The sequence below is a fragment of the Tenrec ecaudatus genome, chromosome 10 (genome assembly GCF_050624435.1).
Source record: "Tenrec ecaudatus isolate mTenEca1 chromosome 10, mTenEca1.hap1, whole genome shotgun sequence".
In the NCBI taxonomy this organism is placed as follows: Eukaryota; Metazoa; Chordata; class Mammalia; order Afrosoricida; family Tenrecidae; genus Tenrec; species Tenrec ecaudatus.
In genome coordinates, this window is record NC_134539.1 from 131,491,992 (window position 1) to 131,562,935 (window position 70,944).

Consider the following 70,944-nt stretch of genomic DNA (forward strand, 5'->3'; position numbering starts at 1 on the left):
GACATATCGCAATTGTCGCGGAGTCTGTGTTTCGTGGACGCATGATCAGCACCCCTGTGTGCAGCCGTCAAGGAACCAGATGATGCCCTTGCAGAAATCTGTGCTGCTGCTGCCAAAAAAATATTCTTTAAGGTGTTAAAAAATAAGCTGTCACTTGGAAGACTAAGGTGCACCCGCCTCAAGTTGTGGCTTTTTCACTCCCCTTGGATGCACGAGAGAGCTAGACTGAGAACGAAGACCACCAAAGAAGTGATCCTGGAGCCGTGCTGTCGGCGAAGAACATTAACTAGACCACAGGCTGCCTGGGGGACGAACAGAGCCTTCACAGAGGAAGCCCGGCCAGAATGCTCCTTAGAAGGGAAGACGGAGAGATTTTGTCTCAGCGCCTGTGAACGGGCTGTGAGCAGGGACCAGTCCCTGGAGGAGGACGTCATGTTCGATCAAGTGGAAGGTCTGGGGAAAAAGGGACAGACCCCCAGTGAGATAGGCTGGTGCCGTGGCTGCCACGAGGGGCTGAGACAGCGAGTGATGTGTCTGAGGCCTGCGCAGCAGGAAGCAGGCTCTCTCTTGTCCTCGAGGTGCCTGTGTGTCCTCTACATGGACTCTGGCTCCCCTTAACGACACAAGGGCAAGAGCAGTTTCTGGAAGGAGATCACCAGGCCTTTCTTCCTCGCTGTCTGGAAACCCCGCGGAAACTTGTGCACCACAGTGACCCGACTGGGATGTGAAATACGGGTGACATAGCAGCACGCACACCCCCACGGCATGACAGACTGACCGATGGGTGGTGGCCCTCGTTTGCGCAGCTACTGAGATAGAGCAGAAGAGAAACTTAAACTCCGCTCCTGAGGTAGGTCCCAGGAGCTTCGGCCCCAGCTTACCCTTTCCTCTTTGGAATCCAAGTCCCAGACATCACTCACCACCCTAGAAGCCGAGGCCTGAGGCCTGCCTCACTCGTGGGTGGTCACCCCTGCTGGCCTGTCTCGGTCTGGGAGCCCAGCTGGCATCTCTGTTGAGCTCATGAGCCCCAAAGGCAGGTAGCTCAGGGGCTAACCCTGCATCTCCCGGGTTCTAGCGGAGACACCAAGGAGCTCTCCATCTGTGTGGACGAAGGCACACAAACCCCCTAGGATCACTCCTTGTAGGTAAGGCACACGCTTGCTCAGCTGGAAGCTGAGTGCCCGTAAGTGCTCATAATCGGTGGTTGACAGCACTGTTGTGATACGCTGACTTGTCCCCAGGGGCAGAGTTTCCCTGCTGGGCTAAGGGATGGTGGGGCCCGACCTGCACCACTGCTGGCTTATCCACCTGTGGCAGTTACAGAGTCTCCTGTCAACTTGAGGATATTAAGAGTAAAGGGGTGGAGTCAAGCCTGCCAATCAGGTCAGCCTGATGATGCCTCCTTGTGGGCGTGGCCTTCTCATGAGGATTCTGGGAGCTTCCTCTCTTTCTCTCTCTGTCTGCTTCACCTTGTTGCTGAGGGGCCACACTTAGGGACCTGGAGGAGCCACGTGGATGCCCACGCCAGCACTGAGATGCTGCCGCTGCCACTGGACCCACAAGACGTTGCACCCACCAGCCTGCCTGCGTGATCTTCCCACGTTTTGCATCATTGCATGAGCTGCATGAGTCTAAAGAGGGATTCCTGGGCTAATATCGGACTTATGGACTGGATCTGGACTGGGCTGGGGTGTTTTCTTAATATATAGTTACTCTTTGATATAAAGCTCTAACACACATGTGAGTTTGCATTTGCTTCTCTAGTCAACTCAGACTAACACACCACCCGAGGAGGCTAAGCAAAACCCTCACCTTGTCTCCAAATGGCTGTGGTTTACAGGTGGGATTTTGTTTAAAACCAAAAGGTCGCCCCTTCAAGGCTGCTCCTTCTCACGGCCAAGGTTAGGACAGCCACACCTGCTCTTCCAACAAAGTTTCTGGGATGCTCTGTGCACAAAGCCATGGAGAAATCCCCAAACAAAGACCAACTGAGCTGACTGCAGTTCACCGGAAAGCAGACCACAGCTCGGGGAAGATGTGCAACCTGGAAGACGGGGGGAAGATAACACTCAACAGATATTTCACAGCCGGGTTCAACGTCAAGGCGATTCCGACTCACGGCGGCCCTATAGGACGGAACCGAGCCACCCCTGTGGGTCGCCAAGGCTGCACTTCTCTACAGAAGCAGACTCCACGTCTTTCTACTGTGGAGTGGCTGGTGGGTTCGAACCTCTGGCCTTCCAATTAGCAGCTGCGCTTTAACCATGGAGCCACCAGGGTCCCCCCAGGCTGGAGCAGCAAACGGTTAGGGAGTAGCTTCTGTCTCAGTAAACGTGTGGTTTGAACAGGCTCCAGTGCGGCCTCTGAGGGTCACGTTGGTGAGGGCACTGCCAGGACAGATAGGAGCCGGAGGAGCTGAAGAGATGGTGGTGATGGAGGCGGGGGGACCCGTAGGCAGGGACTTGGGCAGAGATCTGACCCAGCAGGCTTTGTAGACATTTTACTTTCTTTAGAGTGGAGGGTATGGCTTTATTCTAAGAATCATGGGAAGCCATGCATGGATCCTAAGCCGGGGCAACAAGACCGGATTTGCCTTTTCAAAGCTCACTCTAGCCAGTAAATGGCGGGATGGACGGGGCGGGGTGAGACAGGAAGCAGGGAGACGGACCAGTGCAAAGGGCGACCCGAGGCAGTCAGGGGAGAGGCAGGGTGGCTGTGGGTTGGAACTGGCTTGATGGCTCCTGAAACAGCAGCAGCAACCCGAGGTGGTGGAGCCTCCCCGAGGGGCGCATCCAGTCATCAGTCGGCGGGCATGGGGGCATGGGGGCACGGGGGTATGGGGGCATGGGGTTGCTGCTGCCTCCCGGCTGATTGAATGGCTCTGCTGTGAGCGGTCTTGTTCGAGTGTTTGTTTGCAAATCTCCTTTCGATTCTTTTGGGAATATTCCTTGGAGCAGAATCGCTGGGTCATGTCGTAATTCTATGTTCAGCATTTCCTCATTAAATATACAGATCCTTCCAACTTCTAAGACTTTCATATATTTATCTATAGGTCTTAAATAAAATATATGTATTTCTTATATATTATGTATTCCTAATATCTACATATTTCATACATATCCAGGAAAGTCTTGAAAACTGGGAGGCTTTCTGCACTACTGAGCTGCTGCCTCCGTGGCCCCGACTCCTGCCTCTGAACTTGCCTTCTTCATCAGAACAAGCACACATGTGCTGTCAGGAGGCACGTACTCGCTTCGAGGCTGCAGGCTCTTCCCAGCAGAGTCTCTGTCTGCATTACTGCACGGTCCCGTGGCAGCCCAGAACATGGAGCTGTTCTCAGTGCGTGTTTAGTCAGTGAGGGACGTGCCACACAGCACGCTCCCCGTGCCCATGTTAGGGGTTCCTTCTGTGGACTGCAGCCTCTCTGGAGAGAGGAAGGAGGACATGTGGAAACCTGGGAGCCTTAGAAGCGGAACAAGCCGGGGCAGGTCCACAGCACAAACCAGGCTGAGTGTGTGCTGTCCTCTCTGACATCGTTGCAGGGTAACTCCACTCTCTGACGTCTTCACAGCAGGCCCACAGCACTCTGTCACCGAGAAAAAGCAACACTGAGATTTCCACTTGGGAAATGCCCGTCTCTGACTGCTCCCTCCAGGGAAGCCATAAGCCAGAGTGCTCACATGCACCGTGGGGGCTCACACCAGCTGCCTGGAGGATCCATTAAACACAGATCCCTGAAGCACAGGTTTCAGGCAAAGCCTGAGATTCTGCATTTCCAACCAGGTGATGCCAGCCTGCTGGCCACCCACGGAGGTCAGGGGCAGTAGCCAAGCTGTGGAGGCCTCTGGCTGCAGAGCCTGCGTTCTGACTTGGCTCCCTCGGGCTCCCGAGGCGGTGGTGGCATGCCGGGAGCAGTTCTCCAGGCTGTTCCTCTGAGGTGCCTGCAGGTGGACTTGAACCACTGCTCTTTAGCACAGCGATCAAGCGCTGAGTTGTCTGTCCCCTCGGACTTAGTTTCCTTCTCTGTGGGAGGGGAACCAGAGCCGTCTCGTTTGGACCGTCTTTGCCATTCAGGCCTTGTCTGGACACTGAAATGGGTCTGAAACCAGTTTTTCAAGTCCCTCCACGTGCCTCTAGGGGCCTTGGTGGCGCTGCGGGGTAGGCATTGGACCACTAAGCGCAAAGTTGGCGGGTCAAGCACAAGAGCCGCTGCGCAGGAAGATGAGGCTGTCTGTCGGCTCCGTACAGATTTGCAGGCTTGGACACTCTAGATATGGTCGCTGTGAGTTGGAATTGACTCAGCGGTAGTGGGTTCCACCTGCCTCTTGGTGTCAGTCAGGTGCAAGGTGGCCTGCTAGTCTCCAGAAAGGGTCTCGGAGAGTGCGGGGTTCCCACCTCCCCATGCCCTGCACTGGCCGGCCAGGGGCCTGCCTCGTCCTTGCAGTTCCTCTTCCTTCCAGGCGATGGCAGCAGAGGACAAGGAGTCCCTGAGGGGGTCTGCCGCCAACGCCGAGTGACAGGTGGCCATTTGAAAATGTTTTTAATGCTCTTTCTGTGACCAGACAAACCGTGCCGGTTCAAACCCATCTTTCCACTTGTTTAGGGCTTGGGTTCCAGCTTCTCCATGAATATATGACACCTTCTACTAAGTGGGAGAACTCAGGACTAAAAAGAGAACAGAAAATCATATTTAAAAATCAAAAACAGAGTGAGCGCTAGAGAGCGCTCTGTTTCCTAGTGGGCAGTGGCCAGGGTGAGGCTCCGGGACCTGGTGGCAGTGCAGTGCAGACAGTCTGTCACCCGGAGTGTCCAGCCAGCGTGCTCGGCCACCTGGGAGGGGGCACTGGCGCTGGCTGCCTCAGGAAACGGGGTTGGATCAGATGGTTGCCTGGGGGACGTTCTGAGGGGTGGCTGAGAAGTCTCGGAGCCCCTGGGGCTGCATACAAACACCTGGAGGTCTGGGCTCTCCCAGAGGGCCTCAGAGAGCGGGCTGATCCCCTCCTTCTGGAAAAGCAGCCCTGTGGAGCACAATTCCACCCTGACACAGGTCGGGCTCGCCGGGCATCTGAAGGGGCTCCACGGCAACTGGCTGCTGAGTTGGGCTAAGAATCCTTGAAAGGAAACCCCCCTGATTGAAAAGACTCTCTGTAGGAGGCTAAGGGTCCTGAGGAGCCTGGTGCCATAATGGTTACATGTCGGGCTGCTAACTTCAAGGTCAGCAGTTTGAAACCACTGACCACCCCTCAGGAGAAAGACGAGGCTTTCTACTCCTGTAAAGAGTCAGTCTCAGAAACCCCAGGGGCTGTTCTTCCCTGACCTATGGCCTCCCTATGAGTCAGATGCTAGTGAGTTTGTCTCTTCTTTGTTTATTTTGGAAAGGCTTCTAAGGCTGTCTGTCTCCTGTGACTGAAACGCTGCGACATGACCCCTGGTCTGCAGGTCCAGAAGAATCAAGGACTGGATCCACCCCAGCAAAGGGCAATAGTACAGCCAGGTCTTTTAGCATATGAGGGCTACTCCCAAGTCCCGGAATTCTACAGATATATGCTCAGAGTGGCGATTGCAAGGATTCTCTGCCATGGTCCGATTGGGTTGCCCAGTTTGGGGTCTGGGGAGTTGAATAGACATACATATTAATTAGGTTAGTGTTTTGGAAGTTTCTTATGTAACAGAGCATATTTTTTGCTATTTAATAGCTTTTATAGTAGACATAATTGGAATCAGAGAATCATACACTTATAATAGATAAAATGGTCAATATTTTGTATATCTCTTTTAGAACAATAAAATAAACCTTCTGCTAGGGTCTGTGACTGGTGTTTGTTGGTCCAGAATAGGGCAGAAGTTTCCTTTTTAAAAAATGAAAACACTTTTATTGACATAAAATGCATATATCATGCAACTCGATGGTTTCTATATATGAAAAAGTGTTGTGTAATCACAGCCACGATGAGTTTTAGAATTGCTTTTTATTCATCATTCTCACCTTCCCATTTCTCCCTAACCTCCCTGCCACAACCCTACGAGACTATTCATTTAGTGGCTGTCTCCAGAGACTTGCCTATCCTGGAATCTACAAAAGCAAAAACATGCCAAAACAAACAGACCCCCCAAACGAACGAGCCCAACAACAATGACAAAATGAAACAGAGAAACCTCCGCTTCAAAAGGAAAGCAGAAAACAGTAAAAACTCGAACAAATTAAACATGAGTCAGAAGGGAGAACAAATGCTACGGGGTTAAACAGTCCACTTTCCAATGCACTCTGTCTGACGGCAGATGGATCTTCACACCCATGGCCAGTGGTCACAGGGGTCCACCCAAGGCCAGTCCACACGAGGACCCTGCCAGTGGGCTTTCACTGTCATCCATGGCCTTCTGCGCGCTGGGTGCTCAGAGTTTAGGCTCTGAGACCGTTCCCTCCTCCAGCCTTGGATGTTGCTGTTTACAGTCCTGGGATCACACAGACCAGAGTGTTTCTTCCCGGCAGACCTAGCTGGCACCTCATCTCGATGGCTGCTTGCTTTAAGACAAACCTGTGAGATCGCAGACGCTACAGAAGCGTCTTCTAAAGAGAGAACTACTCTTTGGATTGGAGTCCCTGGGTGGTACAAAGGGTTCATCCTGCTAATCAAAAGGTCAGAGGGTCAAGTTCACCGAGAGGCACGTTGGAGGGAAGCCCTGGTGACCGGATTCTCAGAAACCCGCCATGGAACCTTGGGAGCACAGGTCTGTTCTGCCGCAAGCGTCCTCTGGGTCAGGAACCACGCCCGGGTGAGGATTTGCTCATGGGAGGCCAGGTCTCCCAGGGAATGGAAGGTCTCATGTGAAACAGTATGAACACCCTTCAGAGTGGACGAGGACCTGCAGTGTGGGCTTTCTGAGGGGGCCAAAGGCAGCGTCAGTGGAACCTGGCTGCCGTGTGGCCAGCACACACCAAGCAGGGGGCCCTAAGGTGGAGGGAGGCTGGGGTCCTGACGTGAGAGATGAGGGTGCGCCTCGTGCACTCGTTGGGGTGTGTGCCCCTGAGTTTGTTCTCCAGATGACGGGGTCTGCACTGCCTAGAAGTTGTTCTCTGCTCTGAATTCCACTGAAGGCCAGTTAGACGTGGGAGTCCCTGCACTGGGAGATGCCACCGACTGGACTGTAACTTCTCAGCTCCACGGGGTGCCTGGGGCGGCAGCCCAGGGATTCGGCCTGTCCTGCGAAGGGCCACATAGGCAGCTCTGAGGGGACGCATGCACGCCACCCACGCTTCCATCTCTTCCTCCTGGAAGTGCCCAGAAGCGCCTCAGCAGGCAGCAGTGCCAGGCCGGCCAGCCGGGTCCCCTGCATCTGCTGAGCACTGTGCTCCGGGAGCCAGTCCTTGCAGGGCCACGAGCGCTTCGTGGCTGCTGACACAGCACAACGTGCACCGAGGCAGTGATTTCCCACGTTCCATTCAGTGCTGTCCACCATGTTCCCCACACTGGGCAGCCCGCCCCCTGCCCTTGGGCGGGAACTCACTGGCTCCTAAGCTCCTGATCTAACCCTTTGGGTTGCTGTCGTCCTTGGCCCATGTGCCCATCCCGGAGGCCAGCAGCCACGCACTCAGCTCCCTCCTCCTCTAGGAGGCGCATCGCCTCGCTACCCGCTGTCAACGCAGGCCGTCCAGACTTCTATTTAGCAGTGAAGTAGAAGCAGCCCTGGTGGGGCTGTGGGTTAGGTGAGGGGACACTAATGGTGAGGTTGGTGGTTCAAACTCCCCCACTGGCTCAAAGAAGAGAGACGAGGCTGTCTGCTCCAGTAAAGATATACAGGCCTGGAAACCTTACCCAGGAGTCAGCTCAGTGGCAGTGGGTGGGAACGTGAGGCAGGTCCACTCTGTTAGCCCATAGCCCACACGAAGGTGCCCCGTGCCCAGGACATGATCTCTGCTGCTCTGAGCCTTTGGGGGAAGTCAGAACACAGCACAGCTTTGTCAACAGTGCTGGGGGGTGGGGTGGGCAGGTGCTGGAAGGTGGGCTCACTCAGATGTCCCCGGTAAGCAGGGGGACAGTGGCAGTGCAGGGGCAAAGGGGCTGTCCAGGACCTGCACATTTGTGCAGAAATGAACCCCTCCTCAGTCCAAGCCACTGGTTTCATATTAAAGGCAAGAGTGACCCCAGAAGGCTGGGAGCCTCAAGGACCCACAGAGTGGGGGGTGGTAGCAGACTCTTGAGTTGTCTTTGATCTGGCTGTAGCTTGGCTCTGGGGACCATTAATCTGGGAGTTCTGCAGAGGCTCCTGGGGAGAGTCCTTTGACGCTGTCCCCTGTGTGCATGTCTGCCTTCATTTCTGTTCTCCCCTTCCAACAAGCTGACCTTTGTTCAATTCCCTGCCCCCCCCCCCCCCCAAGCAGCCAGCCCAGGTCCTGGGCGCTCTATTTTAAGTCGGTTCTCTGCTTTGTAGAGGAGGGGGGGGGGCTGGGCAGAGGGCTTGGGGAATCTCCACGGGCTCTGGGAATGTCACCACAGGAGCTGTGCAGAAAAGCAGGGAAGCTAGACTTGGGCAAAGGAGCCAAGAGGTGACCAGGCAAAGTGCCCAGCTTCACCCAGAGGTCAGAGGTTTGTGCGAAGTCATCCGGAGCTGCCTTTCTGGAGAGAGAAGTTCTGGCAGAGTCTGCTCCCCGAAAGGAAAGTGGGGTGTGGGGGTGGGGTGTGGGCAGTTCTACCCCTGGGTCCCTCTGGGGCAGTTGGCTCCGCAGCACCCAGCCACTGACCTGGGAAGCCTGTGTTTAAACTCTCACCTGGTGGCCTTAGCCATCACGGCCTGTTGCAGAATCACCTGCAGGTGGGGGCTGGCAGCTTAGCAGGCTACTCTGGGTTCCTTGGCTTCCAGTGACAGCAAACCAGCTCAAACCCGCTTGAACAGAAGGTGACTTGCATTGGCTCTCCATCACAGAACACCAGGGGCACATCCAGCAGGGGCTGCTGGGCCTTGGAACCAGGTCTTTGCCGGCTTCTGGAACTTTCTGTCTCCCGGCTCCTCGCTTCCCTTTCTTTTAATCATGTGATGGGGGTGGGGTGGGGCTCTTACAGCTCTTATCACAATCCACACATCCCCCGAGTCAAGCACACTTGTGCCTATGTTGCCACCAACATCTCCTAAACATATTGTTTCTACTTGAGCCCTTGGTATTGTTAGATCTCTCCGGGGTAGAGTTGTACCTCGGTCCTTGGCCCAGCGCGAGAAAGAATTCACGCCGAAGCCTGGCTCGTGATCCAAGTGAGTTTTTTGAGAGTTAGAAGTTTCAGGTTTACACGGCACCCATAGGACTCCTCCTGACCATGCAGCCTGGCGAAGGCTGCTCGGTGTCCCGCAAAGTTCTCTTTCTCCTAACTCTTGGCTCCTGCCTTTTCAAGGATTCCACGGGGAGGCGTGGTGGACGACCCCTGATCGACCCCATTGGCTGAATTGAATTCACCTGGCCCAGGTGGGCCAATCCAGGTTCAGCACCCACCCATGCCTACCAGCGGGAAACCTGGGCCTCTGAGCATGTGCAGTGCGCTGCTTCTTGTTCCCGTGCTTGGCTCTCTGGGCCTGCGTTAATAGACATTCCCATCCCTGCGCTGGAGCTACCTAACAGTATCAGCTCCTCTTTTTCCCCTCCCTCCCCCACTCCCCCACCCATGACGTGACCCCTTGATACATGATACCTTATTATTGTTTTTGTACCTCATGCCATCCACTGTCTCCCTTCACTCACATTTCTGTTTTCGGCCCCCTGGCTGGGATCCGGTGGGTGGGGTGTTATACGCTGGTCATTGCAATCAGCTCCCCCCTTCTCCCCTCCTCACCCAGCCAGGTTTCTCCACAGCGTGGCCCTCTCGCCAACAGCTTGAAGCTCCCTGAGCGATCTGGAGCCTGAGGAGTCTCCCCGGGTCAGTCAGTCAGTCCCGAAGTCCTCAGAGAAGCGCTAGGTTGGCCCAGCTGGGTCAGGGCCCACTCGTGAACCGATCACTGTGGCCAGAGCGGCAGGCTCCTGCTACCCAGCCTGCAGCCCCTAACCCCCTGATGGGGGCAGAGTGGGGGGCGGGGGCGAGAGCAGGCAGTGGCCACCCTGAGCAAAGTCGGGCTGGTCAGAGGCGGAGGTGGAGGGGTCGTGTGCAGTGTACCTGGTTCTGAGACGGATCACTGATGGACGGTCTGCGGGAACACAGCGCTGCCCTTCGAGCCTCCCTTTGAGTGGCGAAAATGCTGATGAGAAACTAAACCGAGCTTTGAGGAACGTCTCAGGTCTCAGAGGCCACCCCCGAGTCTTTGCTCGGGCTGCGAAGGTGACGACGTACGTCTCCTCCTTGGGTGACTGAGGCACCGCCGCCTCCCTGTGGGGCTGAGTGGCTAGGAGATTCAGCACCTAGCGTGCTTGGCTGCAGGCGGCCAGGTGTCCTGTCGAGGCGCAAGGAGAAAACAGAAGAGGAGAAGGAGATGATGCGGATGGGAAGGGAGAGGCCACACCTACCACCGGCCACTCAAGGCCACAGTCAGAGGCTTGGCGTCCTTTCCCAGCCCGGTGGGAGGATTTACTGGGTCCACAGCGGCCTGTTCTGCTTTGGCAAGTCCCCCTGGCTGCGCTGTGCAGTGTGGCTTGCAGGGCAGGGAGCCTGGTCTGGAGGTTGTGGGGTTGGGGTGGATCTGGAGATGGTGAGAAGTGGCCATGGTCTATGTTGGAGATGGAAGGAGGAGGGAGTGTGGGAAGGAGAAATCAGGAATCATTTCCTAGTAGTTTGGGCTTTTTAAAAATAGACTTTGCTGACTGAACTATGGAATGCATGGCATCTGTAAGAGCTCCCAGTAAAATGATTCATTAAAAATAGATTTTACATTTAAGAACCGTTTTAGGGTCACAGAAAAACTGTGCAAAAAAAACATTGTGCAGAAAGCGGAGTTCCCTTGTATTGCCATGTTCACATCCCTCCCCCCCCACACACACAGACACACACACCGAAACACACACAGAGACTCACACACAGACACACACTCACAAACACACACAGACTCGTGCACAGACACACACAGGCACACAGACACAGACACTCACAGACACACACAGGCACACAGACACAGACACACACAGACACTGTTTCTCCTTCTACCCTCTTGGCTTCCTGGCGACACTGTCACCTGACACACGATTCCTAACCAGAGTCAGTTTTCACTGGGGTCCTCTCAGGGCTGTACTCCTGCCTGAGCTTTTTGTCCTAAACCGAGTAACGAGGAAATTGTGTATACAGTATTGCCTCGATCTCCCCCAAGCACTATTTTCTTCATAACAATTTTTTCTATTTTCATTTTATTTCAGAGCATCGTGGGTCACAAAAATTACCTCAGGGGTCACATGCGGCCCAAGGGCCGCCAGTTTGACACCCCTGCTCTGCAGGGTGAGGTGGGGGGGAGTTTCCAAGAAGGAGACCTAGGCCAAGTGTGTTAAGTGGGCGACTGGGTAGATGAGGCCAGAGACCTGACCTTGACTTCAGCAAACTGTGGGTCATGTTGACCTGGACAAGAGCCGCCTCCTGTAGTGATGGGGACAGAGGTGGCTGGGATGAGAACATGGAGGAAGCGGAATCGCAGGGGGGAACGAGGACCTTGGGGAGGCGATATTTAGAGGCAGGTGATTCTGGTCCAATAGAGGAAGATACTGATGACACAGGAGTGGGGTCCTGAGAAGGTGCGGGACTGGCGGGTGGGATTCAGGGCCCAGGTGGAGGCGTGGCACGTAGCTCCCACAGAGAGCAGAGGAAAGGAGGTGAGTGTGGGTACCGGCGGGCAGGTGAGAAAGTCAAGGTGCTTCTCCTCTGATTGGACCCCACCCCCTTCCCCTCAGAGTATGTGCTGGCACCGCCCTCTGATGTTGAGGTTGGGCGTGTGGGAGAGTGGAAGAGGTCTTCCATGGTCAAGTTCATTCCAGCTCATGGGGACCTTCCAGTGTGCAGGGCTTTTTAAGGCTGTCACCTCTCAGAAGCAGATGCCAGGCCTGACTTCCGAGACCCCTGGAGAGGGGGGGGTGTCCACACACCAGCCTTAAGCCTGTGGTTGAGCATTTAGTCTCTCCAGGGACTCCGTGGAGAGAGTAGAAAACCCACTGGGTGGATTTGGACGCCTAAGGGCCCTGCAGGACAGAGCGGGCCTGCCCACCAGGTTTCCCAGCTTGCCCTCTTTGCAGAAGCATCTTCTCCCACGGGGGCTTCTCCCACGGAGGGGCCGCAGGATTGGGACTGCCCTCAGTTTGATTGGCAGTCAAATGTTCAGGTAGGGTGGCATCAAGGACTCCTTTCGAAGAGCTTACAAACCCAGACCAAAACCCCTCCCTGCCACCAGGTCAATGCCGACTCGCAGGGACCCTGTCAGACAGGGTAGACCTGCCCCTGTGGGTTTCCAAGACTGTGACTCTTCATGGCAGTAGAAAGCCTCCCTCATCTTTCTCCCATGGAGCGGCTGGTGGCTTTGAACTGCTGGCCTTGTGGTTAGCAGCCCAGCTCGTAAGCACATCGTCAGGGTTCCGTCAGGAAGGTGGGAACTAGTAGTTTCCAGCGGGGCGATGTTGAAGCTCCTGGGTACAGCGCAGGGCCTAAGGGCAGCTGGACATGGACGATTTTGACTTTGAAGCGAGTCCGATCCCGTACGTATGCTGGCTGTTGGCCAATTCCAGTTGAGGGGCTCCCAGAAGAATTTGGGGTTCCACCAGGGGAGTATAATAATGGGGAGAAAGGGTAAGGGAGCTGAGGTGGAGCTAGGGCCGGTGCCTACAGCGACGACTCAGGGAACCAGAGTGGGTCAGACGGGATGTGAGGGCCTGTGATCATGACAGGGCTGAAAGGGGGGAAGCCGATGCCCGGAGGTTTCCGCGAGCTCAGGGGTGCTGTGTGATGGAAAAATAGGAGATGATGCTCTTAGAGGGGTGCCTGAGGGCATCGGGGTGACAAGGTAGGGTCTGGCCGCGCTAGTGGGTGGCCACGGCGGGCTGGAGGGAAGGCTGGGACGCGGAAGGTGGTGTGTGTTAGGTGCCTGGAGTCTGCTTTTGACTCAGAGTACCTCCATCCAGGTAACAGAGTTGAGCGGCCAAGACTGAGGTCTTTCCAGGGCAGATCGCCAGGTCTCGTTTGCCCAGGAAGCAGCTGGGTGGGTCCAGACCACCAACGTCTCCATGGGCAGCTGAGAGACGACCTGGCAGCCACCAGGGCTCCTTGAGCTGAAGCTCGAGCTTTGCCAGGAGGGTGACGCCAACAGCCAAGGCCAAGGAGGGTTGCCCATTTCTCCTATCCGGGTTCTCTGAGAGGGAAGGCGCTTGTTGGCCGCTCCCCTTCTCGTTTCCTACAGGAGCAGCCCCTCACCCTCCCACCCCCAGGAACAAGTGCTTTGAGACCCTCCCCCATTCATCATGCCACACCTTAAGCACCCCCTCCACAGGGTCTTCCGGGAACCGCTTTGCAGAGCGAGGCCCGGGCTGTCAGGTCTGGTGGTCCGTCTCGCATTTAGTCAACCCTTCATTCATATACTGATCCATTTATTCAGCAGTGCAGACGCTCCTTCTTCATGTATTGGGTCTGAACTGCTAAACCAACCAGAAGAGATGAATTCTCAAGCTCTTGAGAGCGGCCAACAGGTGGGCATTCCTGTCTTGCTCCTCTCATGCGTACAGGTGCGCCGGGCGTGTGTCGGGCCGGGTGGACTCGAGAAGCAAACCTGGGACCCTCATCGATGTTTAAGAAAGAGCTTTGCATCAAGAAGGGATCGTGTACCAAGAAAGCCCAGTCCGACTCAAGCCCATTAGTCCCTCTTCAGACGGATGCGGCCACAGACAATGATGCGGGCGGAACGCAGGGAGCCCACAGGTCGGGGGCGCAGTCGTGTGCATCCACGGTCAGTGGAAACGTGGCCGGGCTCCTGGTGGCCAGCAAACACGAAGGTGAAGGGTCAGAGAACAAGAGTGTGGGCCCCTGGGTTCCACTTATAAGAAGGGCACCCCCACCCCCACCTACGCCCCCAGAGACAGCACTGGGCTGTGATCTGATTGCCAGGTCGGACTCCACCCCTCGCCAGGAACATCTAGTTGACATAAAGTCTGACTGCCACGGGAAGGCAGAAATCACAGGGACTTGTTGTCTGTGGACATGTCCTCCTCTGGGCCTCTTCTCTTGTAAGCTTCTTGTTGTAAATGCAGTGAAGAGTTCACACAGGACATCGGTCTCCTGTTCAAACCCTCGCACACACTTTGTTTTTCTGTCACCGAGTGTGACCCCGGCACCGCAGCAGCACGTGTCCCACTTCCTTCCCGAGTTCCCGTTTCCTTCCTGCCCTCTTCCTCGCCCTTCTGAGCTGCAGCCGGGGCGCATGCAGCCCCTCTGATAGAAAATGGGCCATTCTTCTGAGGTATGCGTACCCCGCTTCCCTTCACAGCTGTCTGCTGCTTAGCTGACAATGGAGCCGTGGCCAGACCCCGTGGAGTTAACGAAGGGCCATGGTCGGGGGGCCACGGCTGAAGGCGGCATTTCCACCCCTCTATCCCTCCAGGTCTCTGCCCTCCTCAGGCCGGCACCCTTTCATCCGGTCCCCCATGTGGGGGTGACCCCCACCCAGAACAGTGTTTTCGTGGCTACTTCATCGCTGTAAGTTTGCTACTGTTATGAATCTTCATGTAACTATCTGATAGGCAGAATATATTTTCATTGTTACAAATTGAACATCATGAAAGCATCATGATGAATCAATCACACACACAAAATGCCATTATATATCGTGAAATATTTATTTCTAACGACAAGGGACATTTTGTCTGGAAGCACGGTGTAGCGTGGGTAACAGTCTTCATGCCGGATACTCGTAGGTGGGCATATCTGCATGTGGGAGGACCCGCCTGGAGATGATAGAGGAGCGGTGTCTCGGGTCCTAAGACCATGGAAAATAATGTGTTTTCTGAAGGTCTTGGGCGACCCTGTGAAGGGGTCACGACCCACAGGTTGAGAACCGCTGCTCGCAACCGTCTCCAAGGAGCTCCGCGCTCTGGATTCACACCACATCACATCCACGAGAGGCTCGACGTGTGTGCTTTAGAGGTTCTTGGAGTTCTGGAAACAAGCGTCTGAAAGAGCCAGGTCAGGGACGCAGGGTGGATGGAATGAAACTTCCCAGGGAAGCTGCTCCTAGAGCCGACTTGCTACCTGTGAAGACCGAGCCGGGGCCCACTGTTGTGAGGGGGGGGGGCATGTTTTCCCGTGGTGCAACTTTCCCGGCTCTTTTTCTCACCAATGCAGCTCCCAGTTTTCTTAAAACTTCTTCACAATAAGACCTCGTGACCATGCCGTGTCCTTCGAGAAAGTCGATTCAGATGACCCTCTTTGGACCCCACGAAACAGTGGCTATGACCTTCTGAGCTGACGCTGAGAGGACTGGCCTAGCAGATCCCCTGGGAAGCTCGTGTGGATTGGACCTTTCCTGGGAAGGCACGTGTTGGGCTGCTAACCAGAAGGTCAGCTGTTCGAAACCACCCGTGGCTCCACAGAAGCAAGCGAGGGCTTTCTGCTCCAGTAGAGTCACGGTCTCGGAAATCCACGGGGGCAACCCGGCCCTGCGCTCCGGGGTCGAGACGGGCTGGCATTGACTTGATGGCGGAGAGTTGTCCCAATGAGACAACCCAAGAACCGCAGTCACCACCGACCCCAGAGACCCGCTCAGAAGTGCTTTGTTTGGGACAAACCTGTGCGCACACAAACGAATCCTTTGCGGCTTAGGGCATCCCATGTTCACCACCGCCTGTCTGTCCCCTGAGCTGACGCATGTCACATGTCTCCTCGGTCTGGATCTCCTTAGCCTCTTCCTCATAGCTGAACTGATAAACTCTCTCCTGCTCCTGATCAAAGTTCACCGGGTGTGTCTTCGGTGACAGCTGCCTGTTTTCTGATAAACAAATCTCTCTCCCTCTTACTTTTCTTTATTGTGGTAAACATAAGCCCAGCACCTTGTGGCCTTTCCAGCGTTCTGCTGGGTACACTTCGGTGGCATCTGCTGGTTGTGTGGTCCCGCCGCTGCCCATGATTTATCTCCAGGATTTCCATGTCTTCTCACAGATCTCAGTGCCCTCCCTCCGCAACCCCAAGCAATCTGCCTCTCCTTCCGATCGGCTCCTGGTAACCACTCATGAACTTTGGTCTCCACATACTTGCCCATCCTTAGAAATTCGCCAGGCAGTATTTGCCCTCGCTCAAGTTCACACAGGCAAAACTTCCGCACTGCACAAACCCACAGAGGCACGGAACACAAAGGTCCCTTTCCAAGTGGCCACCTCCACCCGCTTCCCACCTCATTCCCAGTGGCCCCAGGGGTTGGCTCTCTGGATCTGACCTGTGCGCTTGCGAAGGGCGAGGTCCTTCCGTGTGGGGACGAGACACACCCTGGAGATGGCTTCCTGCTACTCTGCAGCATGTCCCTTGTTTGGGTCACAAGGTGCCCGGCTGGGGCCTAGGGACCCACTTCTTAGAAAGTCATGCTTTTGAGCAGCTGCCTGGCATTCCCAGTGGGAGCTCCCGGGTGGATTTAACTGGTCTGCCAGTGGACCTTTACGAATCTTTCCATGACCTCCTAATGCCCTCTCTCCCCATGGCGACCCTGTCACGGGCATTTCTGAAAGCTGCACCTGGAGGTGGAACTGCTGCATTTACAAATGCAATGGCTACCCAGGGCCAGGGACCGGCTGCCCACCCGTATGTAGCAGGAGCTGTGTAGATACCTGTGGTGTGACTGCTCAAGGAGTACGGTGGCTCAGTGGTTATACATTAGGCTGTGAACTGAAAGGTCTGGAGTTCAAAACCACCAGCCACTCCATGGGAGAAAGATGGGGCCTCTAGCCCCATAAACGGTCCATCCCAGAAACCTACAGGGGTCGTTCTACCCTGACCTCTAGCTATCGTGAGGTGGCATCACCTCGCTGGCTGTTTGGGTTTGTTTGGTGAATGGTTATCATTAGACTGCCCTCCCAGAAGGTCACCCCATTTCTACTCCTACCAGCAGCCAACATAGACCCGGTCATTCCTGCCCTGGCACCACAGGACCACATCAGGAGGATCACAGGCAGAGGAGGCCGCAATGGTTTGGATGCACACCAGTCACTCCAGGGGAGAAAGCTGTGGCACCCCTGAGTCCCTGGAGACTAAGGTTCTCTGTCCTCGAGTTGATTCCGACTCTCAGGGAGCCTGAGGGTGGAGTAGAAATGTCTACTGGGGCGCCCACGGACGCAGACTACCTCGTCTTCCTGGGCCCAAACAACCCACCTCTCAGCTTAACTGCCGGGCCACCAGGACTTGGAGTCAATTCACAATGGCTCTGGGTCCCGTCAAGATTAAACAAACCCCCAAACCACTCTTGCTGACATGACGTCACTCCGTCCCAGAACCCCCCTGTAGCTGCCTGCGGGCCTCCAAGTCTTGAATCCCCTTTCTAAATCACTTGATTGGGAGCTCTTACAGAGGAACAGAAGCCTCAACTTTCTCCTGGAGAGATACCAGTGGTTTTGAACTGTTCCCTTTGTGGTCAGCCACCCCACACATAACTCACGACACCACCAAACCTCCCTGTAAGCGTGGCAGCCGAGAAAATGCTACAGGGCAGTTCTACTCGGTCCTAGAGGGTCGCTGCTGTGAATCAGAAGCACTTGGACGCTGCCCAACAGCTTGTCATCCTTGAGAAAAGGTCTTTAATGCAGGTCTCTCATACAGCCCCCCCCCCCCCCACGGGGGCAGGTCTTCACCCTGCGAGGGCAGCAGCAAGCCCAGGCTCTGCCGTCGGAGCTTGCCCTGTCCACACAGTGCCGCCTCTGTCTCGTCCTCCTGCTGCCCCCACCAGTCCGGTGCCGGAACTCAGTGCTTGGCCTCCAATCTTGTCAACAGCTCTGGGTCTGCCGTTCGGCCGTTGAGATAACCTTCCTGCCAAACTGTGCTTTAGAAATGAAACAAAACAACAGCCACGGCCGCCGAGTCGGTTCTCACTCGTGGCGAACTCGTGTGTGTGTGTGTGTGTGTGTGTGTGTGCGCACGGCGTAGCCAGGCTTTGACCTCCCACCTCTCAGTCAGCCAGGCTCTTCACCGCTGACATCGCCCAGGGCCTCCCCACACATACCTACTGACAATTTTAAAGCAGCACCAGGTCACTTGCTGCCTCAGTCACATGGTAACAGGCCCCCAACCCCTCCCTGCCCCCAACCCATTCAGTCTCAAACACCCCCCCTCACACACACACACAGGCCCTGTCAGCCTTCAGGGAGTCCCTGTAGCGGTGTGCCCCACCTTCAGGTGGAGGTCTCTGGTGCCAGGAACCCTCCCACTTTGGCATGGTGGTGACCTCCTTGGCAGTTCTTGTCCCCAGATACTCGGAATCCGGCAGCAGGGTCCACAGGGGGCGGCCAGGCAAGTGGGCACTGTTGGCCCCTTGCTCATGCACTTCCTGGCCCTTGGAGGATGGTGCCCCTTAGGGGAGGACCCACACCTCCAAGCCCATGCCACTCCTGGCTGCCCTTGGTCGGGCAGAGCAACCACAGCCAAAGGTGGGTCCGAGCCACTCACCACCGCCACCACCTGTGCCAGAGAAGGGCCAGAGCTCTGCCCTGGGTGGGAGTCCTTCCAACCTGGAGAGGCCTGAGGGGCAAACGTCCTGCAGTGTGGGGCCCTCAGAGGGGAGGCGGTGGGCAGGAGACTCCGTTCCAGGGACTGACTAGGCTGTGGCATGGAGGGGGTCTTCTTGGCTTTGATATTCACTGGGCAGAGACCCCAAGTATGAAAGCATCCCTTCCTTGGAGCCGGGAGGTAGGTAAGCCCACCTATGGGGAGCTTGGGGGGGGCATCTGCTGGATGGGTAGCATTCGTGCCCAGCTCCAAGGCTGCCCTCAAGTGCGAGCCAGGCTGAGCTCAAGGGGTGCTCTGGGTCTCCTGGGCTGTGGGAGACGTGGGTGGTGTCCCCCGCCCCCCCACTCCCCTCTGTGGCGCCCACCAAGACAGCCAGTCTCCTGGCATCCTTGGGCTGGCTGTGCCCCCGCCCCACCCCTGCCACCTGCCTGGGCCCTGGTGCCCCGAGGGTAGAAGACATTGCAGTGCTCCCTGCTATCCTGGCAGGGGCTTTGACCAGCAGCAATGCTGTGCTCTCTGCCTGGGGAGCAGCCAGCACCTCTGGGCTGCAGGGGACAGTGCGGACATGAGGTTCCCCGGGGAAGAGGCTGGCCCTGTCCCAGGGATCCTGAGCAGGGATGAGAATCTAGGGGGTGTCTTTTACTCTGTGTGAACCCATGCCAGGCCCCTGGCTCCTGGCCCCCAGGAGGCTGTTTGCTCAGCAAAGACCCTGGTGGGTCTTTGGAGGAGCAGGGCCGGATCTGCTACCCCCTCTCCTCCCTCTGGGAGATCTGGGAGGCTGGGCTGGGCAAGGTCTTCTGATTCCCCATCCTTCCATGGCTGCCCTCATCCCCACCTCCCTCAGGTGGTTCTGCCTAGTCGCTGACCCCAACCCTTTCTTGGCTCCTCAAAACCCCACCCCCAACTCGAGAAAAGAGACAGGGGAGGTAAGCCCCAGGCCTCCCAGGGAGGCAGGGAGAGGAGGGGCGGGACACCCCCAGTTTATGCTCACCCACAGCCAGGCTCTTTAGCATTGGAGAAAGCAGAGGTCAAGGCTTACGCTGCACCCTCTCCTGGGCTGTGGGGCCCTTGAATGTAAACTCTCCAGGGTCTGCAGCCAAAGCTCCCCGGGGGGCCCCCAGCGGTGGGGCTTGCAGCGCCGTGGCCTCTGCCCGGACCCTGCTGCCAGGGCCTGGACTTGATTCCCCACCCACCGAGCCACAGACAGAAGCGGACTCAGGAGTCAGCAGCGGACGTTTAGTGCATGTGTGTGTGTGCGTGTGTCCGGGAGGCTGTGCGGGGGGCCTTCTCCGCTCACACAGAACAGGGAGGCGGCGGTTCAGAGCCAGTCTCTCATGCGGAACAAGTGCCCACTCTCGGATGGCTCAGGGCTGGGTGTCCCATGGAGAGTGTGCACCTCCACCCGGGGCTCTGCCATCCTCCAGAGCGCCCCTTCCACTGCCACTGCCACATCCTCCTGGCAGCCTGGACATGGGCGGTGGGACGGGCACTGCTTCCAGCCAGCCTTGAGGACAGGAGAGGCAGCTGGGTGGGGCGAGGGTACATAAGTCATGCTCAAGGATGTCCAGACACATGGCAGGGTGGGTGCATGGGAATTCCAGGGGTCAGAAGGTGGGGTTGTCAAGGCCTCTGGGGGCCTCCTGGAGCTGGATACTGTAGGGTGGGGGTGGCTCCGCGGGGGGCACCGGGGCGGGCATCTGGATAATCTGCGGGGGGCGGGGGGGAAAGAAGGATTCAGTCTTCCTGGGCCCAAGCACTGGCCACCCTGTCCCACCACACACACACACACACACGCACACACACACACACACACACACGTTTCTCGAAAATGCAGACACCAGTGGGAGCAGGAAGTGGGGCCAGAAACACTCACCTCGCTGTAGGGGGGTGGGGGCTCCAAGGTGCATGGCCAGGCCTGCTCTGGGGGGGCACTGGTGGGCGGGGCCAGGGGAGGATCCTCCTGAGATTTCTTGCAGGCCCGGCAGAAGTACCTGGCCAGGCCACAGACGGACAGGAGGAGCAGGCTCACCAGGAAGAAGATGATGAAAACACTGCAGAAGGACAAGGGCGACCACCATGACCTCAGGTCCCTGGGCTGCCGCCCCTCCCCCAGGGCCACCCCTGAGGCAGCAAGTCCCGCCTGGGCTGGGTGGTCAGGGCGCGGGGCGCTGGGCCGGGCTCACCTCAAGGGGCTGGAGAGGGCCTTCCGTTCTCTGCAACAGCGGTCACCACAGCAGTAGAACCCTTCCGGGCAGGTGCTGGGGGGGAGGAGGCAGAAGGGGGCTGTAGGCACCACGGTGGAGCAGCAGAAAGACCCCAGTCTCCGGAGCGTACCCACCTACTCAGAGCAGGAGCCATAGCCCTGGGGAGGGGTCAGGCTAAGGGAAAGAGGCTCTCCGAGTTCCGGGGCAGGAACCCCGGCCCAGGGCTCAGGCTCCTATCACTGTGCGCATGTGGACAAGCCACGACTCTCTCTGGGGCCTTCCCCTCTTCCTCTATAAAAGGGTGCAATCGACGCCCTGCTCATCGGCCCCCCTGGGCAGAGGTGGAGGTTGGGCGCTATCTGGGACATGACGTCCCTCACTTGGCTCCCTTAGCTGTGGACAGGGGCCAGTGCAGAGGGTCCAGGAACTAGCTTGCCTGGCAGGGCACCCGCGCTGACCTAATGGAAACGCTCCCCTGCCCTGACCGCCTGTGGGTCTCCCAAGCACATGGGGCGGGGCAGCTGCAGAGCGGGGGGGGGGGGGGGGTACCCTGAGGGCCCAGGCAGTCATGCACTCTGACTTTTTAGCCTTTCTATCTTAGGGACCCCCCCCCACCCCAACATACACACAGCCCCCAGCCCTCTGGGACTCTCAAAGAAGAGATGGCCTGAGGCCTCAGGACACAGACTGCCGTGTGGCTTCAGCCCTGCTTCCTGGCTTAGTTGGCAGGAGGAGGGATTTGGTGGACTTCCCCACTCGGGGTACGGGATGGTCTAGACGGCTGGAACAGGAGCGGGGGAGGGTGATGGATGAGGCGTTTCCTGATTCCCACCAAGGCAGAGAGGGTCTGAAGTGGGCGTGCGTCCCCCCCCCCCGCCCCCAACCTGCCCAAGCCCCAGACTTACAAGAAGAGATCACATTTGGCTCCAACCTGTGGAAGAAGAGAGGTAGAGGTCAGGGGCTGTGTTAGTCTGGGTGGACTAGAGAAACAAATCCAGAGACACTCATATATGTGTAAGAGAGGGCTTTATATCAAAGAGCAATTGTACATTAAGAAAACATCCTGGCCCAGTCCAGATCAAGTCCATAAGTCTAATACCACCCATGTGTCCAATTCCAGTCTATAAAGTCCTCTTCAGACTCACACAACACATGCAATGATGCTGAATGCAGGAAGACCACAGGCCTGTGGGTTCAGAGTCTTGTGGAAGCATCTCAGCGCTGGTGTGGGTCTCCTCCAGCTCCAGGGCTCTGGCTGGGATCAGCATGGTTCCATGTGTCTTGTCAGCAGGAAGGTGAAGCAGAGAGAGTGTGTGCTCCGCCTCCAGGGAAGAAGACCGGAGTTCCCAGAATCCTCAGGAGAAGGCCAGGCCCACACAGAGGCCTCATTGGCTATGACCTGATTGACAGCCTAGACTCCACCCCTTCGTGCAAGGTGACAGTAGATTCTGTAACTACACAGGGGCCCAGGGCTCTACGCAGATGTTGCTCAGGTACCTCCCAGCAGGACTTCCCCAGTGGGACCCACTTGCGGTGCTGGGCTTCTCAGGCCCAGGCTTTGCACAGAGTCCCCCCCCCCCGCCTCCAGCAGACACTTAGCCCCCAGATCTCCTTCCTCTTCTCCCACACTCCCATCCCTCCCACCACATTCTCCCTATCCTTCGTCTCCTCCCCAAGTCTGTGGCATGCCTGTGGTCAGGGACACCACCATCAGCTCCCCCTGTCCCTTCCCCAAGTCACTCGTGACCCCGGGCGGGAGCTTCTTCTTGGAACGCAAATCTGACCATCTCACCAACCTGTTGGGAACCCATGCAGTGGCTCCCTGGGCCTCCATTAGATTGCTGTCCCATTCCGACTCCCAACTCTCCAGGCCAGTGGGTGCCAACGGGGTGTTTAACCACTGCGTTGACAGGACTCCTCGCAACCAGCCCCGATCTGTGCCACTGAGTGAGTTCTGAAACACCGCCCAGCCCTGTGCCAGCTTCCCAACCATTGTGCCTGAGCCCACTGGTGCCAACCAGCCTCAGCTCCTGCATCGGGAACAGAGACCCTCCTCTGCTGCTCCAACATGCTGAGCGCAGGCCTTCAGAGAGCAGTCCAGACCGCAGGCCTCTGCCCTCATTCTGGGAACCCCCCAATTGGCGCTCCAAACCCCAAAACTAAACTCACGGCACTGCAGTGCTGACCCACAGCGGCCCTATAGGACGAGGTGGAGCTGCTCCTGTGAGTTTCTGAGGCTGTCGCTCTTTATGGGAGTAGAAAGCCCTGTTTCCCTGCCTTGGAGCGGCTGGTGGTTTCAAACTGCAAACCTTTGGTTAGCAGCCCAATGCATGTCCACTGTGTCCCCAGAGCTCCATCTGATAGCCCCTTGGAGACTCATGCCACTGCCCCTCGTAGGCACCGACGTTCAAAGGGTAGCCAACCAACCACAGACAGACCCAGTCAAGTGCTCAACCACACCCCCAAACCTTCGCAAGACATCCTGCACAGCCCTCCACCCCCACTCCACCATTGCTGTGCTCCCAGGGCATCCTGCACCCATGCAGACAGTGAGCAGAATTAGCTTCGTTCTTTGCTTTAGCCTCCCTGACTCTTCTTTCCCACATTGTACCCTGTCACCCACCTAGGTGGCAGAGTGGTTGCCAATGGTTACGCGTTCGACTGTTCATTTCGAGGTCAGCAGTTCAAAACCAATAGTCACTTCTCCAGAGAAAGAGGAGGCTTTCTACTCCCATGAAGAGTGACAGTCTTGAAAATGCACAGGGGCAGTTGCACCCTGTCCGATGGGGCCGCTAGGAGTCAGCACTGACGCGGTGGCAGTGAGTCCCCGACTCCCCGAATCTCACTATGTGACCAGCCCCTTCTCTGACTCCTGGCCCCAACCAACTCTCATTTCCATTTAATGTTTTTTTTTTAAAGAACTGCTTAATTGTGATGAAAAGAGACAGAGCAAAACCCAGACCTTCTCAAACATCTCCACACCTACACTTCCATGATGCAAGGCTGTGCTTTAAGCGGTACCCCCGCTCACCGTCCTTGTCCAAACCAGGCCCCGGGGGCCACCAAGAATCCACATGGACCTGAGGGCAACGGACAAGCAGCGCCAGCAGCCTGGACGCCCGCTCCTTCCCTGCCACCCGGGAAGCCACCGATCGTGGCTGGCTTCTGTCTGTCTGTCTATTTCCCAGACGTGAGGTCACACAGTATCCGTGTGACCGACCGACCACCCTCAGCATCGTGTCTCCAAGGGTACGCACGGGGCGCACGTGTCAGATTTCATGGCACTCTGCAGTTGTCTGTTATTAGGCGCTGTTACGGCGACCGTAAGTACCACCGTGTAAAACACCTGGCGCCATCCTCACGGCTGCCGCTGTGGGTGAGCCCCTCGTTGCCGTCACTGCGCCAGCCCACCGTGTCGAAGGTCTTCCTCTTGACCGCTGCCCGATCTCTCCACCAAGCCCCGTGTCCTTCTCCAGGGGCTGGTCTCGCCCGACAGCACGTCCAAAGTCTGTGTCTTGCCTGCCTGTAAGAAGCCTTCTGGCTGTACTTCCTCCCAGACAGATCTGTGGGCGCCGTTGGCAGTGCACGGCACGTTCAGCATTCTTCACTGGCCCCGTCGTTGAAATGCATTGATTTTTCTGTGGTATTCTATGGCTAAGCAGGACTTCACGACATGCAGATGCCTTGTGCTGTTGATCTAGTCACCTCCTGATGGACATTTTTGTTGTTTCCTCAGCCACTGCCCCACTGGGCGTTCTCTGAACACACATGACCGTTTCATACCAGTGTGCACAGGCAGGTCCTCTTCCCAGGCTTTCTGGTCTGTAGAGCCTCTAGTCACCCAGTCACCCCTCAGATCCCTGCCTTGCTCCCCAAAGCAGCCTCCTCTCCCTTCTAAAGAGCTGGCCAAACTCTCAAGCCAGTTCTGCCCTCCCTTGTATCCTGTGTCCGATCTCCACAGGCCAGCTTGCAGGATTGCACTCGATGGCATGTTGGGTAGGAGCTTCCACTTGGACCATTCCTCCCCCATGTACATTCCAGGTTGGCTTCTCCTCTGAGCCCCTCTGGCACTGGGAGGGGAGCTTGTTTCTCCTATCGACAGCTCACATACTTTATTGTAAATCCCAAGGGGAGGGATTTTTCTCGATGGCAGCACCGTTGACTAGTCAACACGCAATAAATCAACAGTGGTGGAGTGGATGGAAGAGTGTTGGCTGATCATTAAAGTTAGGAATACCGGCAAAGTTAAGGGGAGTACCAGTAAGAATGCCAACAGCAGCCAAAATAGGCAGTGAACTATCCAGTATGGCGTTAGAAGCCCTCTAGAACAAGCAGTCATCTAAGCGAGATGCCAACTAAGTCCACAATGAAGAAGCACGCCATCACCAGTCGCCAAAGGATTGCGAATCCATCCGAAGTCGAAGGAGGGATTTGGAGCGGAGCCTGCAGTGTGAGAAGGCTGTGGGTGACCCTGGGAGCCCAAGATCCCTTTGTGGAGCCGCACAGGAAACAAGCCTCTGGAGGACTCCCTCGGTCCACAATGGAGGGAAAGGAGGGAAGCGGGTGCTAAACGGAGTGCCTTCGAGAGCGGAGAGGAGAGGATCAAAGGCACACATGTGATGCAGATCCCCCTAGGATGCATGCTGGACCTGACCTGCTTTCCAAAACTGTCTGCGTTTTTGGTTTGTATTGTTTTGTTTGGCTTTTGTACATAATAGGGTATGTCCCAGAGATGTTAGGTCACTGGGGGTCACCCTCTTGACGTTGTGTTATATGTTTTTTCATTTTTCGGTCTATGGAACCCAGGGTTGATGAATCTATAGAGACAGCAAGTAGAATAGGGTTTCGGGAGGAGTGGCATCCAGTGGTGGAGCGGGGTGAAGGGGAGACAATGTCAAAGAGTCCACGTAGAAAAGGAATGTTTGGAAACGGATTGCGGTGGCAAGTGGACAATTCTGCTGGCTGTGATTGAACTATGGAATGATATGATGTAAGTACGAATTCCCAATTAATAATAAATAAAATTCTTTTAAAAAGGAAAGGTGAATTAATGAAATATATTTGAAAGTTCAACTATGTATTTGAGAAGACGTCAAATATATGTGTGAAAACAAAGGAAGTTCTATTATTTGTTTTAAGAATAAAGAATATAATATCTAAAATCTGTAAAGGGATCCCAAAGCTTGTAAAACATCAAAAATATCTTTCTCATTTGATATTGTAGGTGCCATAAAGGTTTATTTTATATAGATAGATAGAGAAAGAGATTGAGAGAGAGAGAGAGAGAGAGAGAGAGAGAGAAGGTCATTTCCAACTCATAGAGACCCTGCAGGGCAGAGAAGAGCTGCCCCAGTGAGTTTCTGAGATCATAACACTCTCACAGGAGCAGAGAGCCTCATCTTGCTCCTATGGAGCTGCTGGTGGTTTCCAACTGCTGACCTTGAGGTTGATCTCCCCCTGCTTAACCCACTGGCCAGAGCAACAAGCTAAGGAAGATGGAGTGGGGTGGGGTAGGGGGCATGTAAATTGGTAAGGACGAAGTCTAATGCCCTCTGTTTGCAGATGACATGATCCTATACACAGAGAGTCCTGGAGACACAAGCAGACAGTTACAGGGACTGTAACTCGGTCGGATTCCTGTAGAGGGCTCCTCGAATAGACCTCTGAAAAGGAAGCCAGGAAGGCAGTACAATTTACAGTTGTCATCCAAAAGATGAACTGTTAGGAATGAACTGAACCAGGGACACGCAAGACCTTTTTTAAAAAAATCATTTTTCTTGGGAGCTCTCACAGAGATCCCAACATGCCCCAGTTCAGTCACCTCGAGCAGTGTCGTACAACTGCTACCACACTCGGTTTTAAAGCATCTTCTTTTGTCTTATACTCCTAGATATCAGCTCCCCTTCCTTCCCCACTTCCCTTCCCCACCCTGCCCTCAGGAACCCTTATTCCTTCCCCCCCTATAACATATATTTTTGGTCAGATCATACACAATCCAATATATCCATTCACATGCAACTCTGTTATTGGATCCCATCGAGCGGGGTTCTACAATCATCAATGCTAACAGCTCCCTGTTTCCCCTCCCTGACTTCCTCTCTCTTCCTGTACCCCCAGGGACCCATTGCTCCTATTATTGCTTCTATCTCGACGTTCATGTACCGAATGATCTTAAATATACAGATGAACATGCAAATCTAACATGATTAATGAGATAAAACAAATAAAAACCGTAATAGTCAGGGGAGGAACATAAAGAACAAGAGGATGGTTGTGTGTTTCATCCGGGCCGTATCACACCCTGGTCTGATCAGCCCTTCCATGTGGCCCTTCTGAGAGGGACTGTCCAATTCAATGATCTCACAGGTGGGTTTGGAGTCTCCACTACCTCCACGCCCCTTCACATCAATTTGGCTCCTTGTTTTTGAACTTCTGATACCTCTTCTTGACACGCAAGACTTTTATAAAGAAAACAAACCAAAAAACCCACTACTGCAAGAAACCAAGAGAGACTCTCATAAGTAGGACAAGCCATGTTCCACTAAGTCCAGATTCAGATTCCACCATCATTCTCTACAGAGATGGACAACAAATAATAGATTATACGAACATGAAAGAGACCCCCAGATAAGCGGAGCACTACTGAAGAAGAATGAAGGCGGTCTCACACTGTCCCAGCTCAGTGCCCACTGCACAACCACGGGAGCCACAGCGGCCCGGAGCGGGGATAATGGCAGGCCCACAGGCCAAGGGAACAGAATTGAGGGCCCAGAAGCAAATCCAGCCTCCTACGGAGAGCCGGTCTTTGCCAAAGGGCCAAAATTCATTACATGGGGAAGAGACCGTCTCTTTAGCAGTGAAACTAGATATCCATTTGTAGAAAAATGAAATAAAGCCATACCTCCCATTTTATACAAAACCTACTTCAAGATGGATTAAAAACTCTGAAGATTATCAAATGGAGAACAAACCAACCAACCCAGGGTCAGCTTGTTCTGACTCACAGTGACTTCATGTACAACAGAATGAAGCACTGCTCAGTCCCAGGCCCTTGTTGGGGCCACTGTACCAATCACTGTACCAACCAATCTACCTCACTGAGAGTTTTCCTCTTTTTCACGCAGTCTCTGCTTTCCAAAGCATAATGTCCTCCTGCTCTTGGGACTGGTCTCTCCTGAGACTTGGGGCTTCTAACTGTTGGGATAACTAAAAATGCACAGGCAGCCGAAGAGTTACAACTGATGCAAAAAACACCAGCTCCAACGCACTGCTATGCTATGTCGTCCGCTCCAACTCTTAGTGACCGTGACACTAGCCCTGTAGGAGCCCCTTTCCATCAAAAGACTTCTCCAAGAGAGGAAAGCGAACCGACAGCCTGGGAGGAACTGCTGACTGTGCCCCATTCGTCAAGGGCTCATCTCTAGAAGTGCAAGAAGACCCCAACACCTCAACAGCAAAGAGACGAACGAGTTCAAGAACAGGCAGAAGACATGAACAGACGATCCTGCCAGTCAACAAACTGAGAAATGCTTGACGGAGGAATGGCTCAAGCCCTGTGGAAAACAGTATGGAACTTTTTCGAAAAACTTTGAACTAGAAATACCATATGACCCAGTGATCCCATGACTGACTATATACCCAAGAGCAGTAAGAGCCATGACCCAAAGAGACACGTGCACGCGCATGCTCACTGCAGCATGATGGACGACAGCAGAAGATGGAACCATGCAGGTGCCCGGCACCAGGTGGCCACAGACTGTGCAACATTAAAGAACAGCGAAGCCTCCTTGCCACACTCACGACCCGGATGGACCCGGAGGGCTTTCTGTTGAGAGAAATGCGGAAGTCCCACCGGCATTAAATATCGGAGACCACTTTTATAAAAACGTCACAGCGGGTTGAATCACAGACACATCCGGGATGGGAACCGGAGGGAGAGGCCATGCAGATCACCAAGGAGAGAGCAGACCCATGCTGAGTGGGTGAGGGGAGGGGGAGGGCCCACAACATGACGGTGGGGAAAGCAAACACTGGGAGGTGCCCAAGAGTAAAAGATAACAAAGGCAAATACTACCATACACACAATTCTGCAGCCACAGTCCCGACCCACCAGCAGGACTTATGAGAACACACACAGGTAGGAAGCAAGCTGGAAGAGGTGGCAAGGTGAACGGGTGTGTAGCCACCAGTGCACGTGGCCTCTTGGAAAAATGGAGCTAAAAGATCATGGGATTTTTAAAGAGTTGGAAACCTCCTCATATCAAGGTTTGCCGGAGACGATTGATGCATAAAACTCACTGCCGTCCAGTCCATGCTGACTCATAGCGACCCCTGTGCATTTCCCACACTGTAACTATTTTTTATTTAATTTTAGACATTTTATTAGGGGCTCATACAACTCATCACAATCCATACATGCATCAATTGTGTAAAGCACATCTGTACATTCTTTGCCCTCATCATGCTCTCCACTTAAACCCTTGGCATCAGGTCCTCTTTTTTTCCCCCCTCCCCCTTCCCTCATGAGCCCTTGATAATTTATAAATGATTGTTTTGTCATATCTTGCTTTGTCCAATGACTCCCTTCACCCCCTTTTCTATTGTCTGTCCCCAGGGAGGAGGTCACATGTAGATCCTCGTCATCGGTTCCCTCTTTGTAACCCACTCACCCTCTCTCTACTCTCCCAGTATCACCCCTCACACCCCTGGTCCTGGAGGGATCATCCGCCCTGGATTCCCTATGCCTCCAGCTCCTATCTGCACCAGTGTACATCCTGTGGTCTAGCCAGACTTGCAAGGTAGAATTCGGATCATGGTAGTTGGCGGGGAGGAAGCATTTAGGAACTAGAGGAAAGTTATATTCTTCATTGGTGCTACATTGCACCCTGACTGACTCATCTCCTCCTCTAGACTCCTCTGCAAGAGGATCTCCAGTGGCTGACAAATGGGCTTTGGGTCTCCACTCTGCACTTCCCCCTTCATTCACTATGGTAAGATTTTTTTGTTCTGATGATGCCTTATACCTGATCCCTTCGACACCTTGTGATCGCACAGGCTGGTGTGCTTCTTCCATGTGGGCTTTGTTGCTTCTGAGCAAGATGGCCGCTTGTTCACCTTCAAGCCTTTAAGACCCCAGACACTATCTCTTTTGATAGCCGGGCACCATCAGCTTTCTTCGCCACATTTGCTTATGCACCCATTTGTATTCAGCGATCGTATCATGGAGGTGAGCACACAATGATATGATTTTTTGTTCTTTGATGCCTGATAACTGATCCCTTCGGAACCTCGTGATCACACAGGCTGGTGTGTTCTTCCATGTGGGCTTTGTTGCTTCTGAGTTAGATGGCCGCTTGTTTACCTTCAATCCGTTAAGACCTCAGACGCTATATCCTTGATAGTCGGGCACCATCAGCTTTCTTCACTACATTTGCTTATTCACCTGCTTTATCTTCAGCAGTTGTGCCCAGACTGTAACTATTTACAGGACTAGAAAGCCTTTCTCCTGAGGAGCTGCTGGCGGTTTCAAACTGCCGACCATGCAGACCACAGCCCAGTGCATAACCACTATCCAACAGGGTTCCTTACTCTGGATTCGTATTTGTATCTGCTACAAATACATCCAAGGCTATTGCTTGTGAAACCTACAGGAAGCAAAGTTCTGGAAATGTCTTCGCCATAAAGGAATGAGTCACTGGTCTTGGGGATCCAGGAACACAGTGTCAGGAAGCATCTAGGTCCATTGGCATGACACAGCCTGGGAAGCCATGGTTGACACCCTGCTTTGGTGGAATATAGCCAGTGGGTCTGGAAAGCTATTGAGCAGCCATCTAAGACGCAATGCCCATCTCCCTTCTTCTGGAGCAAAGAATAAGGAGCACTAAAGGCTCCAGGAAAGAATCAGCCCAAAGACCCACGAACGCTGCACACCACAACCTACACTATCCTGCGATCAGAAGAACTAGGCAGCACTCGGCTACCACTCCCGGCCATTCTGAGAAGGCTCACAGTAGGTCTTGGACAGAGAGGGAGAAGGGAAAAATAGCGAGCAAGACTTAAGATCCTAAGAAGATCAAGACGTACTGTTTTTATAGAGATGGGTGGAATCCCCAACGGTGCTGAGACATGCTTCAAACCTGGGACTGAACCCACAGTCAGGGGTCCAGGCCTACAGAGAGGTCCGTGCAGAATGAGCTCCTCCCTATAATCAGCCACAGGGGCTCAAAGGCAGGCAGGAAGGAGTGAGGAATGGAAATGGGGACCCAGGGAGGGAAGTGGGGAAAAGTGCCACTAACACGACAGAGAGGGGGTTGCCACCAATGTCAGGAAACAAAATGTGGATGAATTTTTTCACGGAAACAGATTTGCTTTGTGAATGGTCACCCGCTGAACAATAAAAACGGCAAAATAAAATTAAAGCAGTTGGGGGTGATTTCCCTTTTCCACGCTCAGTCACAGACCGTAGCTTAGCTGGCTGGGACGGTGGCAGGAGAGAACATCACAAGGTGGTCCAAAGAGGGTGCAAGCCTTCCAAGTCACACGATGCACATGGGGTGGTGGCTGAACTGGGGACAAATTGAAGGGCCCAGGCACTCAGGTACCCACCTTTAGATCCCCAAACCCATCCCCTCCTTCTCTTGGCCGCCAACAAAGAGGAGAGCAGTAATGAAGAGGTTTGCTGACTTAGAGCCTAAGTTCCTGCTGAAGGAGCTCTGGAGTAGTGGTTTACCAGCTGGGCTGCGAACCGCAGACTAGCTGTTCAAAACTAGCGGGCATTCCGAGGTAGGAATATGAGTTTCTACTCCCGTGAGGGGTTACAGTCTCACAAACCCCACAGGGAGGCTCTACCCTGTCCTGCAGGGTCGCTATGAGGTGGAATTGCCTCGATGGCCACGCGTGAGAGCGAAGGTCCTACTGAGGTCACCGAGGCTACCTTTTATCCAAAGGGTGGTCTTGTCTGAGCAGTGTCCTTGGGCGCCATAAAGCATCAAGCGCCGGGCCACTAACTAGAAGCCCGAGGGTGATCGGAACACCCAGAGATGTCTTGGAAAAGCAGCCACTGGAAAAACCCAATGGAGCCCGGTGCTACTCGGAATTGGACGTTGTCACCATGAGTCGGCGTGATGACAGCTGGCTTGGTCTTGTCTGAGGCGATCCAGAGACACTGGGTTTTAGTAAGGGTCCGGGTCATCGTGGGCAAACTTAGCGCACTCCCGTGTGACCTGGTGGCTTTTGCAGTAATGTTTGGCTCGCTGGTTGGAACCATTAGGGATGCCCTGCCTGCGGCCTGGTACTGCCTGGAGAGGCACAGCACTTTTCTGCAGTGGGCACGGGAACCCAGGTGATGCATTGGTTGAGCCGTCAGCTGCTCACCTGGGAGACCAGCAGTTTGAATCAGCAGCTGTGGCTGCCCTGGGCAGAACAAAGTGGCAGTCGGCTTCTTCAATAACCTACAGCCTCGAAACCATAGGGCCAGTTTGTCAGAGCCAGAATCCACTTGGAGGCAAAAGGATTTCGTTTGGGGCCTGGACAGCACAGCACAGCAGTGTGCCTGAGCCCCATGCTTGGGAGGGGTTCAGAACTTTCTTTGGCTTCTTAAACCCAAAACCAAACCTACTGCCCTTGAATCCATGCTGACCCCTGTCGGCCTGTCTAGCATTTCCCAGGCTGTAAACATTTATGGGAGCAGTGACCTTCTTCCTTCCAGAGGAGACCAGTGAGTTCAGACCGACCGCAGACCTTGTGGTTAGCAATCCGGCGCTTACCTGACAGCGCCACCAGGGCTCCAGAAACGAGTTAGAAAGCCGCAGTCCAGACTCAGCCTGTTTCCCAGACTGGTTGGATAGTCCCCATCACGTTTTGGTGTTTTAGGGAGAAATGAGGCGAGCCGGGAGGAAGTGCCCAAACCTGCCTCAATGACTTGATGTTGAGGTCCCCTGAGCCCCACGGGTCAGGTAGCCAGATCCAATCCGACCCCAGCCTGAAACAAGGAGCTACATACACCCTCTTCCAGAGAAAGACAAAGTAGGCACCTCTCCCCTATGGCACAAGCAGAGAAGCAAGGTCACAGAGAGGGCTGGACTGCTCCCAAGGTCACCCAGCACGGCAGGAACCCAGCTGGGGAAGCGCCCCCAGAGACCTCCACACCTCAAGCCCAGCCGATGGCCAATGGTGCGGGAAGACAAACCCAGACTGACTTGGGGGTCAAAGTCCCCACCCAAAGTAGGTGCTGAGCGCCTGGATGGGTGGTGGGTGGGGGCCAGGCCAAACGCCCCAGAACCCACACTTTCTCAGGGCTCCCTCCGCGGTCCCCCCCTCCAGGGCTAAGAAGAAAGGAAGTGGCGGATTGCAAGTGGTCTCTAGGAAATTTTGACAAGAGAAGGCCAGGGGCCCCTGACACAGAAAGGCAGGAGCGGAAACACCCAACAGCCGTACCTCCCAAGCCCTCACCTGTTGGAGGCCGGACAGAAGACTGAGCAGCAAGATGGGTGGGAGATATGGGACCCAGGGGTCCCACATTGCTGACCCTGCTGGTCACAAAGCTCAAGCGGACAAGGAAAGGAAAGGAGAGGCGGGGCCGCGACTGGGCATGGGGGCGGAGCTTTGCGCCCCGCGTGGGCGGGGCTTGGGAAGGGAAGGGTGGGGCAGGGTGGGGCCTTGGTTGGGTTTGGGGAGTTACAGGAGATTAACCGATAAAGTGAAGGAGTTTGTTGAAAACTGCCTCCAGGGCTCAACTCCTCCGGGAATTAGGGAGAGATTTTTGTCGCCCTGCTGGGGGTGAGAGGGGGCTGCAGGCAAAGGGAGCTGGACCCCCGGGGCCCTTCCTCATCTGGACTTCTGGGGGGCAGAGGTGGAGGGACAGAGGAAACCAAGGCCCTGGAGAGGACGGTGCGGACCTACTGGGTGTTTGATCCGTGGTTTTTTCTGACCAAGAAGGAAGGGGGAGGGCGGCGGATTTCCAGGTGCGCAGAGATGCCCCGTGGCCCAGGGACATTCTAGGTCCCCACACCGCCTCCCCCGAAATCTTAAGCAGAAGGCGTGGGTACGCTTCCTCCTTCTGACTGGTGGGTGGTTTAAAGGTGAAGGCTCCTCGCTTGGTGCGGGCATTCGCCTCGCGGGTCCGCATTCCTGGGAAGACCTCGCGGAGGGAAGAGGCTCTCGACGCTGACGGGCTCCTGTCGCCAGAGGGCAGCATCGCCCACCGCGGGACTCCCCACGAGCCAGGGGGTGCGCGCCCCGGGAGGGCTCGGGAGCCGGCGGGAGGCCATCTGGGTGGGGCATAGGTCAGGGCGAGAGCCGGACACGCAGGTACAGGTGAGATGTGTGGCGAGCCGGCCTGAGATGAGAGATGGGCCCCGGACCCGTGAGGAGGGGGACGACCCGAGCTGGGGGCGGAGGTGGGGGTGCTGAAGAGTGGGGAGAACAGCGTCCAAGCCTGGGGGAGGGCAGGGTGCCGCAAGAGACTGAGTTCTGCGTTGTAAGGCAAAGCGTCTCTTGTGTCGTCTCTTTCCACCTGACTTTGCTTCTGAAAAATATTCCCGACTTTCTAAGGGCGACTTTGGGCGGCTTACCTTTTTTTCTGCTTCTCATAACTCCTCACCCCATCTCTGTCCCTACCCAGCTACCCTGTCTCTTTCTTCTGGTCCCCAACCTAATCCTCCTCCTCCCCTCCTCTGGATCCTCCAGCCTGTTTATCATCCCCTAGGCTCTGCTTAGAATCCGGGTCTCCCACTATCTGTCACCCATCTCTGATTCAGAGATCTCTTCAGCCCTACAGGACAATCTCTTCCAGTCCCCTGGGGCCTGCCCACCAAGCATCCCCTCTCTCCTGGCCATTGCTGCCCTGTTGAGGACACTTGGAGAAGGGGGTGGGGGACTTCCCTCTCTGCTTGCCTTTGCCTCTGCACCCAGTGGGCCGTGCTCAACGGGGTCTACAGTCCCTGCTGGAGCCTTCTTCGGTGAGGTCATTGCTGATTGGGAGCCCCTGTCCAGGCCCCAAGGACCCTGGTGGAGTACTGCTTACACATTAGCTGCTGTCCACAGGGTCCCCAGTTTGAAGCCTCTAGCCATCCTACGGGAGACAAGCAGGGGCTTTCTGCTCCTAGAAAGAATTAGTCTTAGAAACTCTCAAGGAAGTCCTACCCCGTCCCACAGGGTCCCCTTGAGTCTTTGGTGCGGTCCCCACTGCACCCACAATCCAAGGCCCCCCCCTCCCCTGGCTGGGTGCCCTGCAGCCTTCCCGGTGGGGAAAGTGTGGGAGGCCCTCAGCAATGTGGCATATAGGGCAGAGTCTAGAAGCCTACTTCTAGGCCCCCAGTTTTCCCCCTGCCCCAAACTGCCCTGCTGGGTTCCTCTCGGACAAGAGGAGAGGGTGAGGAGCCTGGGGCAGTGGCTTCGACTTGGGTCAAGAACACCAGGCCTGTTGTCAGCGTCACAGTGGCTTCAGAGGCCCCGCATTCTTGGTGGGTGAGGTCAGGTGGGGGTGGGGGTACCATGGCCAGAGCAAAGAAGGCACAGGAAGGGGCTGGCTGTAGTGAATTCTGCACAGGACACGTCTTCTGTTCATCTCTTGGCCCGGGAGGTGGGCGCGGGGCAGCGCAGACATGCACGCACATGTGGGCTCAGGGACATGGACAAGGAGGCCAGAGTCCTCCTGCAGGCAGAGGGTCCTACCATCTGGGTTTCCCTTGAACAGCAGGGTCGAAATGCCTGCATACCCTCCCACCACCCTCCCCAGGCCCACTCCCCGAAGAAAGGGCTGATTGTGCGTCCCCCAGGGGCCCCACTAGGAGGACTGCAGGCTCATCTGGTCCACCCCCCCACCCCACCCCCATCTGCTCAGGGAAAGGCCACTGGAGCCCCAAGGGGTGGGGAAGGCCAAGCGGAGCGGAATGTGAGGGCAGAGGCAGGACCAGACCCACACAGGCTGGGAGTCCACACTCTGAGGTTCCTCAGGGACTCTGAAAAACTAGCCCTGGGGAACTCCTGGGGATTGCACTAAGTAGGGGTGGGGGTGACAGGGGGAACCAAACTGGATTCTGTACTACTCAGCACCTCCTCCTTGCCCCCCAGATGGTGGTGGATACTGGTGAAGGACCATCAAGTATAGCCCGGCTCTGCCGGTGGGGGCAGTGTTGTGTCACATTGGGACCCCTTGCTACATGGTGCTTTGTGACCTTGGATAAAATCTAAACGTCTCTGTGCTTCATCTCGCTCATCTGAAATGAGGATAAACGGCATCCCCTCTCTGCTCTCACACAGGGCTACTGTGAGGCTGAGATAAGCTGTTCGTGTCTGGCATGCAGGGACACTATCTTCCTTCCTGAAACAGGAAAGGGGTCCAGCATTCCTCCTGTCCCTTTCACACGGAAAGGAATTTGGTCTTGCTTCCCTCTGACAACACCCTGGGACCTTCTGGCTGGGACCTTCTCCAGGCGCAGGGCTTTCCTCCTGTCCCTCCTTGCTCCCCCGCTCCCTCTGCTGGACATCCAATGCTCTAGGCCCTGTCTGAAGGCCAGTCCCAGAGGGCTGGGTCCAGTGGCCAACCTCTGGAAGCTAATGTGGTACTGACTACTGTTCTTGAAGGTCCACCGGAGTCCAGATGGGATGGACTGGACGCTAGGTGGAGCTGGGCCCCGAGACTCGAGTGAACAGTAGGGACCGTTGCTGGTCCCTGAGGCTCCGGTGTGACACCCCCCCTCTTTCTGCACCCTCCTGCTGCCCCACTGCCTGCTGCATGAGGCTCACAGAGCGCACCAGGAGGGGGGAGGTCACACGTGTCCCCTGCCCTCCTCCCCGGTGCTGCTGCCTTCGTAGCTCAGCTTACTTGGCCTGCACGATGGCCACCCCGGAGGTCTCTAGCCTGGTCTCCCTGCTCACTGCCTCTGTTCCCAACCTCTGGAGTGTCTTACTTCCGGCTGTGTGACGTCCAATCTGAGGGAGGCCAGCTCTTCCGGTGGGCTGGCCCTCTGCGCCATGCTCCCCAGCCCCCTCCTGGAAACCCAACAATTCCTAACCCCCTCTTCCAGGCTCAGCTGTAGTCCTCTCCCCCTCCTCCTCCTGAAAGCCTTTCTGCTCACTCCACACAGTCTCTTTTCTGGCTCTTCCCGGTGGCCCCAGGTCACCCCCCTGAAGATGTGGATGCATGGCCTACCAGGCTGCTGGGGCTGGCCTAGTTTCGACTCCGCTTTCATTTCTCTATGGTGCTTGGTTCTAAGTAAATACCAGCTCTGTTGGCATGGAATTGAAGCTGGTTAAGGGGCCCCCAAGTCAGGGGCAAACTTGCTCAAAGAGGACCTCTCTGCCTTCAAGTCGATGCCAACTCACAGTGATCCTACAGGACAGGGTAGAACTGCCCCTGAGGGTTTCGGAGACTTTAACTCTTCACAGGAGTAGAAAGCTTAGTCTTTCTTCCTCAGAAGCAGCTGGTGGTTTTGAACTGCTGACCTTGCCTTGGCGGCCCAGCATTAACTGCTAAGCTATTTCAGAGTCTTTAGTGGGGGCCTTTTTGTTGGGGGAATGTCTGGGTGCCCCATCTCCACAGGCTCTCATTTGAAGAGCACCCCCTTACTCTGTCCCCCTGCTCCCTAGCACCCTCAGGAGCTTGCACAGCAGCTCCCCACTGTCCCCCAAGGAAGGAGGAGGCTCCCTGGGGACTGAGCACGCCCCAAGGGCTCACTTTGCTGACGGATGCTGGCTCACTCTCCACCATGCAAGGAGGTGGAAACACAGGGAATTCTGGGTCCTAGAAAATGGTCTCAGTTTCCTTCCCAGTATTCCTTTGGAAGTCAAAGCTCACCGTCCCGCCCCCCATTTGTTCCTTCCTAGGGTGATGGTGGTAGGGATGGAGGAGATGACGTCTGGACATGACCCTGGGGCCTGAACCACCAGTCTGTGGGCCAAGAGGGCGGAGGGAGGGCATGCCGCCTGACATTTAATGATGGGCATGGGGAGGTTATAACGAGTGGGTTGGGCAGCACCCCCAATGCTCACGGTCTGTGGCTTAGCAGAGACAAAAACGGCATTTGGGAGCCATCACTCTTCCAGAGTGTAGGTTTCCGAGGCAGAGGGCAGGGTGGAGAGGGAGACACCTCAGAGAGATAGGGGTGGGGGGCAGTGGGGGTAGATGGGGCAGGTTTGGGTGGGCGTTGGTTCTCTGGAGTGAGGTGCTAGAGGCTGAGGCAAGGTCAGCTTAAAAGCTCCCTTGTCCCGCCTCCTGGGACACCTTCTCCTGAGGCTCTCCTGTCCCCTTCCCCTCTTTGTAGCCCAGTCCTGTCCACAGCTTAGAGAGAGATCCCTGTGATCCAAAGGAAGAAAGGAATTTGGGATCCCAGGGTCCAGGTCTACTCCGGGTGACCTGCTACAAATGGCCAGACTGCCTGTGGGTTCCTCAGCCACGGGTCCCAGTGTGACAGAGGATTGTGGTTAGACTTCAGAAGAACTGTCTCAGCCGCTGAGGGTGCAGGGGATTCAGTGGAAAGGGCATATTGTGGGCTGGGAATTTTGAAGGGCCTGTTGTCTAAACGGTCTGGGGGCTCAGGCTAAAGAGGGGGCAGGCTCACCCGGGGTCCTCTCTGGGGAGCTGGGAACTTAGGCCCAGCACGGGTGTGAGCAGAAGCGCGGGCAGGGCCAGGCAGGGCTCCTTTAAGCAGCCACGTCTGCCGGCTGAGGACACACTTGGCTCCGGTGTGTGCACGCACAACGTCTGCATGCATGTGCCTGTGTGTGCACACGTGTGGAGTGTGCACACGCGTGCATGCAGCACCCCAGCCCGGAGGCGGGGCGCCAGGCCTCTGTGCTGATGTGGCAGTCCCCTCCGGATCCCCCAGCCACTAGGCCTCCTTATCTCCAGGGCAGCCTTTGGAGGCTGGCTCCAGGATCCTCCTCACTCCAGGGGCCCTGTTAGCACATCCTCCCTCCCTTGTTAGCACCTCTCAGCCCCTCTTCCTCCTCCTCTTGCCCCTGCTGTCCTGGGACTAGCAGAGAGGCCCTTGGCTTACAGCCCAGTGGTGGCCTTCTCAGACTCCATTTCTATTATCCTAAGCTTCCGACTTCTTCCAGCCCCAGCTCCCAGCCCATGCCAGGCCTCCCTCTGCCCATGTGGAGGGGCCCTTGGCTGAACAAGGGGGGCTGGGGGATGCAGCGGGTGCCCACCCCACTCTTCTTCCCAGGTTGGAGCTGCAAAGCTGGAGTGCAGACAAAGTGAAACCCCACTCCCCGTCGCCCCTAAGACCCAGGCCTGTCCTGACACACTCCTGCCTGCAAAACCCAGCCTCTGGCCTCAGTTTCCCTTCGGCAGCATGGAACGAGTGGGGTGTGAGGAACCGGCTGGGGGAGGGGGGCGGTAGAATGTCCCCTCTGCATACCCCTCACAGACTGCAGTGTCCAACCTGAGCCTGGACTGCCTGGCGGGGCAGGGTGGTCCTGTGCCCGAGGCCCGCTGTGGAGCTGCCAGAGCCAGCTGGTTTCCTCTCCCTGAGGGCCCCTTCCCGCGGCTCTCTGAAGTGTTTGCGAGGAGGCTCATGCAGGATGTTTGGTTAGAGGGCCCTCTGCCAGGGCAAACTTGCTCTGCCTGCTGGGCCAAACCGCTGCCTCCTCCCACCAGCCTGCCTGCCTTGCTCAGCCCAGGCTTCTCCTCCCCACAGCTACCCACTGGGATGGGTCCCGAGTGGCCTCAGCTACCAGCGAGAGGCCTACAGACAATTGATGTCCTGGTCCCTGAGGCCTGCACTTACCTCGAGGTGACCAGGGGCCTGATGTCTCTGGGGGGCGGGAGGGGCGGGGCCTAAGATGCTGAAAGGGGAAAGGGCCAAGTGGGGCATGGGGGAGGGGTGTCCACGTGGAGCTGCCTGCACAGGCTTCAGCTCTTCCAGATGTGCGGGGGACCCAGATGTGGATGAGTCAGCCTGGAATGGAGCAGAGTGGGCGGTCCACGGGGGAGGGGGGAGGGGAGGCCCGGTGTGACTGCCAGGGCTGCTCTCCTTCCTCTGAAGCCCCCAGACCCCTCAGACTCCAGGGGCCCATGAAGTAGGAGCCGCGGGAGCCTCCTGGAAGTGAGCAGAGCAGGAGACTCAGCCAGGGGGGCGGGGGCGGGGGCGGGGCGTCGATCAGAGATTAGGGGAGGGTAGATGGTGGAAGAGGGGCCACACAGGAGGAGGAGGGGCCAGGCAAGGAGGAGTCCAAGGCTGAAATACTGGATTTCTTTTAGGGGTACAGCGCTGGGAGAAAGCATGTAAGGGTGCAGAGGGGTGTGTGTGTGTGTAGGGGTGTGTGTGTGTGCATTGTCAGGGAGAGCACCTTGCAGTGCCTGGTGTAGGGGTGGGCTCATGTGCACACTGGGTGCTGGGGCGCTGAGTGTGGTCTGCAGCATGGACACCATGGAGCCCCCCTCGTCCAGACTTGTCCCAGGGGTGCGCTGTGACAGCGGATACTCACACAAAGCCACATGTGCCTGGATGGCTCCACACCACCACCCCGGACCTCGGGGAAAAGCAGGCTCCACACGCATTAGACCCGGTGCCGTAGGCCTGGGGCTTCCTCCAGCCTCCCTCTTAGTGGGTGACATTCAGTCTCTACCACGGAGCTGCCCTTCCTTCACCGCCTCCTGTCCCCCATCTGATGGCCCCTTACAGAGTGGTTGTGGGCTCTAGGGGGTGGCGGGTGCCCTGAGAGCAGCAGGGTGGACCCGATGTATCCCAGGCTGCTCAACTCCCCACCCACCCCTACCCAGGCCTCATGCCCTCCTCTCCTTTCCACCCACCCCTCCCCACTCCTGACCCCCTTTCCCACCGCCTCCTCCAAGTGCTAGCCTCGCCTCTTCAAGCAGCCCGCAGAGCTGCTGTCCTGGGCCCGCTGTGGCCTCCAGTGGGGTCTGCTGGCAGGGCCAATGGCTGTTCCCTAAAGAGCCCCGCCCGTGCCAGGTGCCCATGCCAGGGTAAACAGAGCTCTAAGTGTCTGGGCTGGTGCCTGGCTTGGGCTGGGCACTGCTTTTCCATGGGGCCTGGACTCTGGCGGTGGCTGGGGCTGTCTCCCAGGGCTAAATGACAGGTCTGAGGGCCCAGGCCCGATAAACAGTGTTTTCTGGCAGGTGGGGGCCATGAGGACCTGGTCGGCAGACGGATCATCAAGTTTAATCTGGAGACTAGGTGTTGTCACCAACTGAGGGGACTGGGATGGGGGAGATATGTGTGTGACTCTACTTCCCAGCCTCAGCAGGCCCCACGGGCACCTGCTGAGTTCTCTGCTTCCACCCCACCCCACCCCCAGATTCTCAGTGCCTGGTCAAGCCACGTGTTCCCTCCACAGGGAAAGGGGTGCCCTCCTGCTCCCTTGTTCACTGCCCAGGATGGTGCCCACAGAAGTTGAGCCTCAGCTCCTCAATCCCCTGCTCAACAGATATGATCTTGATGTGCACAAAGACCAGCTTGGATCTCCTCACCCCACCCAGTGACCCTCCACCCTGCCCTCCAATCCCTGAACCCCTGGGTCGCTCCCACTGGGGCTCAGATGCTCCCTTCCCCTGCTCCTCTTCCGTGCTCTGGGGAGACTTGCTTCCTTTCTCTCTCTCACTTTGTTCCCCCTTCCTCCTCCTCCTCTTCCTCTTCCCTTTTTTCTCTTCCCGCTGACTCCCAGGGCAGAGTTGGAGAAGACAGCGGGGGAGGGGTCCTGGCCAGGCCTCTGTCTGAGGGGCCAGTTCTGCTCCAGGTGGGGAGGCAATGTAGGAGGATGGGAGGGGGCGGGCAGGAGGTAGTCCTGGTAGGTAGGGTGCAGGTGTTTGGGTCCTCAGCCACTGCTCTGCCCTGTCCTGGGCGGGGCGGCGGGGAGGGTGGGTGGGAGGGGGTTATGCTGAGAGTGGAAGAGGGCCCAAGGAGCCAGTGGGCAGCAGACAGGCAGAGGCCATGTGGGTAAAGAGGAACATAACCAGGCCCGGGGCTGCCCAGTGTTTGTCCTCACCTACCACCACCACCACCCCGCCCCCCCCACACACACACATGCTACTCCTTGAGGTGGGCAGCCTGTCTCTTGGGGAGAGATTCTCAGAATGGATAGAGGCTTTGCCTGATGAGGCTCCTGGCCCAGGCCTCTGGTCTCCGACATCATGTCCAGCCCCCTTTGCCCTGGCCCAGCTAGACAGGCTCTCCCTGTGCCTGGGCCCCTCAGAGCCAGCTAGTGTGGGTGGGCTACATGGCTCCAGAACATTCCGCTCAGCTGCAGAGGGGTGAAGGCAAAGCCCCCCACTCAGACAGGAGCACTCTGGGGGCGTCAAGTCTGGGCCCCAGCCCTGGGTAACCAGATGCCCGGTGTCCTCCAGACAGTCTAAACCTATGTCAGTAGCTGACAGTCCAGGTAAACAGTGCTCCCCAAAGTGCCCTGACCTGGACCTCAGACGATACCCCCCAAGGAGGAGGACCCTGCAGAAGATGAGCACCCCCTGACCCCCCACAGCACAGGAGAGCTGTGTGTCTGTGGGAGCCTCGCCCAAGGACAAGGGGCCAGACAGCTAAGAGGGGAACGGAGCTGTATAAATAGCTCATTTGGGGGCACCCCCCAGCACTGGGTAGGGCTGGCTAGCCTGCTGGGGGTGGGGTGGGGGTAGAGGGTGGTGGTTGCCCCTGGGCAGCATGTAATTTAGGATTTATTTTGGGGCACTCTAACCAGTTCCGGGTGGAGCTGAGGTTAATTTGAGCATTGAATGGGAGTAGGGGCACGGGGAGGCGGCGGGGGAAGCCCTCCCACCTCGGCCTGGTCCTTCGTAGATCCTTGCTAACCTGGGCTGGGAGGCTCTGTGGCTGGGAGAGCAGCCTTCCTGGAAGGCTCCTGGGACACCTCAGCTCTGGCTCTAAGAGTCTCCTTTTGCATTTTCTCCAGAGCTGTAGGGGGACACTCAGGCTCTGCCCTCAGGAAGGCCCCACTCTGGGGGAAAAGTTAGGGACCGCCCCGTGGTGGCCTGTAGTCCTCACCACTCGCTAAGCCCTGCGAGATCTCCACTCATGTGGCACTTTAAGTCTCTTCCTCAGCCTTCACCTCTGTGATGTCGTGGATCAGATTCCACCGCTCAGCATCTGCCTTCTGCCAGGCCCAGGATGACACGCAGAAAATATTTGCAGAACGAACCAATGAGTGAAAGGGGAAATGGTGCATGCTCTCCCAAAGCCCCTGACCAAAAGGCAGCAGGCAAAGGACCAAACCCAAAGTCCTCGCGCTGGGCATTCACCTTCCAGCCTCCGGTCCCTCTGATCCCACACTGTGGGGCCAACAGCCACCCAGAGCATCTCACCAAGTCCTTCCAGGCCTCACGTAGAGCCTTCTCCTCTCTGAGGTCCACTCTGAGCCCTCACCCAGATCGCAGGACCTCTCTTCTTCCTCTGCCCACTGGGGCCAATGCTTCCCTCTCCTTTGGCTCCCAGGGCCCCCCCAGGGCTGGGCAGACCAGAAGTTCCTTTTCCTGGTGCTCAGAACCCCGTTGGGGGTCCATAGGAGACAGCAGCAGCCCAGCGGGCTGGGTGATGGCCTTGCTCCTCTCTGGAGCAGTGTCTAGGAGCTGCCATAGCTGACTCACAGCGGGCTCCCCCCCTGTGGGTTTCTGAGACTATCACTGTTTACAGGAGAACAAAGCCCGATCTTTCTCCCTCGGAGCTGCTGGTGGTTTCAAACTGCCAACCAGGCAGATCACAGTTCAATGCGCATCACCACTAGACCACCGGGGCTCATCTGGGGACTCTATAGTAAGGATTACATGCTAGTGCTGGTGGTGGAGGTGGTGGAGCCAGCAAGGAGAGGCAGCACCCAAGCGGGTTTGGGATGGCATGAAGCTGCTGTTAAAAAGATGCTGGCCCTTCTGGGTAAGAGAAAAGTAAGTACAAAGGGAACAAAGAGAGGAGTTGGGGACATTGAGTGGGAGGAGGGGGACCGTGGGTCAGAGAGAGGGAGAAGCTAAGGGACAGAGAGAGGAGGCTAGGGGACAGAGAGGAGGGGAGCAGGGGGAATGATGCTGAAAGAGAGGAGACAGAGGAAAGGGAGAGGCGCTGGAAGACATGATAGTGAGGGAGTCTCAAGAATGGGAATTGACCAGGGGCTCAAACAGAAAGTCCATGTCCAGAAAAGGGTGATGGCAACAGAGGTACAAATAGGCTTGATACACTTGGTGTGTGGATTGTTATAAGAGTGGAAGAGCCCCGAATAAAACGATCTTTTAATTAAAGAAAGAGAGAAAGAATGGGAATTGGAGCAGACATGGAGTGAGCGGCAGGAGGATGCCTAGTTGGTAGTGGCCCGGGGTGGCCAGGAGAGCCTGCTGGGCCTTCCAGGCTGGTGCAGAGGGGCGGAGCTTCCTGGCTTGGCTGCCGAGTGCCCATCCCCGGCCTCTCTCACCTTGTTCCCATCAGAACACGGTGCCCAGCCTGCCTGCCCCTCGGCAACACAGTCAGAGCTGCTGACACCAAAATGACCACCTATCAATGTTTGTGCAGTGTTTCAGCAGCAATTTATGATATTTAAAAATAAAAAGGACCCCAGTACTTGGTTATAACAACACAAGCATTTTTCATGAGCCTGGAAGAGACCAATAGCTTTTAAAAAAATAATTAAGTAGCAATTAAAGGAAAAGAAGGAGGGAAAGAAATGCAGAGGCTTCTTCTCAGTTACTAATGTAATTAATAATATAATGCGAGGAGCTGATATCAAGGGCTCAAACAGAAAATATTTTGAAAATGATGATGGCAACATATGTACAAATGTACTTGACACAATGGATGGATGGATGGATGGATGGATGGATGGATGGATGGATGGATGGATGGATGGTTGGATGGATGGATGGATGGATGGATGGATGGATGGATGGATGGATGGATGGATGGGTAGATGGATGGTTGGATGGATGGATGGATGGATGGATGGATGGATGGGTAGATGGATGAATGGATGGATGGATGGATGGATTGTGATAAGAGCTGTAAGAGCCCTTGTAAAGTGATTTTAGTAATAATAATAATATAATTCAACATAGAACTAGTTGACAAAATTCTGTTTTTATTACTCCTATAAGCCAAGAAATATTACATGTAAGCAATTAACAGCTACATTTATCAGGTATCAATCTAATTAAATTGGATAATAAACACTACTAAGAATTCTGCAGAAGCAAGGATGGGAGGATGGGAAGAGTTCGTCTCACATACTTTGGACATATTGTCAAGAGAGACCAGTCCCTGGCACTCAACAGGATGGATCGACGCAACAGTGGGCTCAAGTTGAACAATTGTGTGGATTGTGCAGGGCCAAGCCGCGTGTCACTCTGTGGCACCCAACAACAACAACAACAACAACACAAGTTCTGTCTGCTCTAGTACGGGAAGACGCCCATGGAGGTGGGGGTGTGACACTAGGCGTTACTGTAGTGGGTGACGCCAACCCTGGTGAAGACACTGCCTTTGACACAAACTTCCCCAAGGTTACCAAGGGCCTCCCAGTCCCTAGCCCACAGGTCTCCTCTCAGGCCTCCTCCTCCTCTTCGGTATGACCCCTATCACCTTAATCTTCAATCAACATCTTTTCCCATCCACGAAAGTTTGGGATAACCAACTGCTAAACTGCCCATTTCTATCAACTCGGGGCTTTGAGGCGACAAGCATGGTTGTCGATGGGAAGAATCTTCGTTCCAGTTGGGACCTTTGTGTCTGCATCCAGAAACCAAGTCAGAGCTATAGAGTGGCCCCAACCATGGAGTCAGCGAGCGATGTGCCCCGGCTCACACCTCCGCCTCATTGGTTGGGTTCTGGCCAACGAGGGCCTAGCCATTCCAGTCTAGGTCAATGGGTGCTGGAGCAGATGAAGCAGTTCCCCACACTCCTCCCTCTGCTTCAGACCACTGGTCCCTTCACAAATTCTCCACCCGACAATCCTCAACCTAAGTCTCAACCTGGCCCTCCGACTGGGTCATGTCCCAGACCCCTTCTTGCTTTACCACGAGAGCTCCGGCAACGTTGGCCGTGGCTCCCTGCCGAAGAGCTGCTGCTTCTTCGGGGGCTTCAACTCCCCTGGTTTCCCTTCGGACTCCCTGACCCTTCCTCCAGTTCCTTTGTGGGATCAGTCTTCTCCCTCCATCCTCGGGTTTGAGACTGACCTGTCCCGAGGGCCACTTCCAGGATGTCTCCACTCAAATGCCTTCTGGGTCCATCCGATTCACCGTGTTTACGGTGAACTGCCCAGCCGGAGGTTTGAAGCTCAAACCCACCCGCTGGCTTTAGCAAATCCTGGACCCTTCTCTCTCCCGGCCAGTCTGTCATCAAATCCTGGGGGTTCTGCCTCCTAAAGGGACCCGATCAGGACACCTACCACCACTGCACTCTCATGAACCCCGTCGGACCACCGCCATCTCCCGGCTGGACTTTCACAGCGCCTTCCCGCGTGGCATCCCTGCTTCCATTCTGATCCTCTCCCAACGCATCCCCTGCTTCACTGTGCCCCCCCCCCCCCGCCGCCTTCTTGCCTAAAATTCTCAAAACCCACATTTGCCCGTGCCATTTCCACCCCGCCCCACCCAGCCACTCCTGCAGCACTACCACCCTGGCTCACTCCCTCTCGGCCTGGTCACCCCTGGGAAGTCTGGCTCACTGCAGGTCCTTTGCAGATGCTGGTCCCTCCGTCTAGAACTCACTTCCTCCAGGCCTCCTCCAAGACAGGACTTGCCCTGGAGAGCCTGCCCCGCGCCCTTCACGCCCACCGTTGAGCCAGGAGGCCCCTTCCAGGTGCTGCAACACCTTCATTCCCCCACTAACCAGTCACCGCACTGAGACGACAGTCACTGGAAACCCCGCCGTCACTGACCACCACACAGCTGGGCACAGAGCAAATGCCAGGACTCACTGGCTGATGGGGTTTTGGTTCAGGGGAGCTTCCAAGACAAGAGAGAAGAGAACAGAGGGCAGGGCCTCTGTGCCAGTCGGGCAGAGGAGGCTCCAAGACCTACAGAAACTTAGGTTGGGGTCTTGACCAGGGCAGAACGGAGGCTGCCTCCCTCCTAGGCGGCCAAGGGCAGTGTCCGAGCAGTCCTTTCCTGAGTGCCTGCTCATCTGTCCAGGAGGCGCCGAGCTCCAACTCGGGGTCTTTGTATCCTAAGATGGGCCAGCACTGCCCATCCGTACCCACTAGCAGCAGCCGGGCCCCATCCAGACAAACTGGCCACAGACGGCTTCAGCTAGCACGGCGCTCTGTTCAGGACGGGCCAGGGAGGAGGCTGTCGCTCCCGAGGCTGCAGACGGTCCCAGATGGGTGTCTTTTTCATTTTCTGACTTAAACATTCACAGGCATTTGACTTTCTACTTCGCAGTATGTCGTCTATGTCGTGCTATCAAAATAACGCTTTAAGTCGATTAACCATGAAAAGAGCCCTCTGGGAAGAGGAAGCCAATGGTCAGATCTGAGCTGTCCTTGCTCCTATGCTGGAGCTGTGGATCAGCAGCCAGAGGCCCAAGGCCCAAGTCCTGCCCCGTGCAGCCTCACCACCTGACCACGGCTTCGTGTACTGACCTGTAATGCGGCCCCATCCACCCCCAGTTAGGACAGTGATCACCAGGAAGAGGGGCCCTAAGTGTGAAGACCTCAGAATCCATCATGCTGTCCCAGGTGCTGGGTACCTGGAAGACCTGGCTCCCTACAGGCCTCTCCCACCCCCACCCCACCCCAGGGCCCAAAGAAGCAGAAGGAAGCAGCCAGTTTCAGTGCTCAGGACCTAAAGCAGCCTGGGGGTCCAAGCACAGCACCCACCTCACCCCCACCCCCCACAGACTGGAGGAAAGGGTGAGCTCACCCTCTGGCCCAGGCAGAGCAAGCGGGTAGGAGACATAATTAAAATGCCAGAGGTTAGGAGGTGAAGTTACAATGGAAAAAATGAAGCCCCAGCTAGCTGCCGGCAGCTTCTCCCGCCCGCCCAGCTCCCTCTGCCAAGCCCACATTTGATTTTTATTTCAGGAGCGCCAGCACAGCACTTGGGAGGGAGCAGAGAAGCCTCCCTCCTGCTCTCCCTGCCACGTCTGGAGCTGGGGCCTGCGTGGGGGAGGGCAGGGGGTGCCTGGGCCAGCAGGAGAAGCCAAGAAGGCCCCTACCCAGGACCCAGCAGTGCATATAGATCAGGATCCCAGGAAGGGGTGGTACGTGGGGCAGGGGGCAAGATCCCGAGGCAAGGAATGGAGACCCCCAAAGAATGGAGGTTTATCTTTGAGATCCCTGATTCCATTTACCCCTGGCCTCACTCATTGGAGGGAGGGAGGGAGGGAAGGAGGGAGGGAGGGAGAGAGAGAACAAAAGGGGGTGGGGAGAGAAACACCCAAACTCTTGTCTGCCCCTGCCTCTGGCCCCTGTCTCTGGGCGTTTCCAGCACCCATTGCCTGTGCCTATACACAGAGTATTGCTCCCGTGGGTGCTGTGTGACCCTGGGGAAGTCCACCCTTCTCCGGCCCTTGGTTCCCTCATCTGTGCAATGGGAGGATTGGTCCGATAAGCAGCTTCAAGAGGCTCTTCCTGCAGGCCACGTTTTCCCGGGGGAGCTGGGGGCAGCTGCTGGCCCATCCCTGGAAGAGCTCTGGGCCGTCCCCCCACCCCACCCCCTCAGACGGGAGCCGCCGGCCAGCTCACATTTTCCTGTGTTCGCTTTCTCCACTGCCCATAATGCACTCCAGATGGTTGCTCCATCACCAGCCGGCCGAGGCAGCAGATTCCAGAGGGAAAGTGGTTGGGCGGCCCTGTGGGCTCCTCACCCCATCAGGCTGGGAGAGTGGGCCGGGGCCAGCCACTCGGGTCTGGAAAAACGGAGTGGGGGTGGTGCTACCTCCCCAGGAGGGTGGATGGAGGGAACTCTCCCGAATCCCCTCAATGCTGAACACCTGGGGACTGGGGACAGGGAGTGGGGCCCAAGCTGTGCTCCGGAGGCAGGGGCAGGGACAGTCCCAGCTCTCTGCTGCTGCTAGCCAGTGCAGGGGTCGGGTGGGATGGGAGGCTTTGCAGCGTCCCCAGTGATGGGGACATACGCCAGACACAGATGGTTCAAATCCACCTCCCCACTCATGGGCAGTGCGACCTGTAGTAAGGCCCTGAGCTTCGGGGAACCTCAGGTTTCCCATCTGTAGAATGGGGTACCTCCTGTTGACACTGGGGTGGCTGACACTGGAGTGCGATACAGTTACTATAGAACATGTCTTCGGGAGTGATAGAAATGCCCTGGGGAGCCCTCCTTCCTGAGGAAAGGCCCCAAGGGGAGGACGTTCTGCCTGTCCTAGAGCTGACTCCAATCCCTCTGACTGCGGCTTCTCTGATCTTGAGAATTTCCCAAGGGGCTTTAGACTGCCCTTCAGAGACTAGACTAGGGACCAGCCCTGGGCGTGGGGGACTCCGGGTCTGAGACTGAGCCCAAGCCTGGGGACGTCCTCCCAGGCCCCAGCCCCCTCCACCACCATGGACTGGAGAGCCACGTGGAAGCCCAGCCTGGCCCGAGTGGGAGGGGCCCGGGAGGAGGCAGCCTCTTTGAAGCCAGGCCAGCCTGCCCTCTGCTTCCCAGCCACCAGGCTCACCCCTCAGTGTCAGCTCTACCAAGGGGACAGCTGGGTTTTTTCCAGCTGGAGCAGAGCCCAAAGCCAAAGGCGCCCCAGGTTCCCTGCCTGTCCCCTGGGGAATAGAGGAAAAGGGAGCAGGAACACTCCCCCCCCCCCAGGACACCTCCTGGCCCATTTTCAGAGGCAAGAGGCTCCTTGGACCGTGGTGAGGGCACCTTGCTGTCCCAGTGTATCAGGGAGTGGATTTCCTGCCTGCTCTTCCCTCAGCCTGGGAGAGATTGGGCTAAGGGGGGGCCTCCCTGACCCCACAATTTCCAGTCTCTGGCTGGGACCACATCCTCAGGAAAGGGAAGGGGCAGATTGGATGGAGGGGGCCAAAGTACTGCTCAGGTGAGCCAGTCTACAGAGAATGCCTCTCCAGTACCCTCTTGCTTACTAAGCCCCCTGTCCCCACCAAGCCCTTTCCTCTGGGTAGTTCCCTAGCTCCCACTCAGCTCCTCTCTCAGAGTCCTGATCCTCCTCCCCCACTGAGAGTCCTCCCCTGACTGAGACCTCCCGCCCCGCCCCAGGCCCCCCAATGTGCCCCAGGCCCCCCAATGCACCGGACTCTTCTCTCAGCATTGACCTCACCTGCAGGCACTCCCAGAAAGTAGCAAACACCACAGAGAGGTTGACCATTTCTCCCCTCCCCACTGGAAATCAATCCTAGACACCTGCCTTCCCTGATCCTCACTCTCCTCCCCGGCTGCTAGAGAGATGGTGGCCCCTGCCCTGCCAAGCCCACCTCACCTCCAGGCGCCGGGCCTGCCCTTCTGCTGCCCCTTCCACGGTTTCCCACGTGCTGACCACATCTCTCTTTCCGTTCACCAACCCCCGCCCCCCCCCCACACACACACACTCTGCTGTCTCTCACTCTCCCACCACCAAAGTCATCCTCCTGGCCCTCTCCTCTCCTTTCCAGCCACGCTGCTTCCGAGGCCCTGTCTCAACTTCCATCTTCGGCTCGCGCTCGGCTCGGCTCGTGCCAACCTGACCCAGAGAGAGCTGGGGAGCGAAAGCAAAGTAGACCGTCACGGCCTCTGCTCAACCCGGTTTGACCGATGAATCAAATCCTCCCTAAAGAAGAGGACATTGCTGGAGCCCGGGAGCCCGGGACCTACAAAGCTCACCGCTACCTAGAAAATGGCAGGTAGCTTTCTCCTCCTCCTCCTATTTATCCTCCTCCTCCTCTCTCTTGTTCCCTCTCCTTTCCTTCTCTCTCTCTCTCTCTCTCTCTCTCTCTCTCTCTCTCTCTCTCCTTTACCTTCATGTTCCCTCTACTCCTCCTTCCTTTATGAACAGAGGCCCTTGGATGCGGCCGAAGAAGGCAGGTGGGAAGGGGGCAGAGGCAGTGGTCCAGCACAGGGTCTGGGGATTCATGTGAGGTAAGGGAATCTCTCTGTAGGGGGGTGTCCAGAACAGAAGGAGGGAGAGTGTGTCCAAGTGCATCACGCGGGCCAGGGGCCGGCCATGACTGTCAGAACTGGAATAAGCAGAGAGAGCCATCAAGTCGGAGGACAGTCTGGTGTGGACGGGTCAGACGCCAAGTGAGGCACAGAAGACATTCCTGTTGACAAGCCACTTGAAGCTGTGCTCATGGCAGCCAGCGCCCTGGAGCTGGAGGAGCCACGTGGAGGCCCACGCCAGCGCTAAGTTGCTTCCACTACCACTGGATCCACAAGACTTTCCACCCACAGCCTGTGATCTTCCTGCAGTCAGCATCATTGCATGAGTTGCGTGAGTCTGAAGAGGACTTTACAGATCGGCATCAGACATAGGGGCTAATATCAGGCTTATGGACTCAATCTGGACTGGGCTGGGATGTTTTCTCAATGTACAACTGCTCTAGTATATAAAGCTCTTTCTGACGCGCATGTGAGTGTCTATGAATTTGTTTCTCTAGTCCCCCCAGACTAACACAGGAATTTCAGAGTTGCTTTTGATAAGCATTGTGAACTTCTGTTCCTTCTTCATGACATGTTACCTTCTTGGAGGAGCCCGGGTGACATAGCGGGTTATGCACAAGGCTGCTCGCCACAAGGTCAGTAGTTTGAACCCGACAGCTGCCTGAAGGACAATGTGAGGTTTTCCCTTTCTGTAAAGGCACCCACAAGGGCAGCTCTAGTCTGTCCTCCAGGGTTGTTACGAGCCGGAATCAACTCCGTGGTGGTGAATCTAGATCGGTTTTTGCTTTCTTTATATATGAGGTCTTTGATGCCACCCTTTAGCCAAACAAAAAAATCCCCAAACCGAGCCAGTAAGTGACATCCTAGTAAAGAGAGAAAATATTGACCTTATCATTCTATTTCATGTGACTTGGATCCACAGGCAATGCCCACGGAAGCAGCAGCCAAGAAATCAAATGACTGACCACACGGGGTAAATCTCTTTAAAATATCAAAAACATAAACACAAAAAGCTTCAGATGATGTCTTTAAATGCAAAGATGCCGTCTGAGGATGACGCTGCGCCTTATGCAAGCCATGATCTTTCCACCCATCATCTCGTGTGCGTCTTCAAGGAGGACAGGACAAGGGCGGGCGCCCCTGAATGACGGTGTTGGCCAATGATAGCGGCTAGACCACGGGTGTGCCTGAAGCACGAGCAGTGTGTCTCAGCATAAGGACAGCCAGCTGGTCAGGCTTCCTCTCAGGACGGACGCTCTCCAGAGAAGGACACCATGCTTGGTAGAGCAAAGAGTCAGCAAAAAAAGAGGCAGCCCCGCGATGAGCTGGATTGAATGGTGGCTGCCACACCAGACTCACACAGGAACGCTGGTGAGGCTGGCACAGGACCAGGGTTTTATACAGAGTTGCCGTGAGCCAAATCACCTCTGTGGCACCGAGCACCAACCTCTGCACCTGATGAAATAGCTGTCAGAAATCAAGTTGAAATAAAGACCTTCTCTGCAGGGAGACAAAAGGTTATCGTCAGGGATGTTCCAGAAAGTTCTTCACGAAGAAGGAAAATGATGTCCGACAGAAACTCCACTCGACATGAAGGACTACGTGGAGCTTGACCAGGGACACGGCCCCCTGGGGTTCTCCAGGTCTGTACAGGAGCAGACGGGCACAACTGTCTTCTTTGGTGGGTTCCCACAGCCCGTCTTTCAGGAAGCAGACAAGCACTTCACCACTGTGCCACCAGGGCTCAGGAAATGTTGTTCTCGTGGTAAGATGTGTTTAAATGATAATTCATCCATCAATAAATGAATGGATAAATAAAACATGGTAGACATATGCATGCCAAGGAATAGTTCTCAGCTAGAAAGAGACAGACATAACAGGGAGGGAGCTTTAAAGATCATGCTGAAACACACTGCACCCACTGCTGAACACACTATACACACCACTGAACACACTGCACCCACTGCTGAACACACTACACACACCACTGAACACACTACACACACCACTGAACACACTGCACCCACTGCTGAACACACTACACACACTGCTGAACACACTACACACACCACTGAACACACTGCACCCACTGCTGAACACACTGCACCCACTGCTGAACACACTACACCCACCGCTGAACACACTGCACCCACTGCTGAACACACTGCACCCACTGCTGAACACACTGCACCCACTGCTGAACACACTGCACCCACTGCTGAACACACTACACCCACCGCTGAACACACTGCACCCACTACTGAACACACTACACACACCACTGAACACACTACACACACCACTGAACACACTGCACCCACCACTGAACACACTGCACCCACTGCTGAACACACTGCACCCACTACTGAACACACTACACACACCACTGAACACACTACACACACCACTGAACACACTGCACCCACCACTGAACACACTGCACCCACTGCTGAACACACTGCACCCACTACTGAACACACTACACACACCACTGAACACACTACACACACCACTGAACACACTGCACCCACCGCTGAACACACTACACACACCACTGAACACACTGCATCCACCGCTGAACACACTGCACCCACTGCTGAACACACTGCACCCACTGCTGAACACACTGTACCCACTACTGAACACACTGCACCCACTGCTGAACACACTACACACACCACTGAACACACTGCATCCACTGCTGAACACACTGCACCCACTACTGAACACACTACACACACCACTGAACACACTACACACACCACTGAACACACTGCACCCACCGCTGAACACACTACACACACCACTGAACACACTGCATCCACCGCTGAACACACTGCACCCACCGCTGAACAAAATACATCCATCGCAAAGGGACCAACAGAATACAATTTCACTTACACGAAACAAGCAAACGTAAAGAAGCCAAAGTCGCCCTGTGGTTACCATGGGTGAGGAGGGAGAGCTTTGCTTCGAGGCATGGAGTTTATGTGAATGGCGTTGGAATAAGTCAGGAAAGGATATCAGTCATGGTTGCGTAACATGAAGGGTATGATCCACATCACTGGATGATCGCGTAGAAACTGGTGACTTGGAGAATGTTTTGTGGGACGTGGTTTTGCCATAGAGAAAAGGTAACTACCCAAAAGGATCATTGACGACCTAGAGCTACACATTATGGGGCTCATGCATATGTAGACATCAAGTGTCCACCAACAGTAGCACAAAGTAGATAACAAGGGTAAGCAGAAATAAAAGGTTTTCTTTCTAACTTTTACACAAAGGTATAGAATGCCACTTGGAGGTAAACGTTATGTGAAAGATGTATATCGTAAGCCCCAGGGACAGGATCAGCGAACTTTTCTGTGGAAGGTCATGTAAATGCAGTTCTTCTGACACGTGGCAGGCAGCCCCGCCTCTGTTGCAACTCATCGATGCTCCTGCTGTGCCACAAAAGCAGCCGCGGGCAATGTGTGAACGAATGAGCTTTGTTCTGTCCCAGTAAGACTATGTGTGTGAACACTGAAATTTGAATTCTCTATCAATTTTATTTATTACAGAATCATCTTCTTCTGGATTTCATGCAACCACAAGAAATGTAGAAACCACTCTTTAGAAAGAATTTCAAATAATTTAGGTCGATACCCTGCCCTCAAGGACACTGAGCAGCACTCCTCCTGCCTCGCCTGGAGGCTGCACGTGGGACTCCTTCCGAGAGCGCGGGAAAGCTTGACAACCACTTTCCCTGTGGAGCCGTCTCGCGAAGACTCAGCCAAGGGTGTTCCTGAAAGAACTTGTCTGCAGCCACCTGCTAATTGCAGACTTGCTTCCGCACCTTCGGTCTGCATTTCCAACATTGCAAATTTCCCTGCCATCGAGTCGATTCCAATTCATGTAATCCCATGCATATATGAAATGTAACTCTAGTCACAATATAATCTTACTTCCCTTGTGGGAATGTGGATTCTTTGCTCCTGAGACATAACAAGGTCAGTGTACAACATTTGGCTCGTGGTTGTAGTTTTCAAAGCAAACACACAGAACGTAAAATATTCAGATAATGAAACATCATTAAATGTAAAAGGAATATTAAAATTATCTCAAAAAGAGAGATGAGAAGAAAATGGAAATAAAAATGCCTGGAACTAATAGGGAAGAAACAGCATGATATTTAAACCCAAGCGTGTTGATAATGACATTAAATGTAAATGGTGTAAACACTACGGGACAGAGATTGTCAGGCTGGATAAAAAGCAAGCCCCAACTAGATGCTGCCTTTATTTTTAAATTTTTTTCAACAGTTGTATTAGCATATAATTAATATATCATACAAGTCAGTAGTTCAATCAGCAGGCGCTTCATTTAGACTTACACCTAACATTACTACAGATATTGTGGAACCCAAAGACATTGGAATTCCAAACCGAACCGAGTGAAAACATCCTTTAAAAACAAAGATGCTGAAGATGTTCTAAGACCAATAAAAGACGAGGGGCTCTGTCATCAGCAGATTGGACTAGAAAGGAAGTTTTCAACAGAAGGAAAGCGATCCCAGATGGACGTTGTCATGCCTGAAGGAATGAAGAGTGTTAGAGAGGACACCAGGTGGAGGGCTGTCAGCCGCCAACATGTTTCTCGTTGCCGTCTGCCTCCTGCTATTTACCTTTGTGCAGGAACTCTCCGCAGTGTCAGATTCGTCGGTGCAACCAATAGAACATGGCCAAGGGGGTGACTTCTGAGGCTAATTAAAAAAAAAGACACTGTGACCTCCTGCTTGCTCAATCTCTCTCTCTCTCTCTCTCTCTCTCTCTCTCTCTCTCTCTCTCTCTCTCTCTCTCTCTCTCTCTCTCTCTCTCTCTCTGTGTGTGTGTGTGTGTGTCTCAGCACTCATTCAGGGACAAGTCAGCTGGGCTTCCAGGAGGGAGGAAGAGAAATCTTGATAGCAGTGAGGTGACTGTGCTGGGAAGTGAATGACCCAGAACTGTCTAGAGAAACCAGACTAGAAGACACGAAAAGCCTAACGGCTCAGCTTCTATCTTAAGAAAGTCTATTTTGCAAAAGAGGAAATTGAACTCAAATTGCATATTAGTCAATAATATGAATAACAGCGAGTCAGTGAAATAGAAAGCGTACAAGCAATACAGAAGTGACACCAAACTCCCACCCCCAAATCAAAATAAAACAAACAAAACAGTTCCATCAAACTAAAGCTGCTTGTTTGAAACAACAAGATCCCCGGAAAGAGGGGAGAGGGAAGCAGGAGAACACACTGGGAACACCTGTCAGCACATGTGGTCATCAACCACACGCTCCGTGCCGACCAAACACTGCTGGCAAAGGGGAGTCAATCAGGTTGCAGCCTGTGCCTGGTCCTTGGGGGTGTGGGCTCATTATAAACAGGGACCCTGGGGCCCACCCTCTCCGCCTCTCCTCCTTCACCTCCCTGTTTGCTGGCTATGCTGAGAGCTGCTGGGCTGTGGATCCACAAGACTGTACCCACCGGCCTATGGTCTCCCTGCAGTCTGCATGATTGCATGTGGCTGTGTGAGTCTGAAGAGGGACTCACGGACTTGAGCTGGGCCAGGCTGGGATGCTCTCTTGATAGATAATTACTTCTTTGTATGAAGCTCTTTCTCATACATATGCGCTTGGTCATGACATTTGATTCTCTCATCAATCCAGCCTAACGCAACATGGTAGGTTTCCATCCAAATAGACGTGAGGGTACGTAAAAAGGTTTGCTACGAGGGCTCTGGTTATAGGTGCATAAGTTCATTTCAAACAGCAGGCTGGCACCAGCTTCTGTGATCCGTGGGTGGCTTCAGACAAGTTCTCTCAGGCGTACACGTGTCGCCGTCTCCCAAGGGTGCCTTCAGGAAAAGAGGCATACTTTTTGTGCCGTGGGGGAAAAATCTACTTGGAGGCTAGGGCTAGTGTTAAAACTTTAACAAAACTGAAGTGGACATCTTCCCAAATCATTAAATGTTTTTTTTTATTTAATAAATCTTTTTATTGGGGCTCATACAACTCTTATGACAATCCATACATACATCAATTGAGTGAAGCACCCTTACACATTCGTTGCCCTCGTCATTCTCAAAATTCGCCTTCCGCTTGGGTTCCTGGAACCAGCTTGTTTTCCTTTTTATAATCATTAAATGTTTGCAAGAAGTGTACAAGAGTGCTCCCTCGTGCAATCAGCGGGCTTCAGAGGAATCGAAGACTTGAAGGCAGGTCAGGAAGACCTCAGAGAGAAGTCAAGGAAATGAAGAGGACCAACCTTGACAAATACAGAGACTGCGGCTGAGATCCAGAAACTGCCGGGAGGCCCGAGAGCACCTTGATGTGAGAGCTGGTGAAGCGGCTTGGTATTTCCTCTTTTAAATTTCTTTTTCAGCATTTCCATTTTAAACCAACATCTTGGTCTTAGGTTTTCGGTGGCATGGGTGCAGATACATTGCACACTGTACTCAACGACCCCAAAGAGCTCATCTTTCCACCAGTTTCTTAAGCAAGATCTAAGATAATGCTTTTATGGAACAAATCACAACTTACCAAAACATACTTACTGATATGTCGTGCATTTACTAACATGATACAGAGAGCAAGGTCCAATCAAAATAATAGCTTTCAAGGGGATCTGCTGGGTCAGTAAATCACAAATGGGCTGATACACACACAAAGGGCTACCCCTACCCCAGAATGTGTTTCCAAAGCTATGTATTTAATTTGTTTTACAAAACAACCTTATCACCTTCAAAGTACTCTCCATCGTACTTAACACATTTGTCAACTCTGCAATTCCATTCTTGGAAATATTTTTCAAATTCATCTGTTTGGGTGGCTGACAGCACCGACCTCATTTTTTCCTTCACCACTTCTGCATCATCAAATTGCTGTCCTTCTACAACCCAGGGAGAGGGGTGGGTCTGCCCAGATCACACGGGAGCAACCTGAGAGAGAGAGAGAGAGAGAGAGAGAGAGAGAGAGAGAGAGAGAGAGAGAGAGAGAGAGCCCCTTCCTGGCCCACCAAGCCCCAAGGACGACACTCCTGCTCAAAGCAGCCTGGGCACAGAGAGGACCATAGGGCTGACCCCACCATGAGACACAATGTCCCCTCACTGACCCACAGAGCTGCAGGGGACAGCAGTGGAGACACAGTGCGGGAATCAGGCCCAATCTGAACCCCCTCCCCTCCCACCGCTCCCACTGCGCAAAACATGAAGGGAGCACCACAGAGCAGCAAGGGGAGCACAGCAATGAAGGAAGTCCCTGAGGAACCCCCAAAACAGACTTCCGACTCAGGGCAGGGCACCTCATCAGACTCCATCGGAAAACATACACAAGGGTCAGCAGACAGACCTGGCACTCTTTATAGGCTGTCTTCTTCTTCTCCTTCTCCCGCTCCCTCCTCCCTCCCCCTCCTCCTTCTTCATGTCATTCTATTTAAGATAGGCAAGATAAACAATCCCAGGAGAAAACAACAGGGGGAGAGGGGAGAGGGGGAGGTTGAGGGATTGGAGGGAGGGAGCCAACAAATCCAAGGTCAAGGGAACAACAAGAGATCTAAAATCAATGGCGAGGAGAGTGTAGAACACCTGGTGGGGTTTGATCAAGTGCAATGTAGCCGAGAGAATCACTGAGAGCTGAATGAAGGCCGAACATGATAGTAGGACATGAGGAAAGTAAAAGGAAATAGAAGGAAGAAGTGGGAGGCAAAAGACCTTTACAGAGGTCTAAATATAGGTATGTATATATGTAAATATATTAATTTATAACTATGGGAATATAGGTCTATATACTTACATATATGTTAAGTATCAAGGCAGCAGACAGACATTGAGCCTCCACGTAAGTCCTCCCTCAACACAAGAACACTTTGTTCTAATAACCTGGAATTCTGTGATGCTCATCTACCTGACAGGATCACTGAAGGCAAAATGGATGCATAAGCAAATGTGGTAAAGAAAACTGATGGTGCCCAACTATTAGAAAATATAGCATCTGGGGTCCTAAAGGCTTGAAGATAAACAAGCGGCCATCTAGCAGGGAAGCAACAAAGCCCACATGGAAGAAGCACACCATCCTGTGTGATGATGAGGTGTCGAAGGCATCAGAAGACCCAGAACAAACAAACAATCAAAGTGAAGTTGGGGGGCAGAGTGGAGACCCAAAGCCCATCTGCAGTCAATTGGACATCCCCTCACAGAAGGGTCACAAGAAAGGGACGAGTCAGCCAGAGTTCAGTACAGCACCGATGAAACACACAACTTTCCTCTAGTTCTTTAATGCTTCCTCCCCTCCAGTATCAAGACCCCAGTTCTATTACAAATCTGGGTAGACCAGAGCATGCACACTGGTACAGGTAAGAGCTCTGGACACAGAGAATCCAGGACAAATAAACTCCTCAAGAGCAATAGTGGGAATAGCGATATCATGAGGATAGGGGGAGGTGGGGGAGGAGAGAAAGGGGGGACCGATCGCAATGATTGCCGTATAAACCCTCCCTGAGGGGGAACAAACAACAGAAATATGGGTGAAGGGAGACAGTGACGGTGTAAGATATTAAAATAATAATAATTTATCAAGGGTTTATAAGGGTGGAGGGGTGGAGGAGGGAGGAAAAAATTGAAGCTGAGAACAAGGGCTCAAGTAGAAAGAAATTTTTGGAAAATGATGAAGATAAAAACAGAAAATGATGGAGGGAACAGATGTACAAATGTTCTTGATACAATTGATGTATGGATTGTTATAAGAGCTGTCAGAGCCCCCAAATCATTATCCCCCTCACATCAAAAAAACTAATGAGCATCGCCTTGATCTTTGATTGCACTTGACAAGCTGTGTTGGGACCAGGTGACAATGGCGTCTTGACTGGCCTCATTGGTGTTTCCAGATCGTAAGAACAGCACCAGTAATGACTTTGGGGAAAGTCTGGGTCACTTCAGAGCTGTTCTTTCAACGTCCTGTATGTTTCCACTCGATGCTCTTTTTCCTGGTCAGTCAGAACCTGAGGCACAATTTCACAGTTATAATTCACTGAGCTGAACTCCAAGACAGTCCAGATAACGTTCACATTGCTCTAATGGTCCGTCAGTCTTATAGCACAAGGACATGAATTTTGTCGACATTTTCATCCATTCAGGAAGTTGTTGGACGTCCAGAATGAGGACTGTCATCAACTGACATTTCATCTTTTTTGAAACGAGAAAACCACTTGTAAACTTGAGTTTTCCCCATAGCGCTGTCCTTGTGAGCTGTGTTCAACATCATGACAGTTTCTGCGGCATTTTCTCCAAGCAGGCACCAAAATTTCACAGCCACACACCGTTCTCTTAAATTGGCCATCGCAAAAAAATGAGATTTGAGCAAAACTGCTTTTATGAAAACATTCACTGTGAGCAGAGAGAATCTTCCCAGGCGACACAACTGGGTGCACTAACTCAGAGCTAGTTGCTAGATGCTCCCCTAGCAGGAAAAATGTGTACTACTAAAGCTCCACCCAATGGAGCCTTTTCTGTTTTTTGGGGGGGAGTACCCCTCATATTTGTTTATATTTCTATTTATACACATATGAGTTTATATATAATATATGATTATATATATGAGTATATATGTATATATATAGAGAGAGAAAGCAATGGGTGATTTTGAACCGTCAACCTCAGTAGTTCAAAGCCACCAGCCACTCTGCAAGAGACAGGTGGGCTTTCTACTCCCTTACAGAGTTACAGTCTCGGAAACCCACAGGAGCAGTTCTGCCCTGTCCTATAGGGTCACTGTGAGTCAGAGTCAACATGAAGGCAGTGAATGAGACTCTCTCTTGGTGGTTAAAGTGCCTGGCTGTTAACCAAAAGTTCAAGATTTGAATCCACTAGCCACATGCTCTCTGGGAGAAAGACATAGCAGTCTGTTTCTGGAAGGGTTTCCAACCTAGGAAACCCTATGGATCAGCTGTTCCCGGTCCTATAGGATTGCTGTGAGTTAAAATGAACTCAACAGCAGAGAATTGGCTTTTGGTTATATCAAAACGGTGAGATGTAGTTAAAACGCTCTTAAAGGGAAATTTATAGACCTATACACACATATCAGAAAAATGGGAAAACTGAAAATCAATTAGTAAGAGGAAAATAAGCCAAATAGCAAAAATAAGCCTAGATGAAATAGAAGGAAAGAAATAAAGATCAAGAACGATAGAAAGAGTGGTAATTACCAATGTCAGGCACAAAAAATGGCCATCACCCTCCACTCAAGCCCTCCCTCAACACAAGAACACACTGTTCTAGTAACCTGGCCTTCGATGAGGCTCACCTTCCCAAGACGATCGCTGAAGACAAATGGGTGCACAAGCAAATGTGGTGAAGAAAGCTGACGGAGCCCGGCTATCAAAAGATATAGCGTTTGGGGTCTTAAAGGCTTGAAGACAAACAAGCGGCCATCTAGTTGAGAAGCAACAAAGCCCACATGGAAGAAGCACACCAGCCTGTGTGATCATGAGGTGTCGATGAGATCAGGTATCAGGCATCAAAGACCCAGAACAAAAATCATATCAATGTGAATGAGTGGGATCACAGAGTGGAGACCCAAAGCCCATCTGTAGACAATTGGACATCCCCTTACAGAAGGGCCACAAGAAAGAGACAAGCCAGTCAGGGTGCAGCATAGCACCGATGAAACACACAACTTTCCTCTAGTTCTTTAATGCTTCCCCTCTACCCCACTACCATGATCCCAATTATACCTTACAAATCTGGCTAGATCAGAGCATGCACACTGGTACAGTTAAGAGTTGGAAACACAGGGAATCCAGGACAGATAAACCCATCAAGAGGGTAAGGGGAAGATGGGGGGAGGAAGGGGAGACTGATCACAATAATCTACATATAACCCCCTTCCAGGGGGATGGACAACAGAAAAGTGGGTTAAGGGAGACACCCGTCAGTGTGAGGCATGAAAAAATAATAATAATTTATAAACTATCAAGGGCTCATGAGGGCAGAAGGGGGAAAATAAGGAGCTGATACCAAGGGTTCCAGTAGAAAGAAAACATTTTGAAAATGATGATGGCAACAAATGCACAGATGTGCTTGACACAATGGATGGATGGATGGATTGTGAGAAGAGCTGTAGGAACCCCTAATAAAATGATTTATAAATAAATAAAATCCTACAGACAGTTAAAATATTGTAAGATATTATAATCACTCTATGCCAATTTAATATTTAAAAATTGGATTTAATTTTCTTGAAATTTTTTCCTGAAAGGTGCAGTGTGATCAAACTTGAGGAAGACAATATAGAGAATAGTTTGATATCTGTTTTTAAGACGATCAGCAACTAACTATCTTCCTGCAAAGAAAAGTTCACATCTAGATGGTTTCCCTGGTGAACTCTCCCAAATAGTGAAGAAATAAAACCAGTTTTAGGCAAATTCTTAGAAAGGCTGGGAAGAACAATAAAAAAGAACACTTCCTAGCTTTTTGAATGAGGGCAGCATAACCTTGGTATTAAAGCCTAACTAGGGAATTAAAGGAAGGAACGAGTTTATTAAACAGTACGAGCTGCAGGGAAATTACTGTCAAGACACAGACACAAAACCCTACGCAAACAATAGCCAAACAAATCCAGTGTTACAGAAAAAAAAATAATAATGTAGCTTCATGACACATTTGAATTCATTCCAGGCATGTGAGGCTGGTTCCAATTTGAAAACAAATTATGTCATCGGTCACATTAAGAATATAAAGGATTGAAATTATATTTTAGTTTTAGAAAACTCAAACTCGCTGCCATCAAGTTGAATGGATGTCTTTTTAAAAGTGTTCCTTATACACTTCTTTATAAGAAGGGACGATGGGTATGAAACAAGCAACCACAAATTACTTCGCACATAATGGTGAACTATTGAAAGCCCCTGCTTTAGATGGGAACGATTTGAGGTTGTCCACCACGTGCTCAGTCCGTGTCATAAGGCAGTGCCGTCAGACGGATTGGGGTGGTGCCGGGGGGAGTGGGGAGGGGTGGGCGTAGGGCCGGAGTGGAAAGGGAAAAGTCTGAATTGGAAAAAAGAAAATGTGGTTATTCCTAGTAGAAAAATCTTTGAAAACTGCAGGTCCACTTAAGAATTAATCAATAGATTTAGCAAGGTCACTGCCAACAAGGCTACTGCTGTCGGCAGTCAATATCGTAAAAATTGCATCTCTACACGCTGGCAGGGAGCAACTGGAAAATTTAAAAGGGAAAACTAAATTAGTTTTACTGACAAGAGTTTTAAAAAACAAACCAAAATACCTAGAAATACATCTAATAAAACACGTGCACGATTCTCCACAGAATACCTGCTTTATCTTGACAGGGGATTTGGACAAGTGGCCTGAAATAATGGTAATTACATAGAAGACTAAATACCAACAACAACAAAACAAGATAATTATTAACTCCAGGAGAACAAAATGCAAACGTGATCATAACTTGGAAGCTATAACAGGGCTCAGACACGAATAACAATTATGTCATCAGCATAAGGTCCACACAGAATAACGGCTTAACCCAAATAATCACACAATCATCTTGGGAGGTGGTGGGGATAAAAGCGTGACTTAGTGTGATGGAGGGCAGGAGTTGAAAATAATTTCATCTCAGGGCGAAGTTGATAGGCGACACGCAAAACTGACAAATGAATCGACAAGATAAGCATGCTGCTTCGAGATGTGGAGAAGTTCTTTTGAAAAAAAAAAAATCAACGGGTTGATTAGGACATCATTAAACAGGAGAAACAAGACATCTGAGTGAGTACGATGGAGAACCGGTATCAGTTGCCTAGGAACCAACTCATGGCAATCCCACTGAAGTCAGCGTAGACCGAGGGTCCATGAAGTTTTCAGCGGCTGGTCCTTTGGAAGTCGGTCACCAGGTGCCTCTGGGCAGACGCAAAGCAGCAACCATTTGTGTAGGCAGTCAACTGCTGTAACTATTTGGATGATCCAGGGACTCAATCAGAGTACAGATTGCTATTTTATTTAATATGCCCTAGATAATTCGATGTCTCTTCAACCATGTATGTGTGTTCCTTTGGTAAAAACAAGAACGGAAACCAAAAACAAAGTACGCATAAAAAGCAAAAGAATGAAGACGCCTTGTGTCAGGGGAAGGCAAGGCAAGGGAGGAAGGGGCTGGAGACGGTGTTGCGGGTGTTAACCTGGCTGTAATGACAGCGAGGCGTCCGCAAGTCGGAAAACAGAAATCAAGGAGAGGCTGAAGGGTAAACTAGTGGGGGTTTGATTCGTAGTTTAAACTTTTTAGTACAAAGTTGATGATCCATGGAAAGAAAGATCGAACGAACAGTTGTAAAGAAAACTATAGCGAATAACAAAAAAATATGTTTCAGAGGGTTGAAAAAAGAAGGGTTAAACCAGGCAGGCAGGCACACACGAGACCCCAAGGAAAAGATTGCTGTTGGCAGGGGCCATGGACTGGTTCTGACTCAAGCGACCGGCCGTCCAGACTACAGAATGAAACATAGCCTGGTCCTGGTTCTCCCGCGCTTGCTGTGTTGGATCCACTGCTGGGGCCACGGAGGCTGCCACTGAGCTCATCCTCTGTTTACCGAGCATGGAGACCTTTTCCAAGAACTGGTCTCTCCGAGTACCACATCCCAAGCAGATGAGACCAAATCGCACCCTGGTGGCTTCTGGGGAGCCTTCTGGGTCTATTGCTTCCCAGACAGATCTGTTTATTCTTCTGCAGTCCACAGTGCTTCCAATATTCTTTGCAGCCACCCTAATTCAAGTGCATCGGTTCTCTATGCACTTGAATTCAAGTGCATCGGTTCTCTCTGATTCGCTGTCCAACAACGAGACTGAAAGTCCTCTGGTGCCTTCGGAAGCACTTCAGGCCTCCAAGGGACATCCCTGCTCTTCCAAACTTTAAAGGCGTCTTGGGCAGCAGATTGGCCCAATAGAATGTGTCATGTGACCCCTTGACTTCTGTTTCTATCAGCATTCATTGTGGATCGAAGCCAAATACAACCCTTGACAATGTCAATCTTTGTCTATCATGACGCTGTCTATTGATCCAGTTGTGAGGATTTTTAATAAACTGTATTTCCCCCAAATTAAGAGCTCTGCTTACCAAAAACATCCCTAAGCGAGTAAAAGGCAAGTCAGAGAATGCAAGAGATTTTAATACATGTATCTAACAAAAGGCATATATACAGAGTATATAGGCAATATTCTACAAGACAGTGAGAAAAAGACAATCTTATTTTTAAAAGAAAAAGGGGGAGGGGACAAAAGACTCAAGGAACTTTTCATGTAAGCGTATAAAGGAAAATAAACATGGGGAAAGGGACGCAACCAACTCATCTTCAGAGAAATGCAGTGTACTACCGCCATGAGATTGTTGGTGTTCGGTGCAGTGAGTGGGTTCTGACCCATAGCAATCCTATGCCCAACCGAACCAATCCCTGCCCAGGCCGGCACCTTCTCCACGACCATGCGGGCGCTGGTCATCATTGCACCCACTGCCAGTCCAGCTCTCGGAGGCCCTTCCGCTTGTTCAAGGCCCCGCGACTTTAACAAATCGGTTGTCCTTTCCCAGGGACGGGTCTCTCCTGACGTCCAAATACGTGAGACGAAGCCTTGCCGTCCTTGCTCTCTCAGCGCACTCTGGCCCTGCCTCTTCCAACCCAGATCCGTGTGTTCTTCGGGCAGTCGTCGGTGCTTTCAATACTCTCCGCCAGCGCCCCAATTCAAATGCACCCTTTCCTCTTGGACCTCCCTTATTCGGGGTCCAACTTCCACGTGTATGTGAGGCGACTGAAATAGCCATGGCACACCTTAGGCCTCCACGCACCCTCCCTGCTTTGAAACACTCTAAAGAGAGCTACCACAACACAATCCCAGGAAGGGCTAAAGTTTAGGGAAGACTGGCACTACCAAGGGGAAGGCTCACACTCCCGGAGGGAGTGTCAATTTGTACACCATTTCAGGAAAGATCCTAGGCAACAGCTCCAGAGCTGGCATAGCACCCCCCAAACCCAGCAATAGTTCTGCCGAGTGTCTCCCGGATGGAAGGCACACTTAGATGCACCAAAAGGACACGTGACACGTTTTTTCACAGCTACTGATTCTTCATTCAAGAGAAATGAAGCTAACGCCAAAGACCATCTGCGACAGACAGGATACAGTGCAATGTGCTGACTCAGTGGGTGACGGGAGCAATCCAAAAGATAGAGAGGGGGGAACCAATTACAAGGATCTACGTGTGACCTCCTCCCTGGGGGACGAACAACAGAAAAGGGGGTGAAGGGAGACGCCAGACAGGGCAAGATATGACAAAATAATAATTTATAAATATCAAGGGCTCATGAGGGAGGGGGTGTGGGGAGGGAGGGAAAAAAAGAGGACCTGATGCAAAGGGCTCAAGTGGAGAGCAAATGCTTTGAAAATGATTAGGGTAAAGACTGTACGGATGTGCTTTATACAATTGATGTATGTATATGTATGGATTGTGATAAGAGTTGTATGAGCCCCTAATAATAATTTTTAAAAAGATAGAGAAGCCAGCTTGAAGAGCTCCCACTGACGGGATTTGGACAATTGGAGCATCAAAATACATAACAAGCTGAATACTGAATGAGGGAAAGATACGCTAATCAAAGGAAGGGTAGAGTTAGGTAGCTACAGTAATAAAAATTATTTCAGCCGAGCCACATCAATAGATGCGAACATTTGTGGTGCTCCTCAGAGGGGGGAATGGGGCTTCGCATCCCTCAGTGTCTTGCCACAGAAAAAACGCGTGCCAGTAACAATAAGAAAAGGAGTAAAATTTATGAGAGTACGTTTAAAAAGTATTGTTACAAAATCATGGAACTTTGTATTGAACCCAAATATCACAATGTGATGCAATTGCTTAGTAAGACATCCTTCAACGAGGTCTCTCCACTTCTGAAGACAGAGACGCCATCTCTAACCCATCTCCAAGCATTCCGTGTCTTAGATCAGTTCTCCCTCTATGTTTTACAGAAACAGGGTCACGTAGAAATTATGCAATACCTTGTTTTTAAAAATCACTATTTATCACAGGCTTTCTTTAAAATCTATATGGCCAATTTATATAGGTAATTCTATAACTAATTTTTATATAAGTAAAAAATATATATAGCTAATCTATGAGCTTATGTCTAGTAAATATTAGACTGCTAACCACACTTTCAGCATTTTAAACCTACCAGCCACTCTATGGGAGAATGTTGAGGCTGTCTGCTTCCATGAAGATGTATAGCCTCCGAAACCCGCTCGCTATGAATTTGAATTAAACCCGATGGCAGTGGAGTCGTACTGAAGGGTAAGTCCCTGCTGCACCAAAGGCACTGGTGGAAAACGAGACTTGATGGGCTTGATGGGCTACCAAGTGAGATGTTTCAACAAACGGTTGTTAAGAAGTTAGAAGACAGCTACCTGGCTAAATTACTGCACGAGATCTATTCCAGTGCCCGTTCCAAAGAAAGGGGACCCAACAGAATGCGAGCATATCGAACCACATCCTTCCTATCACACATAAGTGAGATCTGGCTGAAGATCATTTACAGTTCAGTGAGAGGAAATGGCCAGACATTCCCGCTGGATTCAGAAAAGGGCATGGGAGGAGGACTATTATTACTGCTGTCTGTTAGATCTCGGCCGAAAGGCGAGGCTACTGGAAAGATATTTGTTGGTGGCGGGTGCCATCGAGCCTGCTCTGACTCAGCGGGACCCTCTGTCCCACAGAAGGAAACCCTGCCGGTCCTGCGCCGTCCTCACAGGCCCTGCTAATGTCCGAGCGCCTGGCTGCAGGCGCGGTGTCCATCCGTCTCCTTGCCGATCTTTTCTTTTTCGCTGTCGTTCCACTTACCCAGCATGATGTCCTGTTCCAGGACTGGTCTCTCCTGGTAACATGTCCAAAGCAAATGAGACGGAGTCTCACTGTCCTTGCTTCTGAGGAGCATTCTGGCTGCGCTTTGTCCAAGGCAGAATTGTCTGTTCTTCTGGAAGTCCGTGGAACTTTCCGTTTTCTTCGACAGCAACGTAATTCAAAGGCATCTATTCTCCGCTGCCTTCCTCACTCCGTGTTCAACTTCCGTATACATATGAGGCTATTGAAAATGTCATGGCTGGGGTCAGACGCACCTCAGTCCTCCAAGGGACAGCTTTGAACGTCAATGCTTTGGAGAGGCCCCGTCCAGCAGACTTGTTCAATTCAATTGCAATCTTTCCTCTGTGCATCATGACATGATTGATTGATCCCGTGGTGACCGTTGTGATTTTCTTTAGATCGACTTGTGGACCTGTGTTACACTGGCTGTACAAAGGCTTCCAACTGTGTTGCTCTCAATAGATTACAGATCGCGTTGTGAAAACGGGCATTCCCGAACACTTCAGTGTGTGCGTGCGGAACCTGCACACCCCAGGCGAAGAGGCAGTTTCGAACAGAACAAGGAGCTACCGTGTGGTTAAACCTCAGGAAAGCGCGTGTCAGGGTGGCATCCTTTCACGGATCTTATTCAGTCTGGGTCCTGTACAGATGCTCCAAGAAAGCAAACTAGATAGAGAGGAGCGTGGCGTGAGGACGGGAGCAAGGCTCGTTAACCACCTACACTCTGCAGATGACACACTCGGGGCTTGCTGCGTGCAGAGAGCACTGGAAGCCCCTGATGGCGATCGCAGGCTGCATCTTCAGTATGCGTCACCCATCAGCAAAAGAAATAAAAGCTCCTCACCACTGAACCAGTGAGCAACATCACGGTGACGGGGAAAAGATGGAAGTGGTCCAGGATTTCATTTCACTGCGATCCTCAGCCAGCAGCCATGGAAGCAGCCGTCCAGAAGTCAAATGATGCATTGCATTGAGCAGATTGCTGCAAGCAGCTCTGAGGACTAAGGCGTACCTGCCCCACGCGATGGAGTTTTCCGTCACCTCTGCTGCACCTGAAAGCCAGACCGTGACTAAGGCGGACTGGAGAGGACTGATGGTGTTGCGTGACTTTAGTTATGGTGTCGGCCAGGGGCCTTCAATGTGCTGTCAACTGCCCGCAGAACTAACGAGTGTGCTTTGGAAGAAGGACCACCGGAGCGCTCCTCAGAAGCAGGATGGGGAGACGCCTCCTACTTACTCAGGACATGGGACCAGGAGTCCTGGGGGAGGAACAGCGCTTGTGAGGGAGAACGCCGAACTCCTGCCATCGAGTCAATGCTGATGCATCGCCACCTGGGCCGGGCGTCTGAGACTCTGGTTACAGGAGTAGAGACCCCAGTCTTTCACCCGTGGAGCTGCTGGTGGTTTCAAACTGCCAACCATGTGCATCCCAGCCTGGTGGGAACCCCCGCCACCACCACCACCAGGGTTCGTTGGTAAAGTCGAAGGGCAGGGAAAAACTAGCAAAACCCAGGAACCCTCAAGGAGATGGATGGACACGCAGCTGCCCCAAGGAGCACCTCACCACCTGATAGCTGTGGCGAGGTTGGCGCTGACCCTGCAGCGCCCCGCTGGGCTGTGCCTTGATCCCCTGTGAATCGGACACAACTCTATGGCACCCAACAGCGTCACTGGACTGAAATCCTCTAACACGGCAGGGTCCAGAATAGCGCAGACTCTGGAGAGACCTGAGTTGAATGGGGTTTCCAGGGGGCAGAGGATGGGGGGCATTGTTGTTTGGGAAGCACTGAGCTTTGTTTCTGGGGTGTGTGTGTGGGTAGGGGATGGAACTCTGGGCGAAGGACGTGGCCGATGAGAGCACCCTGAATGATGGGGAAAAGTGGGGTGCGGGTCTACGTTTACACCAGCGTAAGAAGAACGCAACCATGGCTTTGCTCTCCTGTCTCAAGAAACCCTCCCAAGCGTGCAAGTTCAAGTAGATGATTGAAAGCAGACTCAGAAGCTGGTGAACGGAGAGGAAAAAGCAAGGACGCGCGGCAGACTGGCAGAGGCAGACCAGGTGTGACGACTTCACGGGGCTGGTTCGGTAAGGTTACTGGGCTGGTTCTTTCCGACCCAGGACACGAGTGGACCAAATGACAAAGCTCGCATGCATTCGTGTGAAATCGCAGTGTTGCTAGGCCATGCTTTCAGAGAAGACCCTCCCTTGTAAGATGCACCCACACGGATGTTTTCTGGGTCCCAGGCTGCCGGCAAAAAGGTTTGGGATGATTCTGGGAACAGTTCTGGAAATCGGAGATGATTCCCAAATAACAAGGGAAAGCGCAGTGACAAAAACGCTTATGAAACGTCTGTGCGTGGGAGGTGTGTGTGTGTGTGTGTGTGTGTGTGTGTGTGTGTGTGTGTGTGTGTGTGCGCGCGCGCGCGCGCGCTGGCCGCCCAGGGGCGGGTGTTTTGGATGCCTGGAGTTTCTGCTCGTCCCAATATTCATTCTCCTTCCAGAAACAATGTCCAGATTTTCTTCTGGGGAACCGCTCTTCACTCCCCCACCCCCGATTCTTGGTCCCTGTGCCCCTGGGGTGGGCTTGCACCCTAACCGACTAGCAGAGCTCAGCCCCGCTGGCTGTGGGCATTGTTTAGGCATGGGCACGAGACCCAAGTCCGTCTAATATAGGTCAAACCGGGATTGTTTTTTTTGTTTTGTTTTTTCTTTCTGAAACTATTGCGAAAGAGACTCTGTTTTTCTCCTGGGTTGTTTAGCTTTTAGGAACGAAGCTCTGGAGCTTCTTGAGACCCCTGCGCATAGCCCGGCTGTTTGAAAGCAAGTTGTTTCAGGGGAGAGTGAAAGCAACAGACAGGGACCCTGAGCTGCCGACCCCCTGCGGCCCACAGGCCAGCTAGGCCTGGACTGCCCCGTGCAATCAGCCAAACACGTCTGAACTTTTTAAAAACTGAAACCACTTTGAATGAGGCTGCTGGTGCTTGCAGCTGAAGGAATCGTGTCTACCGGTCTAAGAAATTCCCAGGTCAGCTGGAGTGGAGTTCAGAGGATAAGGGAGGGGCAGGGGAGCCGTACCTGGAGCCCAGACCTGACAGGACTCAGGGCCTGGGCATTCAGGGGTGCTCTGGGGCACCTGATGAAGCTTCTGGACACACAGTGGGACACAGGGAGCTAAGCAGTGCCTTTGGACAAAGCTTG

The 70,944-nt window shown here is 53.6% G+C and overlaps 1 protein-coding gene across 1 annotated transcript; it reads right to left on the reverse strand.

Moving 5' to 3' along the window:
* Positions 1-19,870: 19,870 nt before the first annotated feature.
* TMEM92 (transmembrane protein 92) lies at positions 19,871-33,415 on the reverse strand. Its single transcript, XM_075559296.1, has 5 exons — positions 33,290-33,415; positions 21,745-21,770; positions 20,819-20,893; positions 20,509-20,686; positions 19,871-20,341 (listed from the first exon to the last, which is right to left on the reverse strand). The coding sequence occupies exons 1-5, from the start codon at positions 33,356-33,358 to the stop codon at positions 20,240-20,242; spliced, it is 450 nt and encodes a 149-aa protein (XP_075415411.1). The 5' UTR covers positions 33,359-33,415; the 3' UTR covers positions 19,871-20,239.
* Positions 33,416-70,944: the final 37,529 nt, after the last annotated feature.

Coding starts and splice junctions, on each gene's coding strand:
- TMEM92 (XM_075559296.1), bottom strand. CDS start 33,358: ATGTGGGACCCCTGGGTCCCATATCTCCCACCCATCTTGCTGCTCAGT. Junction 21,771..33,289: donor TTCTGTCCGGCCTCCAACAG/GTGAGGGCTTGG, acceptor CTTCTTCCACAG/GTTGGAGCCAAATGTGATCT. Junction 20,894..21,744: donor GCCAAATGTGATCTCTTCTT/GTAAGTCTGGGG, acceptor CCTCCCCCCCAG/CACCTGCCCGGAAGGGTTCT.